At 45.4% G+C, this 72,089-nt stretch overlaps 2 non-coding genes across 2 annotated transcripts; one reads left to right on the plus strand and one right to left on the minus strand.

Moving 5' to 3' along the window:
* Positions 1-32,504: 32,504 nt before the first annotated feature.
* Positions 32,505-32,576, minus strand: trnaq-cug. The gene has a single exon. It is a non-coding gene; the product is annotated as a tRNA-Gln (tRNA).
* Positions 32,577-39,236: 6,660 nt separating this feature from the next.
* trnae-cuc lies at positions 39,237-39,308 on the plus strand. Its single transcript has one exon. It is a non-coding gene; the product is annotated as a tRNA-Glu (tRNA).
* Positions 39,309-72,089: the final 32,781 nt, after the last annotated feature.

The following is a 72,089-nucleotide window of genomic DNA, read 5'->3' on the forward strand; positions in this document are numbered from 1 at the left end:
CTTTAACGATTGGAAGCTGAGAAAACGTCTGGTGACAACGGATTTTACTTCGGAGTCACGTGAGTGACTACGTGAAGAACCCGCTCAGTGCGCAGGCGCGGCATTACGCCAGCAGTGCAACAGCGGCAGCAGCGGAAGTCAAACGCTCCGCTGCAATTTCAAAGACGGACCGTCAGGTAAGTGAACAGAAGTCGGCTTTCCTTCGGTAACTACCGAAGAAGAGCCGGCTGTCTTCTCTTGCAGAATGTCCACACTCAAGACAAGACTTTCGAAGAAATCTGCCCCCCGTCCAACTCCGCAAGAGGAGAAGGGGGGGGGGGGGCAGCAACAGGCGGTAGGAGCGCTATCCGGGCGCACCGCTAACCCCGACACCGAGCCGAGTCCAGCTCCGCTAACGCCTGAACAGCGGGCTGGAGGCAAAGCCAAACGGAAGAGCAACCGGCCGGTGGCATCCGACTCGTCGGACGGGGACGTCTCTCCACACAGGAGGGGGAGGGACAGCCGCCTGAGCCGCATGGAGCGGCTCTTGGAGCAGGTGCTCCAGCAAGGTGCACCCCGGGAGGGGAGCTCTTGCAGAGGGAGGTCAGGCACTCCCTCTCTACAGTGCCTCCTGCACTGTCCATTGCATCCTCCTTTCCAGAGGATAGCTTTGGGGACCAGGACTGGGCTAGTCCAGAACAAGGGGTTATGGCTGAAGATTTCGGGAGCATGCAGGGGGTGCAGGAGCAGGAACAGCTGCTTGGTGTAGTGGGCCGCTACGTGTCAAAACCCCGTGCAGGGGAACCGCTAGAGGCCAAACTAGCGGCAAGTATCAATCACCTTTCCAACAGAGCTCTGCAGGAGCAGGTGATTAATGAAGCTTTAGATACCTATACGGCGCCGGAGAACTGTGAATTTCTAAAAGTACCAGCGGTGAACAGCCAAATCTGGGGACACATTGGGGCAACCATCCGGCACCACGAGCTAAAGCTGCAGCGGATACTTCGACTATTGACAGCAGGCATCACTTCGTTTGCTCGTTCTATAATCAACAGGATACACTCGCGTTGTTGTGTAACACGCAGTTTGAAATTAATAATCTGCGGAAAGAAATCATCAAACCTGCCATCAATCCTCGATTTGCCGGGCTGTGAAAAACACCAGCCGATGAGCCAGACCTGCTCTTCGGGAAAGACCTCCCTAAACGCATGAAGGACATGACAGAGGCCTCAAGAACTCAAGGCCTCATGAAGGCAGGGTATAAAACGAGCAAACTGAAAACACACACCACCAAGTGGCAGCACCCCGCCGCATCCACCAGTAAACATCCGACATTCAACACTGGTGAAAGTTCGGGGTCCGCTTACTTTCACCGTAAGTCTTTTTTAGACCAGGGCCCAGAGCGGACCCCATGGAAAATGCGCCAACCCCCAACAAACACGCCACATCAGACACCTCGCAAGCCTCGTCCGACCAAAGAGAATCAGAGGAAATACCCGTAACCATGGAGGTAGGTGGGTCTGGTTCCTATCAACTTTTGGGAGGTGGAGGCTTAATACTAACAGGAGGTAGATTGCACCGGTTTGAAGCATAGTGGATATAAAATACAATTCATGTCAGAAAAAACGCCGCCAGTTCAACAATGGCCCAAAGGGTATTTCTCCCTCCGTCAAAGAGAAACGTGAGGGACAAGCTGAACTGGTGAGACTTATCACAAAGGGGGTCATCGAAAAGACCAAACATGAACCTTTGGAATTTGTATCGAATATATTCACTAAAACCAAAAAAAGATGGTGGCTGTCGCATCATCATTGACTTAACATCACTAAACAAATTTGTTAAGTATATACATTTCAAAATGGAGACATATGTTACTGCCGAACAACTGAATTCCAAAGGACACTTCATGGCAAGCATTTATCTTAAAGATGCTTACTATATAGTACCCATATACAAGGATCATCGCAGATACCTAAAATTTATCTGGATGGTACAAAGCATTGCCCAATGGGCTAACTTCAGCCCCAAGATTATTCACCAAAATATTGAACCCAGCCATGGCAATACTAAGAAAACAAAAACATATTGTCATGGCATATCTGGATGATATTCTGATAGTAGTGAAAATGATGGAATTGGCTGTGGCAGCAGTATCAGCTACAAAACAGCTCCTCGAAACTCTGCGGTTCGTCCTACATCCAGATAAATCTAAGTTGAAGCCATCCACTATCATGGACTACCTGGGTTTCACAATTAACTCAGTCCAGATGACTGTTACCTTGCCAAAGGCAAAAATGGTTGAATTAGCACAATCATGCAACAATTTAATGGTCAACGAGCGACCAACTATTCGACAAGTAGCAAGAGTAATTCGGGAAATGGTAGCAACATTTCCGGCTACACAATTCGGACCTTTGCACTATCAAAAAATTTACAGAGAGCAAAGGTACAGGCAATAAAACGACATACAGGTCACTATGATCGTGTCATGAACTTACCCACTGAAGCAATATCAGAGCTACAGTGGTGGGCAGAAAACGTTTGGCATAGTTTCAGCCCTATCTTTATCACTAACCCTACTTTAGTTACTCAAACAGATGCCAGTGCTCAAGGTTGGGGAGCGACTAACTCTATATCCAGCACAGGTGGTAGGTGGACTAACCTAGAGTCATCATTACCACTTACACTGGGCATTAACTATCTAGAGATGTTGGGCGCCTTTTATGGTTTAAAAGCATATGTATCTAATATGCAGCATTTGCATGTTCGGTTACAAATTGATAAATACTACGGTGATGGCTTATATTAACCATATGGGTGGCATAAAATCATTTTCATGCGACAAATTGGTCAACATGATTTGGCAATGGTATGTCGAAAGACATATTTGGATATCAGCTACTTACCTACCAGGTAAGCTAAACACCCATGCCATGAGAAAATTAAACGCCTGGGTTGCAAGTTTGAACAGACCTTACCTGGAACTGGGATTGTCCAAACAAACCATCACCATGTCGGCATCCCTTCGAACATCCACCAAGAGGCAGTACTTAACCAGCATCAAAAAAGGGAGAGTACTGCCAGGAAACAGGGACAACATACGCAACAGCTACAGCCACCAACATACTGGAGTTCCTGGCCTATCTACTCCACGATGTAGGGATCAGCTACAGTGCCATCAACACAGCGCAGTGTGCTATTTCTGCTTATCTCAAACCAGCGCCAGGACAACAGACGATGGGATCCCATCCACTGGTGGTAAAACTGATTAAGGGCATTTACAATATCAAGCCCTAAGCCCAGGTATACCCATATTTAGGATATCAGTGTGGTCCTGACATATCTCAGGGAATGGCCACCAGCCAGATCCCCCGGCCTCGAGCAAGCTACATTAAAGACGCTCATGTTGATGGCACTTGTATCCGCTCAGAGGGTCCAGTCACTACACCTATTGCGACTGGACAACATGATCACAGCTCCAGACCAGATCTGTCGTTATCCAGCGACTGATCAAACAGAACAGACCAGGAACACCTAATCCAGTCGTGGCTTACCCACCAGAACCACGGTTATGTGCCTTGACCCACCTACTATCCTACATAGACACAACCAAAAAATTCGAGGGAGATGAAAAGCCTTGTGGGTCAGTCACAAAAACCTTATGGTCGGGTGACGAGCCAAACCATTGCGAGATGACTCAAGCAGGTGCTAGAAACTGCTGGGATAAACACTAACATGTACAAATTTTATTCCACCAGGACAGCATCCATGTCGACGGCTAAAGAATGGACATGCCTATAGACCACATCCTGGCTACAGCAGGATTGTGGTGTGGGGGGGGGGGGGGGGGGGGGGGGGGGAAGACCGTTCAGAAATTTTATAATAAGCCGTTGGCAAAACCTGGTTTATTTGCAGTAAAGATTTACGAACTGCAAATATTTAATTTAAGCCCAGGGGAGCAACTTAATTCTTTGTTGTTATTGTTTAAAAAATACCATTGTGTTTTTCTTCAAATAGACTCATTGGTTGATTACGATAACACTTCCTCCCTCAAGAACTTCGGCAGTGAGTGAAATGAAACTGTTACACGGTTTGAAATCACAGAGCTTTGAAATCTTCACGTAGTCACTCACGTGACTCCGAAGTAAAATAGTAAGATTAAACGAGAACTTACCAGTTTGAAGTTTGATCTGTATTTTATGAGGAGTTACGATGAGGGATTACGTGCCCTCTGCTCACACCCTCATTATATGGATCAAACTAATAAATTGATGTCTCATTATCTTTACTATGTTTACTTCAAATAACTGTGTCTATCTGTGATTCCACACCGCTGCTTGGAAGTATGCCGCGCCTGCGCACTGAGCGGGTTCTTCACGTAATCCCTCATCGTAACTCCTCATAAAATACAGATCAAACTTCAAACTGGTAAGTTCTCGTTTAATCTTACTATTATTCTTGCGAGCTGCTGCTGCAATACTCCTCTGATTTGAACGGTTGGCGAGAAACACCAAGGGTAACATGAATATAGAATGATAACTCGTTTGGGAACTTCTACAGTCTGACAAGTTTCCACATGATGGTGATGGTTTGTGTTTAGGCTTAATATTGGGTGGGTGGGTGGGGGTGGGGATTGGGGTGGGTGGGGGTGGGCGGTGGGGGTGGGGGTTGGGGGTGGTAGTGGGGGTTGGGGGGGGAGGATGGGTGGGGGGGGGGGGATAGTTAATCGGAATCCGAGAAGCAATTTCCGACAGAGAGAGGGGTGTATATGAAAATAGCTGCCCGAGGACGTGTTTGAAACGGGTTCATTAACATTATTTCAAATTCGTTTAGTCCGGTACATGGATAGGAACGTTTGTAAAGGACACGTGTAAAACGCAGGCAAATGGGACGAGTGCAGATGGACATGTTGGTGGACAAGAGACTGGTCTCACCCACTATATTTCTCAAGACGCTGATTTCACAATCTCTTCGTGCAGTCTTAATTGACCGCCCTGGGGAACTGTCGCAGATTCAAATATCAGCCCTTCAATTTACCGTTGGTTCAGGCTGTACTTCAATTCGGCATCTGCAGACCAAGCCGTGTTTGGAATGATTAATACGTTCATTGACGTGATCAACGCTTTGTACTATCCATTCCTAGCGGTTATCGGAATTGCACGTGAGTAATGATCAGTGTAAATATAGTCGTCAATGTTGCAAATGTAATAGTCGGTGTCATCGTGTTGTCCATTTCTTATTTCCCTGTCATCGGGAACTTGGATGGTGAAAAGGGACCGCGTGTCTTAATCAAATCTAATATCCTTCTTACAGTTTAGGTCAGTTTAGTTTAGAGGTACAGCATGGAACCAGGTCCTTCGACCCACCGAGCCCGCGCCGAACAGCCAATTATCCCACAAATCTGCGCGTTTCTGGACTGTGGGAGGAAACCCACGTAGGTCACGGGGAAACAGTACAAACACCGTACACACAGCATCCGAATTGCACCGGGTGTCGCCCGCAATGGCCGCCTCGCCAGCAGTCTGTTTGTCCCTCACTTTTTCGTTGTTTTTTGGTATGTGCGAAATGTATGTTTTATTGCTCTTTAGCTTGTTTTATGTGGGGGGTGGGGGTTGGGGGAATCTTGTTTATAGAGAGGTTTCACGGCAGTCGGGTCACGACCCATGACCCGTATTGTTGCTACGCTACTCCAAATGGAGTACACGCGACGTACTGCAGGTAGGCACTTACCACTGTTTCCAACGTAGCGGGCCCGTTAAAACCCGCCGAAAATGTCAATTTTTGCGCTGTAAAGAATTATGGAAATCGAGATAAGCGTGTGAGACATTTAGCCTACTTCAGAATTCCAAAAGTGAGGAGAAATGACGGTAGATAGAAGTGAGAGCTGAAGGGACAACAACAGCCAGAGTGCTTAGCGAACATTGGCCGTTTGCTCACTGCATCAACTAAGGCATTATTTGTGTTTTTTCGTGATTCCTTTGGTATCTAAAAAGTTTCAGAAGTGATAAATCTGGCTGTAAATTTTTTTAATCGCCCATGGTTCCCAAGTGGCTTTTTACATAGAAAATGAAAACGCATCTGAAGAAAAATTTACAGCCAGATTGATCACTTCTGAGACTTTTTAGATAACAAAGGAATCAAGAAAAAACACAAATAATGCCTTACTGTTGATGAAATGCAGTGAGCAAACGCGATAATTCCCAATATTTTCAATTCCGATATCTGCACAGCCAATGTTCGCCAAGCACTTTAGCTGCTGTTGTCCCTTCAGCTCTCGCTTCCCTTTACCTTCATTTCGCTTCACTTTTGGAATTATGAAGTTGTGTCCACGTCTCTCACACTTACCCTGATTTCCACAATCTTTTTCAGCGTAGAAATTCAACTTTCTGGCGGTTTTTAACAGGTAGGAAAGTCGCGTTTCTTGCATTAATAACATATACCGGAAGTTACGGATGTCCTCCAGATAGATTGAGCGGCTCCGTGCGTCAAGCCCTATGACACAGTGACCTTACGTGCACACCCCATATATCTCTTACCCGCGTTGCGGCCATCGTGGACTGGCGCCCTCTGCTGGAGTCCGACTTCGGGAGCTCCGACCACGGGAGCCTGCGATCTTTAACATCGTGGAGCTCGCTGTCCCTGGTTAGAGAACGATTTCGGGAGGAGCAAGCTGCAAGAGTTCGATCACCCCGACGCGGGAGTTTCGCTCACCCCGACGTGGGAGTTTCTTTTTATTTATTTATATTTTTAATATTTTCATTAGAAGTAATGTACAGTCGTATAAACCATGGTATATAACATAATACTTTTCGTGTACAACTTCTTGTTTTAAATTTAACAATATAAAAATAATAGGCCCAAGGAAAGAAGAAAAAAGAAGAGATTAAGAAAAGTAGTGATGTGTAAGCCCCAAAAGTTAACAATTGGTAATTTGTGGATAGATAGAGAGAAAGAGCCCATAGAGATGTAGAAAAAAAGAGAAGACCGGAAAGGAAGAGCAAAAAAAAAGAAATAGAAAAAATAGGAGGAAGAGAAGGAAAAAAAAAGAAAAGAAAAAACAGAACAGAAAAGAAAAGGGATATACCTACTTCATATCTTTCCACGCCCCACACCTAGCTCTGAAAGGTTAATTACCAGAGTTACGTTGCACCATATTATACTTGTAATAGGTCGATGAAAGGATACCATATCTTTAAGAATTGCTGTGATTTTCCTGCTAGAACGAATCTCATATCTTCGAGATGTAACATTTCAGACATGTTTGTGATCCACATTTTAAGCGTTGGGATGGGTGCATTTTACCAAAATTTGAGTATATATTTTTTGCCGTTATCAAACCATAGTTAAGGAAACAATTTTGAAACGAAGTTAGCTCAGAGCAGCCTTCCATTGTTCCGGCAATAATCAATTCTGTGTTAGGGTCCAATCTTATTTTAAATAGTTTTGAGAAGATTTCAAAGATTTCTTTGAATACAAGATACGAAGGCGTGTGCTATAGTTACTTCTTGTGATAGACATTCATCACAGATGGGGGGAAACATTTGGAAAAAATTATTCAGTTTGGTTTTCGAGTAATATAGTCTATGTAAGATTTTAAATTGAGTTAGGATGTTTCTAACATTAATCGAGCATTTATGTACATATAGCAAATATTTGTACCATCTGTCTTTAGAAATGTTGATAGATAGCTCTTGTTCCCACTCTCTTCTTATAACATCTGACGAAGGTATCTCTATATTTAGAATAATATTATACAAATATGATATTAAATGATTTACTTCAGCCTTTCTGTCCATGCCTTCATCTAGTAGAACTGACGTCAGAGTTTGACATTCTTGTGTATGTTTCTTCAAGTAATCTCGAACTTGAAGGTATCTAAAATATTGATTACTTCTCAAATTGTATTTAAATTGTAATTCTTGGAATGATCCAAAGTTTCCCATTTCATACATATCTACAAACGTTTTAATTCCTATTCTTTCCCAGTGAGTCAATGTTTGTCGAAAATAGATGGTTTAAACGGCGGATTATTAGCTATAGTAGAGAGAAGCGATAGGTTTCTTAATTTGAGAGTAAATGTTATTTGTCTCCAAATTGGTATTGTGCTATGGATAATCGGATTTCTCTTGTATGTTGTATTATTCAGTTTTATTGGGGAGAGAAGGATCGCTCCTATGTTAAAAGGAGAACAATCCTCCTTCTCCATTACTATCCATTCTGCCTGTTGTGTTGAGTTGTCCAACCAGTGAATTACATTTTTGATATTCACTGCCCAATAGTGGTACAAAAATTAGGGAATGGAAGTCCACCGAATTATTTGGGGTTTGCAAAGATGTCGTCTTTGGATTCTATGGGATTTATAGTCCCATATAAAATGTGTGATGTGTGAATCAAGTTTAAAAAAAAATAGGTAGGTATATTTGTATTGATTGAAATAAGTACAACATTTGTGGGAGAAAAATCATTTTTATGGCATTTATTCTGCCTATTAAAGACATCGGAAGTGTTTTCCAAAATTGGGTCAAAGCATGTAATTTGGTAAGTAAAGGCAAATAATTTGCATTAAATAAAGAGTTGTATTTTCTGGTAATTTGAATACCCAGATATCTAAATCTTTCTGTGGCAATTCTAAAGGGGAATTTTAAAAGGTGTTTCGGCTCTTGAGGTTTCATCGTCATTGTTTCGCTTTTGTTCCAGTTAATTCTATATCCTGAGAAGGAACCGAATTCCTCTATTAAGTTCAATATGTTTGGTATGCTAATTTGCGATTTTTTAATGTATAATAATACATCATCTGCATATACTGATATGTTATTATTAGAGTGTTTAGTATTATAACCGTGGATATTCGGATGCATTCTTATATTTTCTGCTAGGGGATCTATCGCAAGAGCGAATAGCAGGGGTGATAAAGCACAACCCTGTCTATTGCCCCTGGATAGTTGAAATTTCGGAGACAGTATGTTATTAGTTAATATTCTAGCAGTAGGCTTGTCATACAACAATTTTATCCATGAGATAAAATTCTCTCCCATTTGAAATGTATGCAATACTTCTGTTCAGCTTAAATTTGAGTATTGTTATGTTATTGTGTTTATCTATAGTTGGTTCTTTCGCGTTGTCTAAAGCCAATTGTCTAATTTGTTCTTCTAATTGGAATTGTTCAGTTTTATTCTTTTCATTTTGAAAAGCTTGATATGAAATTATCGATCCTCTAATAAATGCCTTAAACGATTCCCATAGTAAAGAGGATGATATGCCTGGGGTGTCATTAGTCTCAAAGAAAAATTCCATCTGTTGTTTTAGATATGTACAACCCTGTGGGTGGTTTAATATTTGAGGGTTGAACCTCCAGAACGATTTTTTATTGGGCATTCCTTCTAGTTTTATAAAAAAAATGTTAACGGGATTATCATCCGAGATGATACTATTATGGTATTTAGGATTAGCTGTAAATGGAATTAATTTCGTGTTCACTAGGAAGCAATCAATGCGTGAGTAGGTTTTATGTACCATTGAGTAGAAGGAATATTCCCTTCCAGCTGGGTTTGCAATCCTCCATGCCTGTTATATTTGTGTTTGTTTTATGTATGTTTGAAGGGATATGGAACAAACGCAGGCAGGTGGGACCAGTGCAGCTGGGACATGTTGGTCGGTGTGGGCAAGTTGGGCCGAAGGGTCTGTTTCTACACTGCATCACTCTATGATTCTATTACACTGAAATATTAATGCTTAAGGGGTTATTTGCCCCTTATTTACCCAGCGGGAGTGAGTTTGGTGACTGGTTGTCTTGTCTCACACAGTGAACGTGGTGACGGTGTTGATTCTCCAGCGGGGGAAGTGCGGCCTCTCCAGGTGCATCACTCTCTACATGATCGCCATGGCTACGTCGGACCTGATGGTGGTGGTTATTCAGGTGATATTCAACCGCACTCTCCCCTACTACTTCCCCAACTCCTTGTTGCAGCTCACGCCGGCCTGCAGCGCCATCATTGTCCTGGTCTGCTGGGCGAGAGACTCTTCCGTCTGGCTGACCATAACTTTCACCTTTGATCGTTTCATCGCCATTTGCCGCCCATTTGCGTTCGACTGGCTTCACCGAATCCTCTCCCCGATCCTTCCCTTTTTCTTCATTTTACTCTTCAACGCTCTTACCGTGTGGCACATCGTGCAGACCAACATAGTTCGCAGGCGGTTATTCTCGAATGGGGACGACAACCCCGTCGACCCAGAAGCAGAGAGCAGGAGAAAATCGATCATGTTGCTTTTCGCCATCTCAGGCAGCTTCATCCTGTTGTGGTTGCCTTATGTAGCCTACTTTTTGTATTATCAATTCTCGGCGAATCACTACTATTCTGGGGCGAGCGATCCAGGATATATCCTACAGCAGATGGCCTACATGTTTCAGCTCACCAGCACCTGTACAAACTCCTGCATTTACCTGGTCACGCAGGGTAAGTTCAGAGAGGAACTGAAGAAAATAGTCCGCACTCCCATTCTACGCATTGCTGGCTTATTCAAATAAACATAACTCAAGTCACACGTTCTTATAGAGCTGTATATAATGATCGAGGGAATAGATGGGTAAAATGCACAGCTCATATTTCACTTTCTAACCAGAGGTATGAATGTTGTTCTATCAAACTTCATGTAACCCTTGCGTTCCCGCTCTCTCCGTCCTTGCCATTGTATTCTTGCCATAGAGGGGTACAGAGACGGTTCACCAGACTGATTCCTGTGATGGCAGGACTTTCATACGAAGAAAGACTGGATAGACTCAGCTTGTACTCGCTAGAATTTAGAAGATTGAGGGGGGGGTCTTATAGAAACTTACAAAATTCTTAAGGGGTTGGACAGGCTAGATGCAGGAAGATTGTTCCCGATGTTGGGGAAGTCCAGCACAAGGGGTCGCACCGTTTAAGGATAAGGGGGAAGTCTTTTAGGACCGAGATGAGAAAATCATTTTTTACACAGAGAGTGGTGAATCTGTGGAATTATCTGCCACAGAAGGTAGTTGAGGCCAGTTCATTGGCTATATTTTAGAGGGAGTTAGATGTGGCCCTTGTGGCTAAAGGAATCAGGGGGTATGGAGAGAAGGCAGGTATGGGATACTGAGTTGGATGATCAGCCATGGTCATATTGAATGGCGGTGCAGGCTCGAAGGGCCGAATGGCCTACTCCTGCACCTATTTTCTATGTTTCTATGTTTCTATGTTTCCCTCACCCCAGTCATCTTACGAGTCATGTTCGTTCTATACTGTTTGTATCCACTCGTTATTAACTACTCGCAGCCAACAATGGACCATTGTGGGCACTACCTTTGATAATCTGGCTAATTTCCGTTTGTTCATTTTAGACTTTTCATTTATTGTTTTGTTTAATATTTTCTTCGCGGGCGATCACGGTGACGTAACGCTAGAGTTGGTGCCTTATAGCGAATGCAGCGCCGGAGACCCGGGTTCAATCCCGACTACGGATGCTGTCTGTGCGGAATTTGTACATGCTCCCCATGATCTGCCATTTTTCATTTTCCTCCCCACACGCTCCGGATTGTGCATAAAGTGGGAATTGCCTCGCACTTTTCCTCCATCGACTCCAACTACAGTAGTCCTGATCCTGTAGCAAATGTTCTCTGACCTTCCGTTGCCGCACGGAAAATGGTAATCCTGAACCAGCTTTCATCGTCCTAATAGCGAAATCGTACTACAGGGTAGACAGTCAGATCCCTGCGTCCCAGGAGGGAAATTGCAAATACTAGAGGGAATAGCTTTAAGGTGAGAGTGGTACTGTTTAGAAGAGAGGGGCGGGACAAATATATTACGCAGTGGTTGGCGGGGGTGGAGATGGGTGTGGTATGGGATGGGGGTTGGTGGGTTGCCTGGAAAACGCTGCCAGGGGTGGAGGTGGACGCGGATAAATTAGTGGCGTTTGCATATCGTGGAGGCAGAGGCGATTAGTTCAACTTGGCATCATGTTCGCCGTATACATTTGGGGGTAGGGTGGGTGGTTGGGGGGGTCGATGTCTGTTCCTGCGCTGTACTGTTCGATGTTCGATGTTGTAAGAATGTTGTTGATAGAATCATAGAAACATTCGAGCCTGCACCGCCATTCAATATGATCATGGCTGATCATCCAACTCAGTATCCTGTACCTGCCTTCTCTCCATACCCCCTGATCCCATTAGCCAGAAGTGCCACATCCAACTCCCTCTTAAATATAGCAAGTTTTTGGCCTGCACACAACTCCCACTAGCGTTTTCTGCCCCTTAGTGTTTCGCAGCTCTACCCATATCGATTCCACATCCTCCAAGCTAATGTCCTTCCTTTCTATTGCATTAATCTCCTCTCTAACCGGGAACACTACCCCACCTCCTTTTACTTTCTGTCTATCCCTCCTGAATATTGATTAGCCCTGGATGTTCAGCTGCCAGCCTTGGTCACCCTGGAGCCACGTCTCCGTGATCCCAACTATATCATAGTCATTAATAGGTATCTGCACATTCAACTCATCCACCTTATTACGAATGCTCCTTGCATTGAGACACAAAGCCTTCAGGCTTGTTTTCACAACACTCTTACCACTTATAGAACTATGTTGAAAATTGGTAATCTTCCTGCATCTAGCCTGTCCAACCCCTTAATAATTTTGAAAGTTTCTATATGATCCCCCCTCAATCTTCTAAATTCCAGCGAGTACAAGCCGAGGCTGTCCAATCTTTCTTCATATGAAAGTCCTGCCATCCCAGGAATCAGTCCGGTGAACCTTCTCTGTACTCCCTCTATGGCAAGAATTTTGTACGTTTCTATAAGTCCCCCCCCCCCCCCTCCCGCTCGATTTAATACAGATTATGGAACTCAACAGGAAGTTAGGAAAATCAGAACGACGACTTAGTTGGGGGAGGGACGGAGAGAGGGGATACTAGGGTTACTTGACGATCGAGAAATCAATTTTCGTACCGCTGGGTTGTAAGCATTCCGAGCGAAATATGAGGTGCTGTTCTTCCAATTTAGGTTTGGCCTCACACTGAAAACGGAGGAGGCCCAGGATAGGGAGGTAAATGTTTGAATGGGAAGGGGAGTTTGAGTGTTTGGCAACGGGGAGATCACGGAGACCCAGCGGGACCGAGCGAAGGTGTTCAGCACCCACATCAAAATCATTCCGGGAGGTTTCTCCGGAACACCCGCATTACTAGTTCCGTTCAGTTACTTGTCATATGTGCCGAAGTATAGTGAAACTCTTTTGTTGTGTGCTATCCAGTCAGCGGAAGGCAATACACGTTTACAATCGAGCCATTTATCCTATATAGATACACGATAAGGGAATAACGTTTAGTGCAACGTAATGCCTGTAAAGTCCGGTCAAAGATATCCCAAGAGTCACCAATGATGTAGGTAGTATTTCAGGACCGCTCTCTGGCCGTAGTAGGATGATTCAGCGTCCTGATAACAGCTGAGAAGAAACTGTCCCTGAATCTGGAGGTGTGCGTTTTTACACTACTATACGTTGTGCTTGATCGGATGGGGAAAAGAGGGGGTGACCAGTTTACGATTCATCCTTGATTATGCTGCTGGCCTTGCCGAGGCGTCGTGAGGTGAGAATGGAGTCAATGGAAGTGAGGTTGGAGGGGAAGAGGGGGGCACCTGTGAAAAAGCAGTAAACGCTGCCCCGTCCATCATCGGGTCTGACCTTCCTTCCATCGAGGGTATTTATCGCAGTCGCTGCCTGAAAAAAGCTGGCAGTATCATCAAAGACACACACCTCCCTGGGAACACACTCATCTCCCTGCTGCCTACAGGTAGAATGTACAGGAGCCTGAAGACTGCAACAACCAGGTTCAGGAATAGCTACTTCCCCACACCCATCAGGCTATTAAACCTGGCTCGAACAAAACTCTGGTTATTAATAAGCCATTACCTGTTATTTGCACTTCATCAGTTTATTTATTCATGTGTGTAAATATTTATATAATGGTATATGGACACACTGATCTGTTTTGCAGTCAATGCCTACTATGTTCTGTGAGCTGAAGCAAAGCAAGAATTTCATTGTCCTATACAGGGACACATGACAATAAACTCACTTGAACTTGAACTTGAAATGCATGCAAGAAACGCGCTGTTTTCATACGCGATAGGAAATTAATTCGGCCATTCGGCCCATCATATCTACTCCTCCATCAATCTTAGCTTACGTATCTCACCCTCGTAACCCCATTCTCCTGCCTTCTTCACACACCCTTAACATCCTGACATGAGGTCTTACTCGCATCTCTCCCCATTGCAATGAAACACGCACCCACATTTTATTGATATGAGATTTTATTTTTGCTAATATGATTGCGTATAAAGCCGTCTTTGCAAATGACAGTGAGATTTAACAATAAGTGGGTTCATGAAGTCGCAGCTAAGTGAAGGCAGCAACGTAGTATGTAAAGCGTTCAGTCCGAGGGAACAGTTTGCCTGCAAAAAAAGATTTAACGTTTAAACATCATTTTATCGAAGTGAGACATAGATAGGGTTGACAGTCACGACTTTGATCCTCAGGGTAAAAATCTAAATAGTCTAGAATAATTTACTTTATTTTTCTTTAGATTAGTTTAGTATAGTTCAGAAATACAGCACGGAAACATGACTTTCGGCCCATCGAGTCCGGGCCGGCTAGCGATATCCGCACATTAACGCTATCCAACACAAACTCGGGACAATTTAAATTTTTACCAAGCCAATCCACAGCTTCCACCCCACCAGCCGTGGCATAGAAGAAATGATGGACCCTGGTCGATTCGTTCCTTCCCACCCAAACGAGCCCCTCCACGGGTACTTTCCCTTGCAACAGCAGGAAAAGTTTCCTATTTCCTTCGCTCCATAGATGCTGTCTTTCCCGCTGAGTTTTTCCAGCATTTATGTCTACAAAATGCTACACCTGTCGACTTATCTTCCCCCTCGACTCCATCCAAGGACCCAGGTGAGGCAGAGGTTCACCTTTACCTCCTCCAACCAAATCTATTGCGTCCGCTGTTCCAGGTGTCAACTTCTCTAAATCGGCCGGACCAAACGCAGTTTTGGTGATCGCTTCGCCCAACACATCCGCTCAGATCGTATTAACCAACCTGATCTCCCAGTGGCTAAGCACTTCAACTCCCCCTCCCATTCCGAATTTGACCTTTCTCTCCTGGGCCTCCTCCATTGCCAGAGTGAGACCCAGCGCAAACTGGATGATCAGCATCTCATACTTCGCTTAGGTAGCTTTCAACTCAGCGGTATGATCATCGATCTCTCCAATTTCAGATACTCCTTGCTTTCCCCCTCCTTCTCCTCCCCATTCCCAGCTCCCTCACAAGCCTACTGTCTCCGCCTCTTCCTTTCTCTCCCCCCCCGACTACAGGCTGAAGAAGGGTCTCGAACCGAAATGTCGCCTATTTCTTCTCTCCATAGAAGCTGCCTCACACGCTGAGTTCCTCCAGCATTTAGAAACATAGAAAGATAGAAACATAGAAAAATAGATGCAGGAGTAGGCCATCCGGCCCTTCGAGCCTGCACCGCCATTCAATATGATCATGGCTGATCACCCAACTCAGTATCCTGTACCTGCCTTCTGTCCATACCCCCTGATCCCTTTAGCCACAAGGGCCAAATTTCGGTCCACCTTTGTGCCAATTTGCCCAATCTGAATGCTTTTAGATTGTGGGAGGAAACTAGAGGTTCCTTAAAAAAATCCCACGCAGGGCACAGGTTGAAGGTGAGAGCGGGCAAGTTTACAATAGTTGTGTCGTGAAAGTTCGTTGCCAAGAGGGTCGTGTGTGGCTGGAACCTGCTGCCCGGAGTGGTGGTGGAGGCAGGTGCGACAGTGGTGTTTAAGCGTCTTTGAGATAGGCGCATGGAAATCTATGGACTGCAGGAATATGGATCATGAGCAAACATAGGTGATTAGTTTTGCTTGGCATCACGTTCGGCACAGTCAGTTGTACAAGGAAGAACATATAACAGTGCATCACAACTACAGGCGCTCAGCTGTTCCACGTTGGAAGAATATTTTGTCGCGCTTTGTTTTAAACGGTTTCCAAAATAGACAAAATATTCCATTCAAAGAGAACAGTACAACTATAACAACACATATACGCATTGTTAACTGGCATCTGTATATTGCCACTAGTGTACAGAGAATGCATGGGTAACATCGAACTACTGTGAACGGGTGATCGATGTTCAGCATGGAGTCGGTGGGAGGATCGGTCTTTTGACAAGCTGCATATTTCACTTAATTTAATACAATTCGGTAAAGATAGAAACGAAGGCAAGCGCAATGCCAGCATTTATTTTGAGAGGACTTGTATACAAAATAGGGAATGTAATACCGAGGTTCTGTAAAGCACTGGTTAGACTGCATTTGGATTGTTGTGAGCAATTATGGGCCACATATCTGAGGAAGGATGTGCTGGCGCTAGAGAGTGTCCGGAGGAGGTTTGCGAGAATGATTCCGGGGATGATCGGGTTAACATATGATGAGCGTTGGGAGTCTGTACTCGCTGGAGGTTGAAGAAGGAGAGGGGGCCTGGAGTAGCGCAGGTGACAGGGGTTGTGTGGAGAATGCGTGAAAATGGGGTTGAGAGGGAAATATTGATCAGCGATGATGAATGATGGAATAGACTTGGAAGGCCGAATGGCCTAATTCTACTAGAACAGGCCCTTCAGCCCACCGAGTCCGAGCCAACTATCGATCACCGGGCACACAAGCACCATCCTACACACGGTGGGGACAATTTACAATTATACAAAGACAATTATCCTTCAAAACCTTAGGTGTTTGGGATGCGGGAGAAATCCGGAGCACCCGGAGGAAACCCATCTGGCTCATGGGGATAACGTACATACTTCGTACAGACGGCACCCGTGGTCAGGATCGAACCCGGGTCTCTGGCGTTGTCAGGCAGAAACTCTACTGCTGCGGCACCGTGATATGAACAGACTATTGATTAGGACAGGAGAAGATGTCAGATCTTTTGTGCTTCAGCTCTTGTGTTTCGCCTGCATGTGTTGCCCCTTCCTGGAAAGCCAGTGTTGACTGCAGCAAAGATTGCATGCTACAATATGCCGTATTTCGGCACAGCAGCGGGAGAGTTGCTGCCTTACAGCGCCAGAGACCCAGTTCGAATCTGACTAAAGGGGTACTTTCTGCAGATTGTCCCCGGAGAATGCGTGGACTTTCTCCGGGTGCTCCGGTTTGCCCCACAATCCAGTGACGTGCAGAAATTAAACTGACCTATCCTATCCTAAACTAAACTGAACTAATCTGAACTAAACTGAACTAAACTAGGCTGAATTGTAGTAAACTAATCTAAATTGAAGTGCACCGAACTGAAACATAGAAACATAGACAATAGGTGCAGGAGTAGGCCATTCGGCCCTTCGAGCCTGCACCGCCATTCAATATGATCATGGCTGATCATCCAACTCAGTATCCTGTACCTGCCTTCTCTCCATACCCCCTGATACCTTTAGCCACAAGGGCCACATCTAACTCCCTCTTAAATAAAGCCAATGAACTGGCCTCAAATACCTTCTGTGGCAGAGTATTCCACAGATTCACCACTCTCTGTGTGAAAAATGTTTTTCTCACCTCGGTCCTGAAAGATTTCCCCCTTATCCTTAAATGTGACCGCTTGTTCTGGACTTCCCCAATATCGGGAACAATCTTCCTGCATCTAGCCTGTCCAACCCCTTACGAATTTTGTAGGTTCATGCCGAGTCTACCCAGTCTTTCTTCATATGAAAGCCCTGACGTCCCAGGATGCTTTAACCGGAAAATTGAACTACATTAAAACCAAACTCAGGTGAACTGCAGAAAATCAATGCAAACTGAAATGCACTAAACTCAATGCAACGCACCCCAACCAAACTCGATTCAATATCCACAGTGTTGAACCCGAGGATCCCTGCTTCATTCACTAACCCCTTCCCTCCTTGTACAGCCAACCGCGAGGGAATTCTGCTCCTCTCACTAACGGAGTTTCTCCTGGCAGGTCGTCTACATGAAACATAAACCCTGACCCTCTGGCCATCTGCGTTATTCCAGTATTCTGTCACCCGTCCTTCAGAGTTTTGGGATATCATTAAAGAATATATGGAACCATAAAAAATTACCATAGCCACCGCCGTTATCATATTCAGACGACGATTAATATTCTGTGGGAGAAACAGACTGGCATGAATATTTTGTTGCGGGATTTAATTCAGAAATGCACATTTTAACTCAGTCTGATACAGTTTATTTATTAGCTGTGGAATATTGGAGAATGACGCCTCATATGTTCTTCAATTAGTTCCAGAAATGATCCAGCCATTTGCTAATATTTTAGCTGGTTTTGTAAAATAGGACATAATTTTGCACAATTATAATGGTAGGATCATGGTGGATTTTGAATAAATAAACAGAGCAGGACAAACGCTGAGCAAGTGAAGTAGCATTCGTGGAGAAGTGAAGTCCATGATAGCATGATATCAGGTCTAGTTGTCTAACCCTAAACTAAACTGCACTGTATGAAACGTGACGAAACTGTATTATACTGCAGCAAACTGAATTAAACTAACCTACCTTAAACTAAACTAAATTAAATTGAACAAAACTAAATCACACCACAGTAAACCAAACCACACTAAACTCAACACAAGTCAACCTAACTGCACTCCACTTAACCCCACATCCGCAATTCTTAATCATTTCCATTCATAAAAATAAATTTAGCATAGAACATATAACATATAACAATTACAGCACTGAAACAGGCCATCTCGGCCCTTCTAGACTGTGCCGAACACATACTCTCACCTAGTCCCATCTACCTGCACTCAGACCATAACCCTCCATTCCTTTCCCGTCCATATACCTATCCAATATATTTTTAAATGATAAAATCGAACCTGCCTCCACCACTTCCACTGGAAGCTCATTCCACACAGCTACCACTCTCGTAGTAAAGAAGTTCCCCCTGGTGTTAGCCCTAAACTTTTGACCCTTAATTTACATTTGTAAATATATGTAGAATACAAAACGTTACCAACAAACCAAACACCATCAAACAAGTAAAACAAAAATTCTTAAATAAATATGACCCCATCATTGTTAAGGATATATTCCACCCCCCACGGCGCCCAGCGGTCTTGGAAATCCCAGTGGACAGCTCGTAGTCCCTCATTAGTACCACCCGGGCGCGGGCGAGGCCCCGGAAAGGGGCAGGCTGGAGGCTCGGGCCGAGCTCTCTTCCTTCCAGCGGCATGGTTCGCCGATGTCCAGCTTGTCCAGGCCCAGGAGCAACCGAACCAGGCCATCTTCAGCTCTACCAGGTCCAGTACGCTCAGGGTATCCAAAGATGAGGAGTGTGTGTGTGTGTGTGAAATGCAGCCAGTAGGCAAGGAGCAGCCCCATTAGATATTGGAACAGATGGTGCATCCACACACACACCGTATATACGAGGAACACAGGACTCACCCAGCACGCAAATGTAGCAGGCGGATGGCGAGTCAGTGAACGGGGATAGAAACAGGTTGCAAGGGACTCCTCGGTGTAGTACCCACCACCCCAGTTCCCCGATGGGAAGGGGGACAATACTTGCGTAGAGGGACATCCACTGGGTGGCACACAGGCACAAAACACTACCCTCAACCCTCGGATTCCTGCTTCATTCACCACACCATCATAAATAAACAGAGCAGGTAAAACGCTGAGCTGGTCAACTTGCATCTGCGGAGAAACAAATTCTAAGATGACTTGTTTTTGGATCGAGCTCAAACCTTCCGAACCTAAAAATACCCCCCGTAGCCAGGGAATTCATTTTGTAGCCACACTGCAATTTGGTTAGGGTGTAATATGCACAGTTCTGGTCACGTGGAATGTGGACGTTTTAGAAAGGATGTATACGAGGTTTTAGAAACATAGAAACATAGATAATAGGTGCAGGAGTATGCCATTCGGCCCTTCGAGCCTGCACCGCCATTCAATATGATCATGGTTGATCATCCAACTCAGTTTCCTGTACCTGCCTTCTCTCCATACCCCCTGATCCATTTAGCCACAAGGGCCACATCTAACTCCCTCTTAAATATAGCCAATGAACTGGCCTCAACTACCTTATGTGGCAGAGAATTCCACAGATTCACCACTCTCTGTGTGAAAAATGGTGTTCTCATCTCGGTCCTAAAAGACTTCCCCCTTAACCTTAAACTGTGACCCCTTGTTCTGGACTTACCCAACATCAGGAATAATCTTCCTGCATCTAGCCTGTCCAACCCCTTAAGAATTTTGTAAGTTTCTATAAGATCCCCAGAATTAGTCCTCGATTAGTGTGTACTCGCTAAAGGTTAGTAATTTAATTTAATTTAAACTGAAATGAACTTAACTAAACAAAACTAAACTAACTGCACAAAACGAATCTAAATTAAACTGCACTAAACTAATCTAAACTAAACTAAACCAAAGCATGCTAAACTAACCTCAGCTCACGCCAACCCGACCTAAGCCAACCAAGCCCACACAACTTAACTCAACCTAATTCAAGTCATCATCCGCTGTGTTTAACCCTAGGATTCCTGGTTCATTCACTGCCCCATCCATCCATGAACATCCAACTGTGAGGGAGTTCTGCTCCTCTCACTGACGGGGATTCTACTGGCAGGTCGCCTACATGAGACATTAAACCAGGTCCTTTGGATTCCTGCGTTATTCCAACATTGACAGACACCTGTTCTTCAGCGTTTTGCTAATAATAGGAAGAATGTGTTGAACCACAATAGATTTACCGGAGCCACCGTAGTTATCGGATCCATATGAATTTCCTGTGGGGGAAACAGATTGATGTGAATAATGTTTGAAGGCATTAATTCAGAAATGAACATTTTAACCCAGTCGATTTCTTAGTTCTTAGAATATTGGAGTATGAGCCCTCGTCATTCCCTCGGCGAGTCCCAAACCGGATCCAGCCATCTGCTTATTTATTTAACCGACTTTGAGCAATATGATGCCATTGTGCACTATTGTAAAGGAAGAATCTTGGTGGGTTATCGAATAAATAAACAGACCACGTCAAATGCTGAGCAGGTCAACTCGCATCTGTGGAGAAATAAAGTCTGTATGCCTCAACTGAAGCCTATCCGACCCCACCCAACCCAACACAAACTAACAACCTAATTCAACCCATCATCTTCAGTGTTTAACCCTAGGATTCCTGCTTCATTCTCTGCCCCTTCCCTACAGGAACAGCCAACTGTGAGGGAGTTCTGCTCCTCTCAGTGACGGGGCAGGTCGGCGACATGAGTCATTAACCCTGGTCATCTGGCCGCCTTCGTTATTCCAACATTGACTGGCACCTGTTCTTCAGTGTTTTGATAATAAAATGAAGAATGTGTTGAACCACAATAAACTTACCGGAGCCACCGTAGTTATCGGATCCATATGACCCTCCTGTGGGGAAATAAACAGACTGGTGTGAATAATGTTTGAAGGAATGAATTCAGAAATGAACACTTTAACTCAGTCAGATGCTGTTTATTTCTTAGTTATGGAATCTTGGATTATGAGCCCTCGTCAGTCCACCAGCGAGTTACTGACCGGATCCAGCCATCTATAGTACTAAAAGTCTGATCTTGACCACTTCCCGTTGTACTCTATATTGATTTTAGAAAAAACGCTGCCACTTCCGGCTGAGATTTTTGGCCATCTTACTCAAAGGTTACTAAACCAAAGTAAACAAAACTGAACCAAAACTACGTAGAACTGCACTGAAATTACCTGAACAGTAATGCACTTAACGAAACTAAGCTAGATGAAACCAAACTTAACTGCACCAAATTAAACGGGACGGAACTTTATTGTACTGCACTAACTAACTTAACCTAAGCTATACTTAAATCAACTAAACTAAATCAAAACACAGTAAACCAAACCAACGCAACTCAACTGCAATCAAATTCACTCAAACCCACATTTGCATTGCTGAACCTTTTTCATTCATAAAAATAAATATAAGCAAATATTTATAGTTGTAAATGTATGTAGAATAAAAATGATACAAACAAACCCACCACCACCGTAAAAATAATGTAAATATTCTTAAACAACTGTTACCCCATCATTGTTCTGATGCTATCCATCCCGCGCGGCGCCCAGCGACACACGGACATCCCCGAGGGTGCTCGTAGTCCCTATTTAGTACCACCAGGTGGCGGACGTGACCACGGATAAGGGGCAGGCAACAGGTTCAGGCGGAGACCTCTTCAACCTAGAGCAATGACTCGCGTATGGCCAGCTTGGCCAGGCCCAGAAGCAACCCAACCAGGACATCTTCAGCCCTACCGAGTCCTATACGCTCAGGATATCCAAAGATGAGGATGGTGGGTGTGAAGTGAAGTCAGATGGCAAGGAACAACCCGTTTGGCTATTGGAACAAAGGCTGCAACCTCACACACTTCATATATATGTGGAACACAGACTCATCCAGCCCGCAAATGTAGCAGGTATATCAACGGGTCGATGGTTGAAAGGGTCAAGAGCTTCAAATTCCTGGGCGTGCACATCTCTGAAGATCTTTCCTGGTCCGAGAACACTAATGCAATTATCAAGAAAGCTCATCAGCGCCTCTACTTCCTGAGAAGATAACGGAGAGTCGGGTAGTCAAGGAGGACCCTCTCTAACTTCTACAGGTGCACAGTAGAGAGCATGCTGACCGGTTGCATCGTGGCTTGGTTCGGCAACTTGAGCGCCCTGGAGAGGAAAAGACTACAAAAAGTAGTAAACACTGCCCAGTCCATCATCGGCTCTGACCTTCCTTCCGTCGAGGGGATCAATCGCAGTCGCTGCCTCAAAAAGGCTGGCAGTATCATCAAAGACCCACAACATCATGGCCACACACTCATCTCCCTGCTACCTTCAGGTAGAAGGTACAGGAGGCTGAAGACTGCAACAACCAGGTTCGGGAATAGCTACTTCCCCACAGCCATTAGGCTATTAAACCTGGCTCGGACAAAACTCTGATTATTAATAACCCATTATCTGTTATTTGCACTTTATCAGTTTATTTATTCGTGTGTGTATATATTTATATTATGGTATATGGACACACTGATCTGTTTTGTAGTAAATTACTACTATGTTCTGTGTGCTGAAGCAAAGCAAGAATTCCATTGTCCTATCTGGGACACGTGACAATAAACCCACTTGGACTTGATCTGTGATCCGGGATAGAAACGTTTGCATGGGACTCGCCGGTGTAGTACTCTCCTCTCCATTTCCCCGATATAAAGGGAGACAATCCCTACGAAGAGGGACCTCCACTGCGGGGCCCTCTCCGAGCCAAATGGCACAATCCTTAACTAGTAATTCTGCTCCATTCACTACTCTTTGCCTCCTTGAACAGCCAACCATGAGCGAACCCTGCTCCTCTCACTGACGGGTTTTCTATTGGCAGGTCGCCGAAATGAAACATTAACCCAGGTCCTCTGGCCTCCTGCGTTATTCCAATATTTACTGTCACCCGTCCTTCAGAGGAGTTGGAATAAAACGCAGAATACATCGAACCACAATAAGTTTACCGGGGCCACCGTAGTTATCGTCTCCATATGACTTTCATGTGGGAGATACAGACTGGTGAATAATGTTTGCAGGAATTATTTGAGAAATGAACATTTTAACAGTCGGATGCAGTTTATTTCTTAGTTATTGTATCTTGGGGTAAGATGGATCGTCAGTCTATCAGGTGGTCACTGATCTGTCCCAGCCATTTGCTAATGTTTTAGCAGGTCTTTATATATCAATTAGACGAGGCGGAGATAGAGCAGACAGTCAGAGGCTTTTGTTTCGCGGTGATGGACATATTAAAGATGTGAGGTCATAACTCTAGGCTGAGATAGGGAGCGTTTAAAGGAGATGTACGGCATCAGTTGTGCAGCGGTAGAGTTGCTGCCTCCCAACGCCAGAGATTCAGGTTCGATCCTGACTACGGGTAGTGTCTGTACGGAGTTTGTCCGTTATCCACGTGCCCTGTATTTGTTTGCGGGTGCTGCCGTTTGCTCCCACACTACAAAGATGTACAGATTTGTCGGTTAATTGCCTTTTGTGAAAGACTGTAAATTGTCCCCAGAGTGCAGGATAGCCGTGCTAATGCATTGAGATAGATTGTCGACGCTTACTCGGTGGTCCGAAAGGCCTGTTTCCAGGCTGTATCTCAAAACTAAAATACATTTACGGGATAGTTATTTTAGAAGATTGAGGGGGGATCTTATAGAAACTTACAACATTCTTAAGTGGTTGGACAGGCTAGATGCAGGAAGATTGTTCCCGATGTAGGGGAAGTCCAGAACAAGGGGACACGCAGTTTAAGGATAAGGGGAATATCTTTTAGGACCGAGATGAGAAAAACATTTTTCACACAGAGTGGCGAATCTCTGGAATTCTCTGCCACAGAAGGTGGTTGAGGCCAGTTAATTGGCTATATTTAAGAGGGAGTTAGATGTGGCCCTTGTGGCTAAAGGGATCAGGCGGTATGGAGAGAAGGCAGGTACAGGATACTGAGTTGGATGATCAGCCATGATCATATTGAATGGCGGTGCAGGCTACAAGGGCCGAATGGCCTACTTCTGCACCTATTTTCTATGTTTACACTAGATTTGTGAGTACCTGGAATTTTTGGGGGGATTTGGGCTGGGGGGAGATACGACAGTGCTTCATCCACCTTGCTGGTGTCTATTTCTAACGGCAGGTCGTCAACATAAAATATTAATTCTGTTTCCCAATGTTTGCCATCATTCCAGCATTTGCTTATTTTTATTAAGTGCTCGACTTGCTCAGCAGACTGTGGAATCTTTGTCATCGCTGCTACGAGATGGCCAAGCTGCACTTGGAATATTGTGCTTAGTTTTGGCCACACTGCCTCTGGAAGGATGGAGCTAAGCAAGAATGGGTGTAGAGATGATGGGCAAGGATGTTGAGAGGACTTGAGGACCTGATATAAAGGACATGGTTGAGCAGGATACGACTTTATTTCTTGGAGCTCAAAAAGGTAAAGGTTGATCTGATATAGGCGTATACAATTGGGAAGGGAATAGATCGGTTAATATTAACAATTTTACACCAAATATGGCAATCAACAACCAGAGGACATAGGTTTAGGTAGACACAGAGGGCTGGAGGAACTCAGCGGGTCAGGCAGCATCTCTAGAGAAAAGGAATGGGTGATACATGCTATATTTAAGAGGGAGTTAAATGTGGCCCTTGTGGCTAAAGGTATCAGGGGGTATGGAGAGAAAGCAGGTACAGGACACTGAGTTGGATGATCAGCCATGATCGTATTGAATGGCGGTGCAGGCTCGAAGGGCCGAATGGCCTACTCCTGCACCTATTTTCTATGTTTCTATGTTTCTATGTGACGTTTAGGAAGAAGCATGGAAACAGGCCTTTCGGCCTTTCGAGTCCGTGCCGACCAATGATCTCCCCGTACACTGACACTGTCCTACACACAATTGAAAATTTAGTTTCACCGAAGACAATTCACCCACAAACCTACACGTGTTTGGGACGTGGAGAAAAACCAGGGCACCAGAGGAATCCGTCGTAGTCACAGGGGCAACATACAAACTCTGTATTGACAGCACCCGATGTTAGGATCAAACCTCTGTTTCTTGCGCTAGGGGGCAGCATCTCTACCGCGACGTCACTGTGCTGCCACATGAAGAGAGAAGTAGAATATTTACCATAGCCACTGTTTCCGTATCCACTGTATCCACCGTGTCCATGTCCGCCACCGTAGCCGCCACCGTAGCCGCTATCGTACCCGCCACCGTAGCCGCTACCGTACCCGCCACCGTACCCGCTGTACCCGCCATACGAGGGCGAGCTTCCTGTGGGAGCAACAGACAGGCATAAACATTGTAGGCTGAAACAATTCGGAAATAAACGCCACTCCGTCGGTGTGTTTTTCCTTTTAACTGGTGAATCATGTATTATGTTAATTATCTGAATGGTGGCCGATTAGGAAAAGGGGAGATGCAACGATACCTGGGTGTCATGGTACACCAGTCATTGAAAGTAGGCATGCAGGCAGTGAAGAAAGCGAATGGTATGTTAGCATTCATAGCAAAAGGATTTGAGTATAAGAGCACAGAGGTTCTACTGCAGTTGTACAGGGTCTTGGTGAGACGACACCTGGAGTATTGCGTACGGTTTAGGTCTCCTAATCTGAGGAAAGATATTCTAGCCATAGAGGGAGTACAGAGAAGATTCACCAGACTGATGCCTGGGATGGCAGGACTTTCATATGAAGAAAGACTGGATAGACTCGGCTTGTACTCGCTAGAATTTAGAAGATTGAGGGGGGATCTTATAGAAACTTACAAAATTCTTAAGGGGTTGGACAGGCTGGATATAGGAAGATTGTTCCCGATGTTGGGGAAGTCAAGAACAAGGGGTCACAGTTTAAGGATAAGGGGGAAGTCTTTTAGAACCGAGATGAGAAAACCATTTTTTACACAGAGAGTGGTGAATCTGTGGAATTCTCTGCCACAGAAGGTAGTTGAGGCCAGTTCATTGGCTATATTTAAGAGTGAGTTAGATGTGGCCCTTGTGGCTAAAGGGAGCAGGGGGTATGGAGAGGCTGGTACAGGATACTGAGTTGGATGATCAGCCATGATCATATTGAATGGCGGTGCAGGCTCGAAGGGCCGAATGGCCAACTCCTGCACCTATTTTCTATGTTTCTATGTGTGACGGTGGATTTTCAGTCATAGATTCACGGAGCCAATAAATCACGGAAACAGGCTCTCTGGCCCGATCTGCCGATCACGTTGCCACATCCACACTAGACCCACCCGTTCGCAAGTTGTCCAATAATGGTGTCTCAGCCAGTTCCTAATCTGTTCCAGACAGCAGCTAATATTTCGCCAGATTTTGAGCTACATGGTAGCAGAGTGGTGGAGCTGGTAGAGTCGCTGGTGGAGCCATGAATATTGAATACAGTAAGTCCGACGTGAACATTTAAACTCAGTCAGATGCTGTTTTTTTATTAAACCTAGGGGTAAGTCTCTCAGCAAGTCCCAGATATGACATTGGTGTTTTTTTTAACACTTTAGGACACACGGTGCTTGAGTAAATCAGCGGGTAAGGCAGCATCTCTGGAAAACATGGCTCGGTAACGTTTTGGGTCGGGACCCTTCTTCAATATGACCTAAATCGTCAACTTTCCATGTTCTCCGGAGATGCTGCCCGACCAACTGAGTTACTCCAGCACTTTGTGTCCTTTTGTGTAATGCAGCATCTGCACTTCATAAGTTCACAATTTATATGTGCCGAATTAGACCATTCGGCTCATCAAGTCTACTCCGCCATTCATTCATGGCTTATCTATTGTTCCCTCTCAACCCCATTATCTTGCCATCTCCCCATAATCCCTGACACCTGTATTAATCAAGGATCTATCAATCTCGACATTAAAAATATCCAATGACTTGGCATCTACAGCCATCTGTGGCAATGAATTCCACCGATTCAACGCCCTCTGGGTAAATAAATGTATCATCGTCTCCTGACTAACGGCACTTCCTTTTATTCTGAGACTGTGTCCTCTGGTCCTATACTGTACCATCAATGGAAATATCCTGTCCATATCCAGTCTATCTACTTCTTTCACCATTCGAGGTGCTACATCTTGGCAGGATAAATCAAAATAGGACGTACATGGTAAATGGTAGCGAATTGAGGAATGCAGTTGAACAGAGGGATCTAGGAATAACTGTGCATAGTTCCCTGAAGGTGCAATCTCATGTAGATAGGGTGGTAAAGAAAGCTTTTGGTATGCTGGCCTTTATAAATCAGAGCATTGGGTGTAGAAGTTGGGATGTAATGTTAAAATTGTACAAGGCATTGGTGAGGCCAATTCTGGAGTATGGTGTACAATTTTGGTCGCCTAATTATTGGAAGGATGTCAACAAAATAGAGAGCGAGTACAGAGGATATTTACTGGAATGTTGCCTGGGTTTCAGCTTCAGCTGTGTGCTTAAGCAAAGCAAGAATTTCATTGTACTATACAGGGACACATGACAATAAACTCACTTGAACTTGAACTTGAACAAATAAGTTACAGAGAGAGAGGTTGAAGAAGTTAGGTTTTTATACTTTAGAGCGCAGAAGGTTAAGGGGGGACTTGATAGAGGTCTTTAAAATGGTGAGAGGGATAGACAGAGTTGACGTGGATAAGCTTTTCCCATTGAGAGTAAGGAAGGTTCAAACAAGAGGACATGACTAGAGAATTAAGGGACAGAAGTTTAGGGGTAACATGAGGGGGAACTTATTTACTCAGAGAGTGGCAGCTATGTGGAATGAGCTTCCAGTGGAAGTGGTGGAGGCAGGTTCGATTTTATCATTTAAAAATAAATTGGATAGGTATATGGACGGGAAAGGAATGGAGGGTTATGGTCTGAGTGCAGGTAGATGGGACTAGGGGAACATAAATGGTCGGCATGGACTTGAAGGGCTGAGATGGCCTGTTTCCGTGTTGTAATTGTTATATGGTTATATGATAAATTGATGATGAGGTCTCCCTCATCTTAAGTTCCACCGACTACATGCCCAGTGCCGTATAACGCTGAAATTATTTAACCTCATCTTTCATGAGATCGGGTGGACCCTTCTTCAATAAGTCCTGAAACGTCACCTCCAAGTTCTCCAGTGATGTGTCCTTTAGTGTCGTTTGTCCACAATGTTCTAACACTTTGCCTGGCTTAAACTATGAGATGGGATGAGGAGATATTTTGATAACTGACAATATTGTTTCACTCGGCACGTCAAATTGCCCCAGATGCCTGCATTTGGCCCATTGCTCTCTAGTCCCTTCTGTATCAAAATATCTTTGCAAAAATCATAGCTGTTGCGCGAAGCACGAGCTAGATAGAAACATAGAAAATCGGTGCAGGAGTAGGCCATTCGGCCCTTCGAGCCTGCACCGCCATTCAATATGATCATGGCTGAACATCCAACTCAGTATCCTGCACCTGCCTTTCCTCCATACCCCTTGATCCCTTTAGCCACAAGGGCCACATCTAACTCCCTCTTAAATATAGCCAATGAACTGGCCTCAACTACCTTCTGTGGCAGAGAGTTTCAGAGATTCACAACTCTATGTGTGAAAAATGTTTTTCTCATCTCGATCCCAAAGGATGTCCCCTTCATCCTTAAACTGCGACCCCTTGTTCTGGACTTCCCCAACATCGGGAACAATCTTCCTGCATCTAGCCTGTCCAACCTCTTAAGAATGTTGTAAGTTTCTATAAGATCCCCCCTCAATCTTCTAAATTCCAGCGTGTACAAGCCGAGTCTATCCAGTCTTTCTTCACATGAAAGTCCTGACATCCCAGGAATCAGTCTGGTGAACCTTCTCTGTACTCCCTCTATGGCAAACTTAGGATTAGTGATGCAGAATGGAAACAGATCCTCGGGCCACCAAGTCCACGCCGCCCATCGATCACCCGCTCACACTACTTCTATGTTATAATTGACAAGGGACAATTTACAGATAATCTATTAACCTACAACCCCGAACGTTGGGATAAATGGAGAATAAATTCAGAAAGAAGGGAATGACCATAGCCACCATATCCGTACGATTTCCGAATAAGCATGGAAACAGGCCTTTCGGCCCTTCGAGTCCGAGCCGACCAATGATCTCCCCGTACACTGACACTGTCCTACACACTATTGACAATTTATAATTTTACCGAAGCCAATTCACCCACAAACCTACACGTGTTTGGGACGTGGAGGAAAAGCAGGGCACCAGGAGAGACCCCACGTAGTCACAGGGACAAAATACAAACTCTGTATTGGCAGCACCCGAGGTTAGGATCAAACCTCTGTTTCTTGGGCTGTGGGGCAGAATCTCTACCGCGACGTCATTGCGCTGCCACAAGAGACAAGTAGAACATTTACCATAGCTACCGTGTCCGTATCCACCGTGTCCACCGTGTCCGTGTCCACCGTGTCCGTATCCACCGTATCCACCGTATCCACCGTGTCCGTATCCACCGTATCCACCGTGTCCGTATCCACCGTATCCGCCTTTTCCACCGTACCCGCCTTTTCCACCGTACCCGCCTTTTCCACCGTACCCGCCGTCCCCACCGTACCCGCTATGCCCGCCAAACCTGGGCGAGCTTCCTGCAGGAGCAACAGACAGGCATAAACATTGTTGGCTGAAACAATTCGGAAAGAAACGTCGCTCATTCGGTGTGTTTCCCTTTTCCTTTTTCCTTTTAACTTGTGAATCATGTGTTACGGTGGATTTTCAGTCATAGATTCACAGAGCCAAAAGCACGGAAACATGCCCTCTGGCCCTACTTGCCCTTGCCGATCAAGATTTTGAGCTAAGGTAGACAAAAGTGCTGGAGAAACTGAGCTGGTGCAGCAGCATCTATGGAGCGAAGGAAATAGGCAACGTTTCAGGACTTTCATATGAAGAAAGACTGGATAGACTCGGCTTGTACTCGCTAGAATTTGGAAGATTGAGGGGGGATCTTATAGAAACTTACACATTCTTTAGGGGTTGGACAGGCTAGATGCAGGACGATTGTTCCCGATGTTGGGGAAGTCCAGAACAAGGGGTCACAGTTTCAGGATAAGGGGGAAGTTTTTTAGGACTGAGGTGAGAAAAACATTTTTTACACAGAGAGTGGTGAATCTCTGGAATTCTCTGCCATATAATGTAGTTAAGGCCAGTTCATTGGCTATATTTAAGAGGGAGTTAGATGTGGCCCTTGTGGCTAAAGGGAGCAGGGGGTATGGAGAGAAGGCAGGTACAGGATCCTGAGTTGGATGATCAGCCATGATCATATTGAATGGCGGTGCAGGCTCGAAGGGCCGAAAGGTCTACTCCTGCACCTAATTTCTATGTTTCTATGTTTCGGGCCGAAACCCTTCTTCAGACTGATGGAGGGATTTTGAGCTACACGGTAGCAGAGTGGAGGAGCTGGTAGAGTCGCTGGTCGAGCCATGAATATCGAATACAGTAAGTCCGACCTGAACGTTTAAACGCAGTCAGATGCTGTTTTCATTAATCCCAGGGGTAAGTCGGACCCTCAGTCCCTCAGCGAGTTCCTGATATGACCTTGGTGTTTTCTAACAATCTAGGACACACGGTGCTGGAGTAAATCAGCGGGTAAGGCAGCATCTCTGGAGAGAATGACCCAATAACGTTTTGGGTCGGGACCCTTCTTCATTATGACCCGAATTGTCACCTTTCCAATTTCTCCGGAGATGCTGCCCGACCAGCTGAGTTACTCCAGCACTTTGTGTCCTTTTGTGTAATGCAGCATCTGCACTTCATGAGTTCATAATTTATATGTGCTGAATTAGACCATTCGGCCCATCAAGTCTACTCCGCCATTCATTCATGGCTGGTCTATTGTTCCCTCTCAACCCCGATTATTATCTGAATGGTGGCCGATTAGGAAATGGGACATGCAACGAGACCTAGGTGTCATGGTACACCAGTCATTGAAAGTAGGTATGCAGGTGCAGCAGGCAGTGAAGAAAGCGGATGGTATGTTTGCATTCATAGCAAAAGGATTAGAGTATAGGAGCAGGGAGGTTCTACTGCAGTTGTACAGGGTCTTGGTGAGACCACACCTGGAGTATTGCGCACAGTTATGGTCTCCTAATCTGAGGAAAGACATTCTTGCCATACAGGGAGTACAGAGAAGGTTCGCCAGATTGATTTCTGGGATGTCAGGACTTTCAAATGAAGAAAAGACTGGATAGACTCGGCTTGTACTCGCTAGAATTTAGAAGATTGAGGGGGGATCGTATAGAAACTTACAAATTGCTTAAGGGGTTGGACAGGCTAGATGCAGGAAGATTGTTCCCGATGTTGGGGAAGTCCAGAACAGGACTTCTAAAGAGAAGATGTGGAAAGCATTTCATCAGAATGCATCACAGCTTGGTTTGCGAACAGCTCCATCCAAGACCGGAAGGAATTGCAGAGAATTGCAGACGCAGTCCAGACAATCACACAAATCACCCACCCCGAGTATTGACTCCGTTTATACCGCACGCTGCCTCAGCCAGGCCAGCAGCATAAGCAAGGACGAGTCGCAAACCGGCCACACTCTCCTCTCCCCTCTCCCTTCGGGAAAGAGGTGGAGAAATGTGAAAAGGAATACCTTCAGATTCGGGGATAGTTTCTTCTCAAAGGTCGCAGGCGGTTGCCGGAGGTTGCAGGTAGTGGAAGCAGGTAGTGGAAGCAGGTAGTGAGACTGACAAAAACCTCCGGGAACCGCACGGAGACCTTGGGTGGGGCGCAAAGTCTCCAGAGGTTTCCGTTCATGTTTCCTAAGTGGGACAGGGGCATTATAACAGTCCTACCAACGACCAGACGTCTGTCATGAAATACAACTACCTCATTGGCGACCGACTGACTATCTGTGATCAGAATTTGCTGGCTTCATCTTGCACTGAATGGTGTTCCCTTTATCATGGATCAGCAACCGACAGCAAACAGGTTCCGCCGAGATTTGAACTCGGATCGCTGGATTCAGAGTCCAGAGTGCTCACCATTACACCACGGAACCCACAGCAGATGCTGACCGCTTTTCCTGCTAATGTATCTAAACCCAGACTGAACAGTGTAAGCACTTCAACCTAAGCACATAGAACATCGTCCAGTACAGCACTGGAACAGGCCCTTCGGCCCACAATGTCCGTGCCGAACATGATGCAAAGATGACAGGGCCGGATTTGCCCGGCTGACACCAGAGAAAATAAATTAAGTGAGAGCCCTGCAAGGTGTATAATATTTTTGACAGTGTCGTAGGCCTTTCTTACACAATAAATAAATAAAGCGCAGCTTTCCAGCCCCATATCACATTGGCCATGCTCGGCTGCAAATCGGTGTCAATCTTTCTCTAGTCGTGCGGGTGGGGGATTGGGGGGTGGGGGGGGCTCACAAGTGGAACAGTTTAGGGCCTCTCTTCATCTTAATCCGGCCCTGCAAGATGAACTCATCTCCTCAGGCTGGACGTGATCCACATCCCTCCATTCCCTGCATATCCATGTGCCTGTGTAAAAGCCTCTTTAACCCAACTATCGTATCTGCCTCCACAACCACCCCTGGCTGCGCGTTCCAGGCACCCACCACCCTCTGTGTAAAATATAACTTTCCCCGCACATCCCCTTTAAACTGTGCCCCCTCTCACCTGAATGCTAGCCTTCAATTCCTTGATATTTCTACCTGGACTGTCTACCCCATCTATGTCTCTTAAATTTTATATATTCTACCAGGTCTCCCCTCAGCTTCCGTTTTCCAGAGAAAACAACCTAAGTCTGTCCAACCTCTCCCTGTAGCGTGCTCTCTAATCCAGGCATCATTCTGGTAAACCTCCTCTGCACCCTCTCCAAAGCCTCCACATCCTTCCTGTAATGGGGTGACCAGAACTGCACGCAATACTCCGCATGCAGCATGGCCAAAGTATTATAAAGTTTATGCCTCTGTTGGCCTGTTGTACCGACAGCATTGTGTCAGTGCGTGAGAGCTAAGATAATTGACCAAAGACAAGGGAGATGTTTTTTAAGTTACTTCGTTTAGCTTAGTTTAGTTTCGTTTCCTTTAGAGACAGGGACGTGCGGTCAGGGGAGGCAGTGCCTCACCTGTCAGACTCCCAATGAAAATAGCTGTTAAGAAAAGTAAAGAAAAATAATATTAATATTAAAATAAAATAAATATGAAGATTTTTCCACTGGTCTGTGTTATAAATGTCATTTCTATAAGAATCGAATCAGTTTTTATAGTAAAAAATCGCAAAATTTGCGCAGCTCTGCTGCAAATACATGAAGAGATGAGGCAGCGGCGAGCTGAGCCTCCCCTCTGATTGCGCAACCCGTCAGAAACTGCATGGAGTGCGGGCAATAAGCGTGTGCCTGTTACTATCTCTATGCATGTCACCAATGTAAAGTGTGTAAACCCCTTCATTACATGTCCTTACCTTCCATAGTCCAGGTAACGTATTTCACATATAAAGATATTGCATTTGTGCTCGCTGGTCTCACATACAACTGCATTGATAAAGCTTCAGGGGAGGCAGCGATCGCATCTGCCTCACAAGTGGGCGTGTCTTGAGCGGAAGAGCAGCGTCGTCGGCTCAGCCCAAGTAATTGACTCTACCTCACTCTCCCTCCCCCTCCACGTTAGCGAGCTTCAGCAGCGGCGGCGCTGACCAAAGATCAAGTAGAGGAGCAAGATACGCCACTTGGCGAAAAAAACGGGAAGGTAGACTTTCTCGGTACATTAGAAAGTTATTAAAAAAACAAAACAATATAACTATACTTATCACAATAATAAAGTCATAAATGTTTATACTTCTGTACATTTTTGTTTAGTTCATGTCAGGCAGGAGTCTCCAAAATGTAGCCCGCGGGACACATCAGGCTCACCGCCGGATTTTTCAAGCTCAGATTAGAGTCGGGGAACGCGGCAGCCCGGGGCTGCTCTTAGTGGCCTTCACTGTACCCACTGCTGATTCAGCAAATATTGGGGCTCCACCGAGATTTGAACTCGGATCGCTGGACTCAAAGTCCAGAGTTCTCACCATTACACCACGGAACCTGCACACTCTCCCCTCAGGCAAGTCTCTTCCTCAGGCAAGTCTCTTCATATTTAAGAGCCTTCAGAGATACATCACGGAAAAAGGCCCTTTAGCCCACCGAGTTCCCGCCGACCAGCGTGCACTATCACTATCCTACACACACTAGAGACAATTTACAATTTTTACCGAAGCCAATTAACCTACAAACCAGTACGTCTCCAGAGTGCGAGAAGACACCATAGGTCTCGGGGGAAACCAACGCAGGTCACAGGAAGAACGTGCAAACTCCGTACAGATAGCACCCGTAGTCAGGATCAAACCCAAGGTACCGGCGCTGTGAGGAAATCACTCTATCGCTGCTCCACCGTGCCGCCCGCCATTTCATGATGGTGGGTGTCGAAGCCGCTGGGAATTCGCCATTAAGGGACGCTACCTTGCTGTTCTTTGGCATTGTGGTGATGGTGGTCTTCTTAAAGCAGGTGGAGACGCCAGAACGAAGCAGTTATATAAATAAAGCATGGTGCACGGACTCCACCATCATCGAGTCACTGCTCAGCTAACCTTGAGTTCCTCTTGGTTAGATGCAGACCGTTCTATCTGCCCAGAGAGTTTCCCTCCACTGTTGTGACTGCAGCCTATATCCCTCCTGATGCTAATGCCAAGCTTGCAATGAAAGAGCTGCATACTGCCATTAGCAGACAACAGACTCACAACCCCGAGGCAGCCTTCATTGTTGCGGGTGACTTCAATCACTCCAATCTGAAGACTGTACACCCCAAATTTCACCAACATGTCTCCTTCGCCACGAGAGTAGACACGACACTGGACAAAGTCTACACTAACATGGCTGAAGCTTACAAAGCCGTCCCCCTCCCCCACCTTGGTCAGTCGGATCACCTCTCATTGTTCCTGCTCCCTAAGTACCCCCCACTCATCAGACGGGTTAAACTCACTGTGAGGACAGTTAAAGTATGGTCAGAGGAAGCAGACTCCACACTTCAGCAGTGTTTTGGAAAAACTGACCGGAAGGCGTTTGCAGCCCAGGCCACCCTTGACTCCCACACGGACATTGATTCCTACACATCCTCTGTTCTGGACTTTATAAACTCCACCATCAATAGTGTCACCTCCCTCAAACGGGTGACCATATTCCCGAATCAGAAGCCATGGATGAACAGCGAGGTCAGGCTTCTGCTGAAAGCACGGGACACCGCTTTCAGGTCAGGCGATGCTTGAGCCTACAGTTCATCCAGGGCTAACCTGAAGAGGGGCATCAAGAAGGCCAAGCACTGCCATAAGCTCAGGATTGAGGAGCACTTCAACAACAACTACGACCCCCGACGCATGTGGCTAAACACCCACGGCCCTCGAACACCACCCCCACATCCAGCGATGCCTCCTTCCTTGAGGAGCTTAACTATTTCTATGGCCGCTTCGACAGGGACAATCTAGAGACAGCCATCAAGGCTGTGCTCCCTGCTGATCACCAACCCCTCACACTCACCCCATACGACCTGTACGTGGCACTGAGTAGGAGTAATGCACGTAAGGCTGCTGGCCCTGACGACATCCCCCGGGCGTGTCCTCAGGGCCTGTGCTGCGTAGCTGACAGACGTCTGGACTGACAAATTCAACCTGTCACTTGCCCAAGCAGTTATCCCCACGTGCCTTAAAACCACCTCCATCGTGCCAGTGCCAAAACACTCCACTGCGGCGAGCATCAACGACTTCCGCCCAGTTGCACTTACCCCCATCATCACCAAGTGCTTCGAGAGGCTGGTCCTGGCACACCTCAAAGGCTGCCTACCCCCCACACTGGATCCCTATCAGTTTGCCTACCGCAAGAACAGGAGTACGGAGGTTGCCATCTCAACGGCACTTCACTCCGCCCTCTCCCACCTCGACAACAGAGACACTAATGTAAGAATGCTGTTCATCGATTACAGCTCAGCATTCAACACCATTATACCCTCTAAACTGATCATCAATCTCGGTAACCTGGGCATCGACCCCCCCCCCCCCCCCTCTGCAACTGGATACTAGACAAGCACACCTCTTCAAACCTCACCCTGAACTCCGGCGTTCCACAGGGCTGTGTGCTGAGCCCCCTCCTCTACTCCCTCTTCACCTACGACTGCACACCTGTTCATGGTACTGACACCATCATCAAGTATGCAGATGATACAACGGTGATTGGCCTCATCAGCAACAACGACGAGTCGGCCTATAGGGAGGAGGTCCAGCTCCTTGCAGCATGGTGCGCTGACAACAACCTGGCCCTTAACTCCAAGAAGACCAAGGAGCTCATTGTAGACTTCAGGAAGTCTAGGGGCGGCACGCACACCCCCATCCACATCAACGGGACGGAGGTGGAACGTGTTTCCAGCTTCAGGTTCCTGAGGGTCAACATCTCCGATGACCTCTCTTGGACCCACAATACCTCAACTCTGGTCAACACCAGCGTCTCTTCTTCCTGAGGAGACTAAAGAAGGTCCATCTGTCTCCTCAGATTCTGGTGAACTTCTACCGCTGCCACATCGAGAGCATCGTTACCAACTGTATCACAGTATGGTATGGCAACTGCTCTGTCTCCGACCGGAAAGCACTGCAGAGGGTGGTAAAAATTGCCCAACGCATCACCGGATCCTCGCTCCCCTCCATTGAGTCTGTCCAAAGCAACCGTTGTCTGCGGAGGGCGCTCAGCATCGCCAAGGACTGCCCTCATCCCAACCATGGACTGTTTACCCTCCTACCATCCGGGAGGCGCTACAGATCTCTCCGTTTCCGGACCAGCAGGTCCAGGAACAGCTTCTTCCCTGCGGCTGTCACACTACTCAACAATGTACCTCGGTGACTGCCAATCACCCCACCCCCCGGACACTCCTCCCACAGGAAAAACAGAAAAACACTATGATTGTATGCATGTAGATAGATGTATTTATTGAAATCATATTCTATGTCGCTCTTCCAGGGAGATGCTAACTGCATTTCGTTGTCTCTGTATTGTACACTGACAATGACAATTAAAGTTGAATCTGAATCTGAATCTGAAGTGTGAGGTTTGTGGACGCAGACCAGACCAGACCATCACAGAAACCAACCTCCCTGCCAGTAAATGTATCTACACCTCACGCTGCCTAGGCAAGGCCAACAGCATAATCAAGGACGAGTCATAACCCGGCCGCTCCCTCTTCTCCCCTCTCCCATCTGGCAAGAGGTACAGAAGTGTGAAAACGCACACCTCCAGATTCAGAGACAGTTTCTTCCCGGCTGTTATCAAGCAACAGAATCATCCTACCACAACCAGAGAGTTGAGATGAACTGCTTTCTACCTCATTGGAGACCCTCGGACTATGCCATTCAATGTGATCATGGCTGATCATCCACAATCAGTACCCCGTTCCTGCCTTCTCCCCATATCCCCTGACTCCGCTATCTTTAAGAGCCCTATCTAGCTCTCTCTTGAAAGCATCCAGAGAACGTGCCACCGCCGCCCTCTGAGGCAGAGAATTCCACAGACTCACCACTCTCTGTGAGAAAAAGTGTTTCCTCGTCTCCGTTCTAAATGGCTTACTCCTTATTCTGAAACTGTGGCCCCTGTTTCTGGACTCCCCCAACATCGGGAACATGTTTCCTGCCTCTAGCGTGTCCAAGCCCTTAACAATCTTATATGTTTCAATGAGATTCACCCTCATCCTTCTAAACTACAGAGTGTACAAGCCCAGCTGCTCCATTCTCTCAGCATATGACAGTCCCGCCATCCCGGGAATTAACCTTGTTACGCTGCACTCCCTCAATAGCAAGAATGTCCTTCCTCAAATTAGGGGACCAAAACTGCGCACAATACTCCAGGTATCCTCTCCACATCCTCTCCACATCCTCTCCAAACATCCTCTCTATCAAGGCCTTTCACTATATGGTAAGTTTCATTCTTACCAGTTGAGGCCAGTTCATTGGCTATATTTAAGAGGGAGTTAGATGTGGCCCTTGTGGCTAAAGGGATCAGGGGGTATGGAGAGAAGGCAGGTACAGGATACTGAATTGGATGATCAGCCATGATCACATTGAATGGTGGTGCAGGCTCGAAGGGCCGAATGGCCTACTCCTGCATCTATTTTCTATGTTTCTATGTTTCTAAACTCCAGCGAGTACAGGCCCCAGTGCCATCAAAAACTCGTTCGTGGGATCGATCTCGTAAACCTTCTCTGGACCCTGTCTGAACACTGGAGTGGGGCTGGAAAAGCAGTCAGCATCCGCTGTGGGTTCCGTGGTGTAACAGTGAGCACTCTGGACTGTGAATCCAGCGATCCGTGTTGGAATCTGGGCGGAACCTGTCTGCTGTCAGGTGCTGTGCTGCCCTTGTGGACGCGTGTAGAGATTGTGCCTCCACCCTTTTGACGGACGCAAGCAGCCATCCAAGCGTTCCCCGCCCTTCGTTCAACGTTCCCGCTCCAATCCACCGGTCTCGGGACCATTTCCTTCTTGGCCTAGCTCGTTCGTTAGTCCTTGGCTCGAGATGACTTTTCTCCCGGTGGCATTTACTCCAGAGAGTTTGGAGATTTCAACCACCTCTATTCTGTGCCTACATTAGTAAAGCAGCATCTGCAGTTCCTTCTTACACATAGTACAATGTCTGCCTCATTGGCAGCTTCCCTGGTGGTCTAGTGGTTAGGATTCGGCGCTCTCACCGCCGCGGCCCGGGTTCGATTCCCGGTCAGGGAATGGCAGCTTTTGGTCCCACTGCTTTGCTGCGCTTCTGAGTGGGACCGTTTTTACTCTCCAAGCCTTGCCTATACAAGCCTTGCCTTGCCTAAATTTAAAAATAAATTGGATAGTTATATGGATGGGAAAGGAATGGAGGGTTATGGTCTGAGCGCAGGTATATGGGACTAGGGGAGATTATGTGTTCGGCACGGACTAGAGGGGTCGAGATGGCCTGTTTCCGTGCTGTAATTGTTATATGGTTATATGGTTATATGAACGTGCCATGATCATATTGAATGGCGGTGCAGGCTCGAAGGGCCGAATGGCCTACTCCTGCGCCTAATTTCTATGTTTCTATGTTTCTATGCCTCAGTTCCTAGTGGAAACTATGATAAATGTTCAAAAGGACTTCAATGTAAAGGCTGTTTTCAGCTTGGAAGCGTTCTCAACTGTGTTAGATCCTTGCATTCAGATGGACGGGAGACACAATTGCTGGAGTAACTCAGCAGAACAGGCAGCATCTGGGGAGAGAAGGATTGGGCGACGTTTCAGGTCGAGACCCTTCTTCAGACTGAGTCAGGGGGAAGGAAAACGAGAGATATAGACGGTGAGATATAGAACAAATACATTACAGATATGCAACACAGTAACGATGATATAGGAAACATGCTGTGTCCATTGTTGACAGTTTGCTAGGAGAGAACGAGAAGCTGGTGCGACATGGGTGGGGAGGGATTGAGAGAGTGGGAATGCCGGGGCTACCTGAAATGGCCAGTTTCCTTTATCATCGTTACATTTTGCATATCTTTCATCCACTGTTCTTCATCTCTCTACACCATCGTCAATATCACTAATTTCTCTAATCCCGAACCAGTTTGAAGAAAGGTCTCGAGGCGAAACGTCACCCATTCCTTCTTTCCAGCGATGCTGCCTGTCCCGCTGAGTTACTCCAGCTTTTTGTGTCTACCGCCTGTATCTTCCCAGTGCCGATCCCTGTACACTGTGGGGAATCAAAACAGACACTTTGTGCTCAGTGGTCCTGAGCTTCCGGCTGCCATTTTATCTCCCCTTCCTCCTCCCTCCTTCCTCACGGACCTGTCTGTGGCCTCCTCCATTGTTAAGAGGACCATCGCAAAGCACGAAGTGGGGCGGCAAGGTGGCGCCGCGGTAGAGCTGCTGCCTCACGGCGCCAGAATCCCGGGTTCGATCCTGACCATGGGCGCTATCTGTGCCGAGTTTGTGCGCCCTCCCCATGACCTGATTGGATTTTCTCTGGTACTCCGGTTTCGTCCTACACTCCAAAGATTTATAGGTTGATTGACTTGGGTGAAAATTGTAAGTTGTCCCTAGTGTGCGGGATGATGTTTACTTTTAATTTGCTTTTCGAGATACAGCATGGATACAGCATCAAAAACTGCAGCTATCAACGAGTTGCCGGTTCCCATTGACGTTGCGAGTCTACAAAGGTTCCTTGGAATGGTCAACTACCTGGGTACATTTATTCCCAACCTTAGCGATTTCTCTGCCCCCCCCCCCCACCCCCACCCCCACCCCAGACCTGACACACAAAGACTCATAGAAACATAGACACATAGAAAATATGTGCAGGAGTAGGCCATTCGGCCCTTCGAGCCTGCACCGCCATTCAATGTGATCATTGCTGATCATCCAACTCAGTATCCTTTACCTGCCTTCTCTCCATACCCCCTGATCCCTTTAGCCACAAGGGCCACATCCAACTCCCTGTTAAATATAGCAAATGAACTGGCCTCAACTACCTTCTGTGGCAGAGAATTTCACAGATTCACCACTCTTTGTGTAAAAAATGTTTTTCTCATCTCGGTCCTAAAATGCTTCCCCCTTATCATTAAACTGTGACCGCTTGTTCTGGACTTCCCCAACATCGGGAACAATCTTCCTGCATCTAGCCTGTCCAACGCCTTAAGAAGTTTGTAAGTTTCTATAATATCCCCCCTCAATCTTCTAAATTCTAGCGAGTACAAGCCGAGTCTATGTGTTTGACAATGTGTTCATCGCATATTAGGCGAAGCGACTACTGACAAACACTACAATTGGCGGGGGGGGGGGGGGGGGGGGGGGGGGGGGCGGGGGGGGGGGGGGGGAGAGGGGGGGGGGGGATCTCATCGACATATACCAAATAGTAAAAGGCTTGGATAGAGGGGATATGGAGAGGATGATTCCACTCGTGGGAGAATCATAATAAAAGGACGTGCGTTTAGAAAGGGGATGAGGAGGAAATTATTTCATAAGAGGGTGGTGAATGTATGGAATTCATTGCCTCGGAAGTCTGTGGAAGCCACGTGAATTGATATTTTCAGGCGGAATTTGATAGATTCTTGATTAGTACGGGTGTCATGTGACGAAGGCATTAGAACTGGGTTGCGAGGGGAAGATAGATCAGCCGTGATTGAATAGCGGAGTAGACTTGATAGGCCGAATGGCGTATTTATCTCGGCTAGAACATATGGACCGATGAACTATTAACATGCCTTTAACGATTGGAAGCTGAGAAAACGTCTGGTGACAACGGATTTTACTTCGGAGTCACGCGAGTGACTACGTGAAGAACCCGCTCAGTGCGCAGGCGCGGCATTACGCCAGCAGTGCAACAGCGGCAGCAGCGGAAGTCAAACGCTCCGCTGCAATTTCAAAGACGGACCGTCAGGTAAGTGAACAGAAGTCGGCTTTCCTTCGGTAACTACCGAAGAAGAGCCGGCTGTCTTCTCTTGCAGAATGTCCACACTCAAGACAAGACTTTCGAAGAAATCTTCCCCCCGTCCAACTCCGCAAGAGGAGAAGGGGGGGGGGGGGGGGCAGCAACAGGCAGTAGGAGCGCTATCCGGGCGCGCCGCTAGCCCCGACACCGAGCCGAGTCCAGCTCCGCTAACGCCTGAACAGCGGGCTGGAGGCAAAGCCAAACGGAAGAGCAACCGGCCGGTGGCATCCGACTCGTCGGACGGGGACGTCTCTCCACACAGGAGGGGGAGGGACAGCCGCCTGAGCCGCATGGAGCGGCTCTTTGAGCAGGTGCTCCAGCAAGGTGCACCCCGGGAGGGTAGCTCTTGCAGAGGGAGGTCAGGCACTCTCTCTCTACAGTGCCTCCTGCACTGTCCATTGCACCCTCCTTTCCAGAGGATAGCTTTGGGGACAAGGACTGGGCTGGTCCAGAACAAGGGGTTATGCCTGAAGATTTCGGGAGCATGCAGGGGGTGCAGGAGCAGGAACAGCTGCTTGGTGTTGTGGGCCGCTACGTGTCAAAACCCCGTGCAGGGGAACCGCTAGAGGCCAAACTAGCGGCAAGTATCAATCACCTTTCCAACAGAGCTCTACAAGAGCAGGTGATTAATGAAGCTTTAGATACCTATACGGCGCCGGAGAACTGTGAATTTCTAAAAGTACCAGCGGTGAACAGCCAAATCTGGGGACACATTGGGGCAACCATCCGGCACCACGAGCTAAAGCTGCAGCGGATACTCCGACTATTGACAGCAGGCATCACTTCGTTTGCTCGTTCTATAATCAACAGGATACACTCGCGTTGTTGTGTAACACGCAGTTTGAAATGAATAATCTGCGGAAAGAAATCATCAAACCTGCCATCAATCCTCGATTTGCCGGGCTGTGTAAAACACCAGCCGATGAGCCAGACCTGCTCTTCGGGAAAGACCTGCCTAAACGCATGAAGGACATGACCGAGGCCTCAAGAACTCAAGGCCTCATGAAGGCAGGGTATAAAACGAGCAAACTGAAAACACACACCACCAAGTGGCAGCACCCCGCCGCATCCACCAGTAAACATCCGACATTCAACACTGGTGAAAGTTCGGGGACCGCTTACTTTCACCGTAAGTCTTTTTTAGACCAGGGCCCAGAGCGGACCCCATGGAAAATGCGCCAACCCCCAACAAACACGCCACATCAGACACCTCGCAAGCCTCGTCCGACCAAAGAGAATCAGAGGAAATACCCGTAACCATGGAGGTAGGTGGGTCTGGTTCCTATCAACTTTTGGGAGGTGGAGGCTTAATACTAACAGGAGGTAGATTGCACCGGTTTGAAGCATAGTGTATATAAAATACAATTCATGTCAGAAAAAACGCCGCCAGTTCAACAATGGCCCAAAGGGTATTTCTCCCTCCGTCAAAGAGAAACGTGAGGGACAAGCTGAACTGGTGAGACTTATCACAAAGGGGGTCATCGAAAAGACCAAACATGAACCTTTGGAATTTGTATCGAATATATTCACTAAAACGAAAAAAAGATGGTGGCTGTCGCATCATCATTGACTTAACATCACTAAACAAATTTGTTAAGTATATACATTTCAAAATGGAGACATATGTTACTGCCAAACAACTGAATTCCAAAGGACACTTCATGGCAAGCATTTATCTTAAAGATGCTTACTATCTAGTACCCATATACAAGGATCATAGCAGATACCTAAAATTTATCTGGATGGTACAAAGCATTGCCCTATGGGCTAACTTCAGCCCTAAGATTATTCACCAAAATATTGAACCCAGCCATGGCAATACTAAGAAAACAAAAACATATTGTCATGGCATATCTGGATGATATTCTGATAGTAGTGAAAATTATGGAATTGGCTGTGGCAGCAGTATCAGCTACAAAACAGCTCCTCGAAACTCTGCGGTTCGTCCTACATCCAGATAAATCTAAGTTGAAGCCATCCACTATCATGGACTACCTGGGTTTCACAATTAACTCAGTCCAGATGACTGTTACCTTGCCAAAGGCAAAAATGGTTGAATTAGCACAATCATGCAACAATTTAATGGTCAACGAGCGACCAACTATTCGACAAGTAGCAAGAGTAATTCGGGAAATGGTAGCAACATTTCCGGCTACACAATTCGGACCTTTGCACTATCAGAAAATTTACAGAGAGCAAAGGTACAGGCAATAAAACGACATACAGGTCACTATGATCGTGTCATGAACTTACCCACTGAAGCAATATCAGAGCTACAGTGTTGGGCAGAAAACGTTTGGCATAGTTTCAGCCCTATCTTTATCACTAACCCTACTTTAGTTACTCAAACAGATGCCAGTGCTCAAGGCTGGGGAGCGACTAACTCCATATCCAGCACAGGTGGTAGATGGACTAACCTAGAGTCATCATTACTACTTACACTGGGCATTAACTATCTAGAGATGTTGGGCGCCTTTTATGGTTTAAAAGCATATGTATCTAATATGCAGCACTTGCATGTTCGGTTACAAATTGATAAATACCACGGTGATGGCTTATATTAACCATATGGGTGGCATAAAATCATTTTCATGCGACAAATTGGTCAACATGATTTGGCAATGGTGTGCCGAAAGACATATTTGGCTATCAGCTACTTACCTACCAGGTAAGCTAAACACCCATGCCATGAGAAAATTAAACGCTTGGGTTGCAAGTTTGAACAGACCTTACCTGGAACTTGGATTGTCCAAACAAACCATCACCATGTCGGCATCCATTCGAACATCCACCAAGAGGCAGTACTTAACCAGCATCAAAAAAGGGAGAAGTACTGCCAGGAAACAGGGACAACATACGCAACAGCTACAGCCACCAACATACTGGAGTTCCTGGCCTATCTACACCACGATGTAGGGATCAGCTACAGTGCCATCAACACAGCGCAGAGTGCTCTTTCTGCTTATCCCAAACCAGCGCCAGGACAACAGACGATGGGATCCCATCCACTGGTGGTAAAACTGATGAAGGGCATTTACAATATCAAGCCCTAAGCCCAGGTATACCCATATTTAGGATATCAGTGTGGTCCTGACATATCTCAGGGAATGGCCACCAGCCAGATCCCCCGGCCTCGAGCAAGCTACACTAAAGACGCTCATGTTGATGGCACTTTTATCCGCTCAGAGGGTCCAGTCACTACACCTATTGCGACTGGACAACATGATCACAGCTCCAGACCAGATCTGTCGTTATCCAGCGACTGATCAAACAGAACAGACCAGGAACACCTAATCCAGTCCTGGTTTACCCACCAGAACCACGGTTATGCGCCATGACCCACCTACTATCCTACATAGACACAACGAAAAAATTCGAGGGAGATGAAAAGCCTTGTGGGTCAGTCACAAAAACCTTATGGTCGGGTGACGAGCCAAACGATTGCGAGATGGCTCAAGCAGGTGCTAGAAACTGCTGGGATAAACACTAACATGTACAAATTTTATTCCACCAGGACAGCATCCATGTCGACGGCTAAAGAATGGACATGCCTATAGATCACATCCTGGCTACAGCAGGATGGTGGGGGGGGGGGGGGGGGGGGGGGAGACCGTTCAGAAATTTTATAATAAGCCGTTGGCAAAACCTGGTTTATTTGCAGTAAAGATTTACGAACTGCAAATATTTAATTTAAGCCCAGGGGACCATCTTAATTCTTTGTTGTTATTGTTTAAAAAATACCATTGTGTTTTTCTACAAATAGACTCATTGGTTGATTACGATAACACTTCCTCCCTCAAGAACTTCGGCAGTGAGTGAAATGAAACTGTTACACGGTTTGAAATCACAGAGCTTTGAAATCTTCACGTAGTCACTCACGTGACTCCGAAGTAAAATAGTAAGATTAAACGAGAACTTACCAGTTTGAAGTTTGATCTGTATTTTATGAGGAGTTACGATGAGGGATTACGTGCGCTCCGCTCCCACCATCATTATATGGATCAAACTAATAAATTGATGTCTCATTATCTTTACTATGTTTACTTGAAATAACTGTGTCTATCTGTGATTCCACACCGCTGCTTGGAAGTATGCAGCGCCTGCGCACTGAGCGAGTTCTTCACGTAATCCCTCATCGTAACTCCTCATAAAATACAGATCAAACTTCAAACTGGTAAATTCTCGTTTAATCTTACTATTATTCTTGCGAGCTGCTGCTGCTGCACTACTCCTCTGCTTTGAACGGTTGGCGAGAAACACCAAGGGTAACATGAATATAGAATGATAACTCGTTTGGGAACTTCTACAGTCTGACAAGTTTCCACATGATGGTGATGGTTTGTGTTTAGCCTTAATATTGGGTGGGTGGGTGGGGGTGGGGATTGGGGTGGGTGGGGGTGGGGGGTGGGGTTGGGGATTGGGGGTGGTGGTGGGGGTTGGGGGGGAGGATGGGTGGGGGGGGGGGGGATAGTTAATCGGAATCCGAGAAGCAATTTCCGACAGAGAGAGGGGTGTATATGAAAATAGCTGCCCGAGGACGTGTTTGAAACGGGTTCATTAACATTATTTCAAATTCGTTTAGTCCGGTACATGGATAGGAACGTTTGTAAAGGACACGTGTAAAACGCAGGCAAATGGGACGAGTGCAGATGGACATGTTGGTGGACAAGAGAAAAGTCTCTCCCACCATATTTCTCAAGATGCTGATTTCACAATCTCTTCGTGCAGTCTTAATTGACCGCCCTGGGGAACTGTCGCAGATTTAAATATCAGCCCTTCAATTTACCGTTGGTTCAGGCTGTACTTCAATTCGGCATCTGCAGACCAAGCCGTGTTTGCAATGATTAATACGTTCATTGACGTGATCAACACTTTGTACTATCCATTCCTAGCGGTTATCGGAATTGCACGTGAGTAATGATCAGTGTAAATATAGTCGTCAATGTTGCAAATGTAATAGTCGGTGTAAAAGTCATCGTGTTGTCCATTTCTTATTTCCCTGTCATCGGGAACTTGGATGGTGAAAAGGGACCGCGTGTCTTAATCAAATCTAATATCCTTCTTACAGTTTAGTTCAGTTTAGTTTAGAGGTACAGCATGGAACCAGGTCCTTCGACCCACCGAGCCCGCGCCGAACAGCCAATTATCCCACAAATCTGCGCGTTTCTGGACTGTGGGAGGAAACCCACGTAGGTCACGGGGAAACAGTACAAACACCGTACACACAGCATCCGAATTGCACCGGGTGTCGCCCGCAATGGCCGCCTCGCCAGCAGTCTGTTTTGTCCCTCACTTTTTCGTTGTTTTTTGGTATGTGCGAAATGTATGTTTTATTGCTCTCTAGCTTGTTTTATGTGGGGGTTGGGGGTTGGGGGAATCTTGTTTATAGAGAGGTTTCACGGCAGTCGGGTCACGACCCATGGCCCGTACTGTTGCTACGCTACTCCAAATGGAGTACACGCGACATACTGCAGGTAGGCACTTACCACTGTTTCCAACGTAGCGGGCCCGTTAAAACCCGCCGAAAATGTCAAATTTTGCGCTGTAAATAATTATGGAAATCGAGATAAGCGTGTGAGACATTTATCCTACTTCAGAATTCAAAAAGTGAGGAGAAATTACGGTAGATAGATGTGAGAGCTGAAGGGACAACAACAGCCATAGTGCTTAGCGAACATTGGCCGTTTGCTCACTGCATCAACTAAGGCATTATTTTTTCGTGATTCCTTTGGCATCTAAAAAGTTTCAGAAGTGATAAAGCTGGCTGTAAATTTTTTTAATCGCCCATGGTTCCCAAGTGGCTTTTTACTTAGAAAATGAAAACGCATCTGAAGAAAAATTTACAGCCAGATTGATCACTTCTGAGATTTTTAGATAACAAAGGAATCAAGAAAAAACACAAATAATGCCTTACTGTTGATGAAATGCAGTGAGCAAACGCGATAATTCCCAATATTTTCAAATCCGATATCTGCACAGCCAATGTTCGCCAAGCACTTTAGCTGCTGTTGTCCCTTCAGCTCTCGCTTCCCTTTACCTTCATTTCGCTTCACTTTTGGAATTCTGAAGTTGGGTACACGTCTCTCACACTTACCCCGATTTCCACAATCTTTTTCAGCGTAGAAATTCAACTTTCTGGCGGTTTTTAACAGGTAGGAAAGTACGCGTTTCTTGCATTAATAACATATACCGGAAGTTACGGATGTCCTCCAGATAGATTGAGCGGCTCCGTGCGTCAAGCCCTATGACACAGTGACCTTACGTGCACACCCCATATATCTCTTACCCGCGTTGCGGCCATCGTGGACTGGCGCCCTCTGCTGGAGTCCGACTTCGGGAGCTCCGACCACGGGAGCCTGCGATCTTTAACATCGTGGAGCTCGCTGTCCCTGGTTAGAGAACGATTTCGGGAGGAGCAAGCTGCAAGAGTTCGATCACCCCGACGCGGGAGTTTCGCTCACCCCGACGTGGGAGTTTCTTTTTATTTATTTATATTTTTAATATTTTCATTAGAAGTAATGTACAGTCGTATAAATCATGGTATATAACATAATACTTTTCGTGTACAACTTCTTGTTTTAAATTTAACAATATAAAAATAATAGGCCCAAGGAAAGAAGAAAAAAGAAGAGATTAAGAAAAGTAGTGATGTGTAAGCCCCAAAAGTTAACAATTGGTAATTTGTGGACAGATAGCGAGAAAGAGCCCATAGAGATGTAGAAAAAAAGAGAAGACCGGAAAGGAAGAGCAAAAAAAAAGATATAGAAAAAATAGGAGGAAGAGAAGGGAAAAAAAAGAAAAGAAAAAACAGAACAAAAAAGAAAAGGGATATACCTACTTCATATCTTTCCACGCCCCACACCTAGCTCTGAAAGGTTAATTACCAGAGTTACGTTGCACCATATTATACTTGTAATAGGTCGATGAAAGGATACCATATCTTTAAGAATTGCTGTGATTTTCCTGCTAGAACGAATCTCATATCTTCGAGATGTAACATTTCAGACATGTTTGTGATCCACATTTTAAGCGTTGGGGTGGGTGCATTTTACCAAAATTTGAGTATATATTTTTTGCCGTTATCAAACCATAGTTAAGGAAACAATTTTGAAACGAAGTTAGCTCAGAGCAGCCTTCCATTGTTCCGGCAATAATCAATTCTGTGTTAGTGTCCAATCTTATTTTAAATAGTTTTGAGAAGATTTCAAAGATTTCTTTGAATACAAGATACGAAGGCGTGTGCTATAGTTGCATCTTGTGATAGACATTCATCACAGATGGGGGGAAACATTTGGAAAAAATTATTCAGTTTGTTTTTCGAGTAATATAGTCTATGTAAGATTTTAAATTGAGTTAGGATGTGTCTAACATTAATCGAGCATTTATGTACATATGGCAAATATTTGTACCATCTGTCTTTAGAAATGTTGATAGATAGTTCTTGTTCCCACTCTCTTCTTATAACATCTGACGAAGGTATCTTTATATTTAGAATAATATTATACAAATATGATATTAAATGATTTACTTCCGCCTTTCTGTGCATGCCTTCATCTAGTAGAACTGACGTCAGAGTTTGATATTCTTGTGTATGTTTCTTCAAGTAATCTCGAACTTGAAGGTATCTAAAATATTGATTGCTTCTCAAATTGTATTTAAATTGTAATTCTTGGAATGATAAAAGGTTTCCCATTTCATACATATCTCCAAACGTTTTAGTTCCTATTCTTTCCCAGTGAGTCAATGTTTGTCGAAAATAGATGGTTTAAACGTCGGATTATTAGCTATAGTAGAGAGAAGCGATAGGTTTCTTAATTTGAGAGTAAATGTTATTTGTCTCCAAATTGGTATTGTGCTATGGATAATCGGATTTCTCTTGTATGTTGTATTATTCAGTTTTATTGGGGAGAGAAGGATCGCTCCTATGTTAAAAGGAGAACAATCCCCCCTCTCCATTACTATCCATTCTGCCTGTTGTGTTGAGTTGTCCAACCAGTGAATTACATTTTTGATATATTCACTGCCCAATAGTGGTACAAAAATTAGGGAATGTACGTCCACCGAATTATTTGGGTTTTGCAAAGATGTCGTCTATGGATTCTATGAGATTTATAGTCCCATATAAAATTTGTGATGTGTGAACCAAGTTGTAAAAAAAATAGGTAGGTATATTTGTATTGATTGAAATAAGTACAACATTTGTGGGAGAAAAATCATTTTTATGGCATTTATTCTGACTATTAAAGACATCGGAAGTGTTTTCCAAAATTGGGTCAAAGCATGTAATTTGGTAAGTAAAGGCAAATAATTTGCATTAAATAAAGAGTTGTATTTTCTGGTAATTTGAATACCCAGATATCTAAATCTTTCTGTGACAATTCTAAAGGGGAATTTTAAAAGGTGTTTCGGCTCTTGAGGTTTCATCGTCATTGTTTCGCTTTTGTTCCTGTTAATTCTATATCCTGAGAAGGAACCGAATTCCTCTATTAAGTTCAATATGTTTGGTATGCTAATTTGCGATTTTTTAATGTATAATAATACATCATCTGCATATACTGATATTTTATTATTAGAGTGTTTAGTATTATAACCGTGGATATTCGGATGTATTCTTATATTTTCTGCTAGGGGATCTATCGCAAGAGCGAATAGCAGGGGGTGATAAAGCACAACCATGTCTATTGCCCCTGGATAGTTGAAATGTCGGAGACAGTATGTTATTAGTTAATATTCTAGCAGTAGGCTTGTCATACAACAATTTTATCCATGAGATAAAATTCTCTCCCATTTGAAATGTATGCAATACTTCTGTTCAGCTTACATTTGAGTATTGTTATGTTATTGTGTTTATCTATAGTTGGTTCTTTTGCGTTGTCTAAATCCAATTGTCTAATTTGTTCTTCTAATTGGAATAGTTCAGTTTTATTCTTTTCATTTTGAAAAGCTTGATATGAAATTATCGATCCTCTAATAAATGCCTTAAACGATTCCCATAGTAAAGAGGGTGATATGCCTGGGGTGTCATTAGTCTCAAAGAAAAATTCCATCTGTTGTTTTAGATATGTACAAGCCTGCGGGTTGTTTAATATTTGAGGGTTGAACCTCCAGAACGATTTTTTATTGGGCATTCCATCTAGTTTTATAAAAAAAAGTTAACGGGATTATCATCCGAGATGATACTATTATGGTATTTAGGATTAGCTGTAAATGGAATTAATTTCGTGTTCACTAGGAAGTAATCAATGCGTGAGTATGTTTATGTACCATTGAGTAGAAGGAATATTCCCTTCCAGCTGGGTTTGCAATCCTCCATACCTGTTATATTTGTGTTTGTTTTATGTATGTTTGAAGGGATATGGAACAAACGCAGGCAGGTGGGACCAGTGCAGCTGGGACATGTTGGCCGGTGTGGGCAAGTTGGGCCGAACGGTCTGTTTCTACACTGTATCACTCTATGATTCTATTACACTGAAATATTAATGCATAAGGGGTTATTTGCCCCTTATTTGCCCAGAGGGAGTGAGTTTGGTGACTGGTTGTCTTGTCTCACACAGTGAACGTGGTGACGGTGTTGATTCTCCAGCGGTGGAAGTGCGGCCTCTCCAGGTGCATCACTCTCTACATGATCGTCATGGGAACGTCGGACCTGATGGTGGTGGTTATTCAGGTGATATTCAACCGCACTCTCTCCTACTACTTCCCCAACTCCTTGTTGCAGCTCACGCCGGCCTGCAGCGCCATCATTGTCCTGGTCTGCTGGGCGAGAGACTCTTCCGTCTGGCTGACCATAGCTTTCACCTTTGATCGTTTCATCTCCATTTGCCGCCCGAAACTGAAAGTGTATTGTGTATTGTGTATTGTGTTCCCAGAACAGCGGCTGCGGTGATCGCCACGGTGTGCGTGCTGTTCGTTGGAAAGAACATCCCCTGGTACTTTAGCTTTATCCCTGTCTATGTCGCCGACAATCTCCCGTGGCTCCCGTCATCTTACGAGTCATGTTCGTTCTATACTGTTGTATCCACTTGTTATTAACTACCCGCAGCCAACAATGGAGCATTGTGGGCTCTACCTTTGATAATCTGGCTAATTTCCGTTTGTTCATTTTAGACTTTTCATTTATTGTTTTGTTTAATATTTTATTCTCGGGCGATCACGGTGACGTAGCGCTAGAGTTGGTGCCTTATCGCGAATGCAGCGCCGGAGACCCGGGTTCGATCCCGACTACGGATGCTGTCTGTGTGGAGTTTGTACATTCTTCCCATGATCTGCCATTTTTAATTTTCCTCCCCACACGCTCCGGTTTGTGCATTGAGCATAACGTGGGAATAGCCCCTCACTTTTCCTCCATCGACTACAACTACAGTAGTCCTGATCCTGTAGCAAATGTTCTCTGACCTTCCGTTGCCGCACGGAAAATGGCACAGGTAATCCTGAACCAGCCTTCATCGTCCTAATAGCGAAATCGTACTACAGGGTAGACAGTCAGATCCCTGCGTCCCAGGAGGGAAATTTCAAATACTAGAGGGAATAGCTTTAAGGTGAGAGTGGTACTGTTTAGAAGAGAGGTGCGGGACAAATATATTACGCAAGTGGTTGGCGGGGGTGGAGATGGGTGTGGTATGGGATGGGGGTTGGTAGGTTGCCTGGAAAACGCTGCCAGGGGTGGAGGCGGAGGCGGATAAATTTGTGGCGTTTGCATAACGTGGAGGCAGAGGCGATTAGTTCAACTTGGCATCATGTTCGCCGTATACATTTGGGGGTAGGGTGGGTGGTTGGGGGGGGGGGGGGTCGATGTCTGTTCCTGCGCTGTACTGTTCGATGTTCGATGTTGTAAGAATGTTGTTGATAGAATCATAGAAACATTCGAGACTGCACCGCCATTCAATATGATCATGGCTGATCATCCAACTCCGTATCCTGTACCTGCCTTCTCTACATACCCTCTGATCCCTTTAGCCACAAGGGCCACATCCAACTCCCTCTTAAATATAACCAATGAACTGGCCTCAACTACCTCTGTGGCAGAGAATTCCAGATATTCACCACTCTCTTTGTGAAATTTTTTTTTTCTCGTCTCGGTCCTAAAAGACTTCCCCCTTATCCTTAAACTGTGACCCCTTGTTCTGGACTTCCCCAACATCGGGAATAATCTTCCTGCATCTAGCTTGTCCAACCCCTTAAGAATGTTCTACGTTTCTATAAGATCCCCCCTCAATCTTCTAAATTCTAGTGAGTACAAGCCGCGTCTATTCAGTCTTTCTTCGTATGAAAGTCCTGACATCCCAGGAATCAGTCTGGTGAACCTTCTCTCTACTCCCTCTATGGCAAGAATGTCTTTCCTCAAATTAGGAGACCAAAACTGTACGCAATACTGCATGTTCACTTATCTCTTGTGCTAAAAACGCAGCAGTGTCCATCACAGCAGTACTGACATGGTTAATCTCAAGAACATCGCCGGCATACAACTGGGGATGTGCAGCCGCTAATGGATTAGACACCTGGTTTATACAAGCACATAATTATTCCATGGTCACAGCGGTTATCACATCATGACCTTCGGGCCCCGACTGACAATCTATAGATCTGGCTCCAGATTCCACCACGGCATCTCTGGAATTAAAATTCACTTTACGAGTCTTCGTTCAGTTTACGAATTTTAATGTGTCATTCATGATAAGGACTATGGAACGACTGAGGGATTAAAACTGACCGGTTCATTCTAGCGAGTACAAGCCGAGTATATCCACTCATTCTGCATATGAAAGCCCTGACATCACAGGAATCAGTCTGGTGAACCTTCTCTGCACTCCCTCTATGGCAAGAACGTATTTTCTCAGATTAGGAGACCAAAATTGTACGCAATACTCCACGTGTGGTCTCACCAAGACCATGTACAACTGCAGTAGAACCTCCTTGCTCCTATACTCAAATTCTTTTGCTATGAATGCTAACATACCATTCGCTTTCTTCACTGCCTGCTGCACCTGCATGCCTACTTTCAATGACAGGTGTACCATGACACCCAGGTCCAGTTGCATCTCCCCTTTTCTTAAGCGGCTGCCATTCAGATAAAGTCTACTTTCCTGTTTATGCCACCAAAGTGGATAACCTCACATTTTCCACACTATACTGCATCTGCCATGCATTTTCCCACTCACCCAGCCTATCCAAGTCTCCTTGCAGCCTCCTAGCATCCTCCTCACAGCTAACGCTGCCCCCAAGCTTCGTGTCATCCGCAAACTTGGAGATGTTGCATTCAATTCCCTCGTCCAAATCATTAATATATATTGTAAATAGCTGGGTTCACAGCACTGAGCCTTGCGGAACCCCACTAGTCACTGCCTGCCATTATGAAAAGGACCCGTTTACTCCTACTCTTTGCTTTATGTCTGCCAGCCAGTTCTCTATCCACATCAATACAGAACCCCCAATACCGTGTGCTTTAAGTTTGTATACTAATCTCTTATGTGGGACCTTGTCGAAAGCCTTCTGAAAGTCCAGATATAACACGCCCACTGGTTCTCCCTCATCCACTCTACTAGTTACATCTTCGAAAAATTCTATAAGATTCGTCAGACATGATTTACCTTTCATAAATCCATACTGACTTTGCCCAATGATTTCACCACTTTCCAAATGTGTTGCTATCCCATCTTTAATAACTGACTCTAGCAGTTTCCCCACTACCGATGTTAGACTAACTGGTCTGTAATTCCCCGTTTTCTCTCTCCCTCCCTTTTTAAAAAGTGGGGTTACATTAGCTACCCGCCATTCCTCAGGAACTACTCCGGAATCTAAAGAGGTTTGAAAAATTATCACTAATGCATCCACTATTTCTGCGGCTACTTCCTTAAGTACTCTGGGATGCAGCCTACCTGGCCCTGGGGATTTATCGGCCTTTAATCCATTCAATTTACCTAACACCACTTCCCGACTAACCTGGATTTCACCCAGTTCCTCCATCTCATTTGACCCCCGGTCCCCTGCTATTTCCGGCAGATAATTTATGTATTCTTTTGTGAAGACAGAACCAAAGTAGTTATTCAATTGGTCTGCCATGTCCTTGTTCCCCATGATCAATTCACCTGTTTCTGATTGTTTTAACTAATCTTTTTCTCTTCACATATCAATAAAAATGTTTGCAGTCAGTTTTTATGTTCCCTGTCAGTTTTCTTGCTAAGATCTATTTTCCCTTTCCTAATTAAGCCCTTTGTCCTCCTCTGCTGGACTCTGAATTTCTCCCTGTCCTCTGGTAGGCTGCTTTTTCTGGCTAGTTTGTATACTTCATCTTTTGTTTTTATACTATCCCTGATTTCCCTTGTTATCCACGGATGCACTACCTTCCCTGCTTTATTATTTTACCAAACTGGGATGAACACTTGTTGTAGTTCATCCATGCAGTCTTTAAATGCCTTCCATTGCATATCCACCGTCAACCCTTTAAGAATCAATTGTCAGTCTATCTTGGCCAATTCACGTCTCATACCCTCAAAGTTACCTTTCTTTAAGTTCAGGACCCTTGTTTCTGAATTAACAATGTCACTCGCCATCCTAATGAAGAACTCAACCATATTATGGTCACTCTTGCCCAAGGGGCCACGCACAACAAGACTGCTAACTAACCCTTGCTCATTACTCAATACACACTCTAGAACAGTCTGCTCTCTCGTTGGTTCCTCTACATGTTGGTTTAGAAAACTATCCCGTATACATTCCAATAAATCTTCTTCCTCAGCACCCTTGCCAATTTGATTCACCCAACCTATATGCAGGTTGAAGTCACCCATTATAACTGTTTTACCTTTGTTGCACGCATTTCTAATTTCTTGTTTGATGCCATCCCCAACTTCACCACTACTGTTAGATGGCCTACACACAACTCCCACTAGCGTTTTCTGCCCCTTAGTGTTTCGCAGCTCTACCCATATCGATTCCACATCCTCCAAGCTAATGCCCTTCCTTTCTATTGCATGAATCTCCTCTCTAACCGGGAACACTACCCAACCTCCTTTTACTTTCTGTCTATCCCTCCTGACTATTGAATATCCCTGGATGTTCACTGCCAGCCTTAGTCACCCTGGAGCCATGCCTCCGTGATTCCAACTATATCATAGTCATTAATAGCTATCTGCACATTCAACTCATCGACCTTATTACGAATGCTCCTTGCATTGAGACACAAAGCCTTCAGGCTTGTTTTCACAAGACCCTTACCCCTTATAGAATTACTGTATATTGAAAAGTGGTAATATTCCTGCATCTAGCCTGTCCAACCCCTTAAGAATTTTGCAAGTTTCTATAAGATCCCCCCTCAATCTTCTAAATTCCAGCGAGTACAAGCCGAGTCTATCCAATCTTTCTTCATATGAAAGTCCTGCCATCCCAGGAATCAGTCTGGTGAACCTTCTCTGTACTCCCTCTATGGCAAGAATTTTGTAAGTTTCTATAAGATCCCCCCCCCGCGATTTAATACAGACTATGGAACTCAACAGGACGTTAGGAAAATCAGAACGACAACTCAGCTGGAGGAGGGACGGAGAGTGAGGGGATGCAAGATCGAGAACTTGACGATCGAGAAATCAATTTTCGTACCGCTGGGTTGTAAGCATTCCAGGCGAAATATGAGATGCTGTTCCTTCAATTTACGTTTGGTCTGACACTGACAATGGAGGAGGCCCAGGACAGAGAGGTCAGTGTTTGAATGGGAAGGAGAGTTTGAGTGCTTGGCAACGGGGAGACCCAGCGGGACCGAACGAAGGTGTTCAGCACCTATGTCAAAATCATTCCGGGAGATTTCTCCGGAAAACCCGCATTACTAGTTCCGTTCAGTTGCTTGTCATATGTACCGATGTACAGTGAAACTCTTTTGTTGTGTGCTATCCAGTCAGCGGAAGGCAATACCCGTTTACAATCGAGCCATTTATCGTATATAGATACATGATAAGGGAACAACGTTTAGTGCAACGTAATGCCTGTAAAGTCCGGTCAAAGTTATTCCGAGAGTCACCAATGATGTAGGTAGTATTTCAGGACCGCTCTCTGGTCGTGGTAGGATGATTCAGTGTCCTGATAACAGCTGGGAAGAAACTGTCCCTGAATCTGGAGGTGTGCGTTTTTACACTGCTAGACGCTGTGCTTGATCGGATGGGGAAAAGAGGGGGTGACCAGTTTACGATTCTTCCTTGATTATGCTGCTGGCCTTGCCGAGGCGTCGTGAGGTGAGAATGGAGTCAATGGAAGTGAGGTTGGAGGGGAAGAGGGGGGCACCTGTGAAAAAGTAGTAAACACTGCCCCGTCCATCGTCGGCTCTGACCTTCCTTCCATCGAAGGTATTTATCGCAGTCGCTGCCTCAAAAAGGCTTGCAGTAACATCAAAGACCCACACCATCCTGGCCACACACTCATCTCCCTGCTGCCTTCAGCTAGTGGGCGTTGTGTACTCTGAAGACTGCAACAACCAGGTTCAGGAATAGCTACTTCCCCACAGCCATCAGGCTATTAAACCTGGCTCGGACAAAGCTCTGATTATTAATAAGCCATTATCTGTTATTTGCACTTCATCAATATATTTATTCTTGTGTGTATATATTTATATAATTGTATATGGACACACTGATCTGTTTTGTAGTCAATGCCTACTATGTTCTGTGTGCTGAAGCAAAGCAAGGATTTCATTGTCCGATACAGGGACACATGACAATAAACTCACTTGAACTTGAACTTGAAATGCATGCAAGAAACGCGCTGTTTTCATACAGGATAGGAAATTAATTCGGCCATTCGGCCCATCATATCTACTGCTCCATGAATCTACTGCTCCATCAATCTTAGCTTACGTATCTCACCCTCGTAACCCCATTATCCTGCCTTATTCCCACACCCTTAACACCCTGACATGAGGTCTTACTCGCATCTCTTCCCATTGCAATGAAACACGCACCCGCATTTTATTAATATGAGATTTTATTTGTGCTAATATGATTGCGTATAAAGCAGTCTTTGCAAATGACAGTGAGATTTTACAATAAGTGGGTTCATGAAGTCGCAGCTAAGTGAAGGCAGCAACGTAGTTTGTAAAGCGTTCAATCCGAGGGGACAGTTTGCCTGCAAAAAAAAGATTTAACGTTTAAACATAATTTTATCGAAGTGAAAGCTATAGATAGGGTTGACAGTCACGACTTTTATCGTCAGGGTAGAAATCTAAATAGTCTAGAATAATATACTTTATTTTTCTTTAGATTAGTTTAGTATAGTTCAGAAATACAGCACGGAAACATGACCTTCGGCCCATCGAGTCCGGGCCGGCAAGCGATATCCGCACATTAACACTGTCCAACACAAATTCGGGACAATTTAAAATTTTACCAAGCCAATCCACAGCTTCCACCCCACCAGCCGTGGCATACAACAAATGATGGACCCTGGTCCATTCGTTCCTTCCCACCCAAACTAGCCCCTCCACGGGTACTTTCCCATGCAACCGCAGGAAATGTTGCCTATTTCCTTCGCTCCATAGATGTCGGCTCACCCGCTGAGTTTCCCCATCATTTTTGTCTACGAAATGCTACACCTGTCGACTTATCTTCCCCCTCGACTCCATCCAAGGACCCAGGTGAGGCAGAGGTTCACCTTTACCTCCTCCAACCAAATCTATTGCATTCGCTGTTCCAGGTGTCAACTTCTCTAAATCGGCGAGACCAAACGCGATCGGTTCGCCCAACACATCCGCTCAGTTCGTAATAACCAACCTGATCTTTCGGTGGCTCAGCACTTCAACTCCCCCTCCCATTCCGAATTTGACATTTCTCTCCTGGGCCTCCTCCATCGCCAGAGTCAGGCCCAGCGCAAACTGGAGGATCAGCATCTCATACTTCGCTTAGGTAGCTTTCAACTCAGCTGTATGATCATCGATCTCTCTAATTTCAGATACTCCTTGCTTTCTCCCTCCTTTTCCTCCCCATTCCCAGCTCTCCCACAAGTCTACTGTCTCCGCCTCCTCCTTTCTCCCCCCCCCCCCCGACCACAGGCTGAAGAAGGGTCTCGATCCGAAATGTCGCCTATTTCTTCTCTCAATAGAAGCTGCCTCACCCGCTGAGTTCCTCCAGCATTTAGAAACATAGAAAGATAGAAACATAGAAAAATAGGCGCAGGAGTAGGCCATTCGGCCCTTCGAGCCTGCACCGCCATTTAATATGATCATGGCTGATCACCCAACTCAGTATCCTGTACCTGCCTTCTGTCCATACCCCCTGAACTCTTTAGCCACAAGGGCCAAATTTCGGTCCACCTTTGTGCCAATTTGCCCAATCTGAATGCTTTTAGAGTGTGGGAGGAAACTAGAGGTTCCTTTAAAAAATCCCACGCAGGGCACAGGTTGAAGGTGAGAGCGGGCAAGTTTACAATAGTTGTGTCGTGAAAGTTCGTTGCCAGGAGGGTCGTGTGTGGCTGGAACCTGCTGCCCGGAGTGGTGGTGGAGGCAGGTGCAACAGTGGTGTTTAAGCGTCTTTGAGATAGGCGCATGGAAATCTATGGACTGCAGGAATATGGATCATGAGCAAACATAGGTGATTAGTTTTGCTTGGCATCAAGTTCGGCACAGTCAGTTGTACAACGAAGAACATATAACAGTGCATCACAAATACAGGCGCTCAGCTGTTCCACGTTGGAAGAATATTTTGTCGCGCTTTGTTTTAAACGGTTTCCAAAATAGACAAAATATTCCATTCAAAGAGAACAGTACAACTATAACAACACATATACGCATTGTTAACTGGCATCTGTATATTGCCACTAGTGTACAGAGAATACATGGGTAACATCGAACTAGTGTGAACGGGTGATCGATGTTCAGCGTGGAGTCGGTGGGAGGATCGGTCTTTTGACAAGCTGCATATTTCAATTTGTTTCAAATCATTTCAATTAATTTCAATTCAATTCAAAGCAAATAATTTAATACAATTCGGTAAAGATTCGATAAAGATAGAAACGAAGGCAAGCGCAATGCTAGCATTTATTTTGAGAGGACTCGTATACAAAATAGGAAATGTAATACTGAGGTTCTGTAAAGGACTGGTTAGACTGCATTTAGATTGTTGTGAGCAATTATGGGCCACATATCTGAGGAAGGATGTGCTGGCGCTAGAGAGTGTCCGGAGGAGGTTTGCGAGAATGATTCCGGGGATGATCGGGTTAACATATGATGAGCGTTGGAAGTCTGTACTCGCTGGAGGATGAAGAAGGAGAGGGGGCCTGGAGTAGCGCATGTGACAGGGGTTGTGTGGAGAATGCATGAAAATGGGGTTGAGAGGGAAATATTGATCAGCGATGATGAATGACGGAATAGACTTGGAAGGCCGAATGCCCTAATTCTACTAGAACAGGCCCTTCAGCCCAACGAGTCCGAGCCAACTATCGATCACCGGGCACACAAGCACCATCCTACACACGGTGGGGACAATTTACAATTATACAAAGACAATTATCCTTCAAAACCTTAGGTGTTTGGGATGCGGCAGAAATCCGGAGCACCCGGAGGAAACCCATCTGGTTCATGGGGATAACGTACATACTTCGTACAGACAGCACCCGTGGTCAGGATCGAACCCGGGTCACTGGCGTTGTGAGGCAGAAACTCTACTGCTGCGGCACCGTGATATGAACTGACTATTGATTAGGACAGGAGAAGATGTCAGATCTTTTGTGCTTCAGCTCTTGTGTTTCGCCTGCATGTGTCGCCCCTTCCTGGAAAGCCAGTGTTGACTGCAGCAAAGATTGCATGCTCAAAAATGACGTATTTCGGCACAGCAGCGGGAGAGTTGCTGCTTACAGCGCCAGAGACCCAGTTCGAATCTGACTAAAGGGGTACTTTCTGCAGGTTTTCCCCTGAGAATGCGTGGACTTTCTCCGGGTGCTCCGGTTTGCCCCACACTCCAATGACGTGCAGAAATTAAACTAACCTATCCTATCCTAAACTAAACTAATCTAAACAGAACTGCACCGAACTGAAACATAGAAACATGGAAAATAGATGCAGGAGTAGGCCATTCGGCGCTTCGAACCTGCACCGGCATGCAATATGATCATGGCTGATCATCCAACTCAGTATCCTGTACCTGCCTTCTCTCCATACCCCCTGATACCTTTAGCCACAAGGGCCACATCTAACTCCCTCTTAAATATAGCCAATGAACTGGCCTCAACTACCTTCTGTGGCAGAGAATTCCACAGATTCACCACTCTCTGTGTGAAAAATGTTTTTCTCATCTCGGTCCTAAAAGATTTCCCCCTTATCCTTAAACTATGACCCCTTGTTCTGGACTTCCCCAACATCGGGAACAATCTTCCTGCATCTAGCCTGTCCAACCCCTTACGAATTTTGTAAGTTTCTATAAGATCCCCCCTCAATCTTCTAAATTCTTGTAAGTACATGCCGAGTCTACACAGTCTTTCTTCATATGAAAGCCCTGACATCCCAGGATGCTATAACCGGAAAATTGAACTACACTAAACCAAACTCAGGTGAACTGCAGAAAATCAATGCAAACTGAAATGCACTAAACTCAATGCAACGCACCCCAACCAAACTCGATTCAATATCCACAGTGTTGAACCCGAGGATCCCTGCTTCATTCACTACCCCTTCCCTCCTTGAACAGCCAACCGTGAGGGAATTCTGCTCCTCTCACTAACGGAGTTTCTACTGGCAGGTCGTCTACATGAAACATAAACCCTGATCCTATGGCCATCTGCGTTATTCCAGTATTCTGTCTCCCGTCCTTCAAAGTTTTGGGATATCATTAAAGAATATATGGAACCATAAAAAATTACCATAGCCACCGCCGTTATCATATTCAGACGCCGATTAATATTCTGTGGGAGAAACAGACTGGCATGAATATTTTGTTGCGGCATTTAATTCAGAAATGAACATTTTAACTCGGTCTGATACAGTTTATTTATAAGCTGTGGAATATTGGAGAATGACGCTTCATATGTTCTTCAATTAGTTCCAGAAATGATCCAGCCATTTGCTAATATTTTAGCTGGTTTTGTAAAATAGGACATAATTTTGCACAATTATAATGGTAGGATCATGGTGGATTTTGAATAAATAAACAGAGCAGGACAAACGCTGAGCAAGTGACGTAGCATTCGTGGAGAAGTGAAGTCCATGATAGCATGATCTCAGGTCTAGTTGTCTAACCCTAAACTAAACTGCACTGAATGAAACGTGACGAAACTGTATTATACTGCAGCAAACTAAATTAAACTAACCTATCTTAAACTAAACTATATTAAATTGAACAAAACTAAATCACACCACAGTAAACCAAACCACACTAAACTCAACACAAGTCAACCTAACTGCACTCCACTTAACCCCACATCCGCAATTCTTAATCATTTCCATTCATAAAAATATATTTAGCATAGAACATATAACATATAACAATTACAGCACGGAAACAGGCTATCTCGGCCCTTCTAGACCGTACCGAACACATACTCTCACCTAGTCCCATCTACCTGCACTCAGACCATAACCCTCCATTCCTTTCCCGTCCATATACCTATCCAATATATTTTTAAATGATAAAATCGAACCTGCCTCCACCACTTCCACTGGAAGCTCATTCCACACAGCTACCACTCTCTGAGTAAAGAAGTTCCCCCTGGTGATACCCCTAAACTTTTGACCCTTAATTTACATTTGTAAATATATGTAGAATACAAAACGTTACCAACAAACCTAACACCATCAAACAAGTAAAACAAAAATTCTTAAATAAATATGACCCCATCATTGTTAAGGATATATTCCACCCCCCACGGCGCCCAGCGGTCTTGGAAATCCCGGTGGACAGCTCGTAGTCCCTCATTAGTACCACCCGGGCGCGGGCGAGGCCCCGGAAAGGGGCAGGCTGGAGGCTCGGGCGGAGCACTCTTCCTTCCAGCGACATGGTTCGCCGATATCCAGCTTGGCCAGGCCCAGGAGCAACCGAACCAGGCCATCTTCAGCCCTACCAAGTCCAGTACGCTCAGGGTATCCAAAGATGAGGAGTGTGTGTGTGTGTGTGAAATGCAGCCAGTAGGCAAGGAGCAGCCCCATTAGATATTGGAACAGATGCTGCATCCACACACACACCGTATATACGAGGAACACAGGACTCACCCAGCACGCAAATGTAGCAGGCGGATGGCGAGTCAGTGAACAGGGATAGAAACAGGTTGCAAGGGACTCCTCGGTGTAGTACCCACCACCCCAGGTCCCCGATGTAAAGGGGGACAATACTTGCGTAGAGGGACATCCACTGGGTGGCACACAGGCACAAAACACTACCCTCAACCCTCGGATTCCTGCTTAATTCACCACACCATCATAAATAAACAGAGCAGGTAAAACGCTGAGCTGGTCAACTTGCATCTGCGGAGAAACAAATTCTAAGATGACTTGTTTTTGGATCGAGCTCAAACCTTCCGTACCTAAAAATACCCCCCGTAGCCAGGGAATTCATTTTGTAGCCACACTGCAATTTGGTTACGGTGTAATATGCACAGTTCTGGTCACGTGGAATGTGGACGTTTTAGAAAGGATGCATACGAGGTTTTAGAAACATAGAAACATAGATAATAGGTGCAGGAGTAGGCCATTCGGCCCTTCGAGCCTGCACCGCCATTCAATATGATCATGGTTGATCATCCAACTCAGTTTCCTGTACCTGCCTTCTCTCCATACCCCCTGATCCATTTAGCCACAAGGGCCACATCTAACTCCCTCTTAAATATAGCCAATGAACTGGCCTCAACTACCTTAGAATTCCACAGATTCACCACTCTCTGTGTGAAAAATGGTGTTCTCATCTCGGTCCTAAAAGACTTCCCCCTTAACCTTAAACTGTGACCCCCTGTTCTGGACTTACCCAACATCAGGAATAATCTTCCTGCATCTAGCCTGTCCAACCCCTTAAGAATTTTGTAAGTTTCTATAAGATTCCCAGAATTAGTCCTCGATTAGTGTGTACTCGTTAAAGTTTAGTAATTTAATTTAATTTAAACTGAAATGAACTTAACTAAACAAAACTAAACTAACTGCACAAAACGAATCTAAATTAAACTGCACTAAACTAATCTAAACTAAACTAAACCAAAGCATGCTAAACTAACCTCAGCTCACGCCAACCCGACCTAAGCCAACCAAGCCCACACAACTTAACTCAACCTAATTCAAGTCATCATCCGCTGTGTTTAACCCTAGGATTCCTGGTTCATTCACTGCCCCATCCATCCATGAACACCCAACTGTGAGGGAGTTCTGCTCCTCTCACTGACGGGGATTCTACTGGCAGGTCGCCTACATGAGACATTAAACCAGGTCCTTTGGATTCCTGCGTTATTCCAACATTGACAGACACCTGTTCTTCAGCGTTTTGATAATAAAAGGAAGAATGTGTTGAACCACAATAGATTTACCGGAGCCACTGTAGTTATCGGATCCATATGAATTTCCTGTGGGGGAAACAGATTGATGTGAATAATGTTTGAAGGCATTAATTCAGAAATGAACATTTTAACCCAGTCGATTTCTTAGTTCTTAGAATATTGGAGTATGAGCCCTCGTCATTCCCTCGGCGAGTCCCAAACCGGATCCAGCCATCTGCATATTTATTTAACCGGCTTTGAACAATATGATGCCATTGTGCACTATTACAAAGGAAGAATCTTGGTGGGTTATCGAATAAATAAACAGACCACGTCAAATGCTGAGCAGGTCAACTCGCATCTGTGGAGAAATAAAGTCTGTATGCCTCAACTGAAGCCTATCCGACCCCACCCAACCCAACACAAACTAACAACCTAATTCAACCCATCATCTCCAGTGTTTAACCCTCGGATTCCTGCTTCATTCTCTGCCCCTTCCCTACAGGAACAGCCAACCGTGAGGGAGTTCTGCTCCTCTCAGTGACGGGGCAGGTCGTCGACATGAGTCATTAACCCTGGTCATCTGGCCGCCTTCGTTATTCCAACATTGACTGGCACCTGTTCTTCAGTGTTTTGATAATAAAATGAAGAATGTGTTGAACCACAATAAACCTACCGGAGCCACCGTAGTTATCGGATCCATATGACCCTCCTGTGGGGAAATAAACAGACTGGTGTGAATAATGTTTGAAGGAATGAATTCAGAAATGAACACTTTAACTCAGTCAGATGCTGTTTATTTCTTAGTTATGGAATCTTGGATTATGAGCCCTCGTCAGTCCACCAGCTAGTTCCTGACCGGATCCAGCCATCTTTAGTACTAAAAGTCTGATCTTGACCACTTCCCGTTGTTCTCTATATTGATTTAGAAAAAACGCTGCCACTTCCGGCTGAGATTTTTGGCCATCTTACTCAAAGGTTACTAAACCAAAGTAAACAAAACTGAACCAAAACTACGTTGAACTGCACTGAAATAACCTGAACAGTAATGCACTTAACGAAACTAAGCTAGATGAAACCAAACTTAACTGCACCAAATTAAACGGGACGGAATTCTATTGTACTGCACTAACTAACTTAACCTAAGCTATACTTAAATCAACTAAACTAAATCAAACCACAGTAAACCAAACCAACGCAACTCAACTGCAATCAAATTCACTCAAACCCACATATGCATTGCTGAACCTGTTTCATTCATAAAAATAAATATAAGCAAATATTTATAGTTGTAAATGTATGTAGAATAAAAATGATACAAACAAACTCACCACCGTCGTAAAAATAATGTAAATATTCTTAAACAACTGTTACCCCATCATTATTCTGATGCTATCCATCCCTCGCGGCGCCCAGCGACCCACGGACATCCCTGAGGGTGCTCGTGGTCCCTATTTAGTACCACCAGGTGGCGGACGTGACCACGGATAAGGGGCAGGCAACAGGTTCAGGCGGAGACCTCTTCAACCTAGAGCAATGACTCGCGTATGGCCAGCTTGGCCAGGCCCAGAAGCAACCCAACCAGGACATCTTCAGCCCTACCGAGTCCTATACGCTCAGGATATCCAAAAATGAGGATGGTGGGTGTGAAGTGAAGTCAGATGGCAAGGAACAACCCGTTTGGTTATTGGAACAAAGGCTGCAACCTCACACACTTCATATATATGTGGAACACAGACTCATCCAGCCCGCAAATGTAGCAGGTATATCAACGGGTCGATGGTTGAAAGGGTCAAGAGCTTCAAATTCCTGGGCGTGCACATCTCTGAAGATCTTTCCTGGTCCGAGAACACTAATGCAATTATCAAGAAATCTCATCAGCGCCTCTACTTCCTGAGAAGATAACGGAGAGTCGGTTTGTCAAGGAGGACCCTCTCTAACTTCTACAGGTGCACAGTAGAGAGCATGCTGACCGGTTGCATCGTGGCTTGGTTCGGCAACTTGAGCGCCCTGGAGAGGAAAAGACTACAAAAAGTAGTAAACACTGCCCAGTCCATCATCGGCTCTGACCTTCCTTCCATCGAGGGGATCAATCGCAGTCGCTGCCTCAAAAAGGCTGGCAGTATCATGAAAGACCCACAACATCATGGCCACACACTCATCTCCCTGCTACCTTCAGGTAGAACGTACAGGAGCCTGAAGACTGCAACAACCAGGTTCGGGAATAGCTACTTCCCCACAGCCATTAGGGTATTAAACCTGGCTCGGACAAAACTCTGATTATTAATAACCCATTATCTGTTATTTGCACGTTATCAGTTTATTTATTCGTGTGTGTATATATTTATATTATGGTATATGGACACACTGATCTGTTTTGTAGTAAATGACTACTATGTTCTGTGTGCTGAAGCAAAGCAAGAATTCCATTGTCCTATCAGGGACACGTGACAATAAACCCACTTGGACTTGATCTGTGATCCTGGATAAAAACGTTTGCATGGGACTCCCCGGTGTAGTACTCTCCTGGCCATTTCCCCGATATAAAGGGAGACAATCCCTACGAAGAGAGACCTCCACTGCGGGGCCCTCTCCGAGCCAAATGGCACAATACTTAACATAGAGACATAGAAACATAGAAATTAGGTGGAGGAGTAGGCCATTCGGCCCTTCGAGCCTGCACCGCCATTCAATATGGTCATGACTGATCATCCAACTCAGTATCCCGTACCTGCCTTCTCTCCATACCCTCTGATCCCCTTAGCCACAAGGGCCACATCTAACTCCCTCTTAAATATAGCCAATGAACTGGCCTCGACTACCCTCTGTGGCAGGGAGTTCCAGAGATTCACCACTCTCTGTGTGAAAAAAGTTCTTCTCATCTCGGTTTTAAATGATTTCCCCCTTATCCTTAAGCTGTGACCCCTTGTCCTGGACTTCCCCAACATCGGGAGCAATCTTCCTGCATCTAGCCTGTCCAACCCCTTAAGAATTTTGTAAGTTTCTATAAGATCTCCTCTCAATCTCCTAAATTCTAGAGAGTATAAACCAAGTCTATCCAGTCTTTCTTCATAAGACAGTCCTGACATCCCAGGAATCAGTCTGGTGAACCTTCTCTGCACGCCCTCAATGGCAATAATGTCCTTCCTCAGATTTGGAGACCAAAACTGTACGCAATACTCCAGGTGTGGTCTCACCAAGACCCTGTACAACTGCAGTAGAACCTCCCTGCTCCTATACTCAAATCCTTTTGCTATGAAAGCTAACATACCATTCGCTTTCTTCACTGCCTGCTGCACCTGCATGCCCACTTTCAATGACTGGTGTACCATGACACCCAGGTCTCGCTGCATCTCCCCTTTTCCTAGTCGGCCACCATTTAGATAATAGTCTGCTTTCCCGTTTTTGCCACCAAAATGGATAACCGCACATTTATCCACATTATACTGCATCTGCCAAACATTTGCCCACTCACCCAGCCTATCCAAGTCACCTTGCAGTCTCCTAGCATCCTCCTCACAGCTAACACTGCCCCCCAGCTTAGTGTCATACGCAAACTTGGAGATATTGCCTTCAATTCCCTCATCCAGATCATTAATATATATTGTAAATAGCTGGGGTCCCAGCACTGAGCCTTGCGGTACCCCACTAGTCACTGCCTGCCATTGTGAAAAGGACCCGTTTACTCCTACTCTTTGCTTCCTGTTTGCCAGCCAGTTCTCTATCCACATCAATACTGAACCCCCAATGCCGTGTGCTTTAAGTTTGTAAACTAATCTCTTATGTGGGACCTTGTCGAAAGCCTTCTGGAAGTCCAGATACACCACATCCACTGGTTCTCCCCTATCCACGCTACTAGTAACTAGTAATTCTGCTCCATTCACTACTCTTTGCCTCCTTGAACAGCCAACCATGAGCGAACCCTGCTCCTCTCACTGACGGGTTTTCTAATGGCAGGTCGCCGAAATGAAACATTAACCCTGGTCCTCTGGCCTCCTGCGTTATTCCAATATTTACTGTCACCTGTCCTTCAGAGTAGTTGGAATAAAACGCAGAATTCATCGAACCACAATAGGTTTACCGGGGCCACCGTAGTTATCGTCTCCATATGATTGTCATGTGGGAGATACAGACTGGTGAATAATGTTTGCAGGAATTATTTGAGAACTGAACATTTTAAGTCGGATGCAGTTTATTTCTTAGTTATTGTATCTTGGGGTAAGATGGATCGTCAGTCTATCAGTCAGCGATCTGTCCCAGCCATTTGCTAATGTTTTAGCAGGTTATATCAATTAGACGAGGCGGAGATAGGGCAGACAGAGGCTTTTTTTTCGCGGTGATGGACATATTAAAGATTTGAGGTCATAACTCTAGGCTGAGATAGGGAGCGTTTAGGAGATGTACGGCATCAGTTGTGCAGCGGTAGAGTTGTTGCCTCCCAACGCCAGAGACTCAGGTTCGATCCTGACTACGGGTAGTGTCTGTACGGAGTTTGTCCGTTATCCACGTGCCCTGGATTTGTTTGCGGGTGCTGCCGTTTGCTCCCACACTCCAAAGATGTACAGATTTGTCGGTTAATTGCCTTTTGTAAAACACTGTAAATTGTCCCCAGAGTGCAGGATAGCCGTGCTAATGTATTGAGATAGATTGTCGACGCTTACTCGGTGGTCCGAAAGGCCTGTTTCCAGGCTGTATCTCAAAACTAAAATACATTTACGGGATAGTTATTTTAGAAGATTGAGGGGGGATCTTATAGAAACTTACAAACTTCTTAAGTGGTTGGACAGGCTAGATGCAGGAAGATTGTTCCCGATGTTGGGGAAGTCCAGAACAAGGGGACACACAGTTGAAGGATAAAGGGAATATCTTTTAGGACCGAGATGAGAAAAACATTTTTCACACAGAGAGTGGCGAATCTCTGGAATTCTCTGCCACAGAAGGTGGTTGAGGTCAGTACTCGCTAGAATTTAGAAGATTGAGGTGGGATCTTATAGAAACTTACAACATTCTTAAGGGGTTGGACAGGCTAGATATAGGAAGATTGTTCCCGATGTTGGGGAAGTCAAGATCAAGGGGTCACAGTTTAGGATAAGGGGCGAGTCTTTTAGGACCGAGATGAGAAAACCATTTTTTACACAGAGAGTGGTGAATCTGTGGAATTCTCTGCCACAGAAGGTAGTTGAGGCCAGTTCATTGGCTATATTTAAGAGTAAGTTAGATGTGGCCCTTGTGGCTAAAGGTATCAGGGGGTATGGAGAGAAGGCTGGTACAGGAAACTGAGTTGGATGATCAGCCATGATCATATTGAATAGCGGTGCAGGCTCGAAGGGCCGAAAGGCCTACTTCTGCACCTATTTTCTATGTTTACACTAGATTTGTGAGTACCTGGCATTTTTGGGGGGAGTTGGGCTGGGGGGAGATACGACAGTGCTTCATCCACCTTGCTGGTGTCTATTCCTAACGGCAGCTCGTCAACATAAAATATTAATTCCGTTTCCCCATGTTTGCCATCATTCCAGCTTTTGCTTATTTTTATTAAATGCTCGACTTGCTCAGCAGACTGTGGAATCTTTGTCATCACTGCTACGAGATGGCCAAGCTACACTTGGAATTTTGTGCTTAGTTTTGGTCACACTGCTTCTGGAAGGATGGAGCTAAGCAAGAATGGGTGCAGAGATGATGGGCAAGGATGTTGAGAGGACTTGAGGCCCTGATATAAAGGACATGGATGGGCAGGATACGACTTTATTTCTTGGAGCTCAAAAAGGTAAAGGTTGATCTGATATAGGCGTATACAATTGGGAAGGGAATAGATAGGTTAATATTAACAATTTTACCCCAAATATGGCAATCAACAACCTGAGGACATAGGTTTAGGTAGAGTGCTGGAGGAACTCAGCGGGTCAGGCAGCATCTCTAGAGAAAAGGAATGGGTGATACATGCTATATTTAAGAGGGAGTTAAATGTGGCCCTTGTGGCTAAAGGTATCAGGGGGTATGGAGAGAAAGCAGGTACAGGACACTGAGTTGGATGATCAGCCATGATCGTATTGAATGGCGGTGCATGCTCGAAGGGCCGAATGGCCTACTCGTGCACCTATTTTCTATGTTTCTATGTTTCTATGTGACGTTTAGGAAGAAGCATGGAAACAGGCCTTTCGGCCTTTCGAGTCCGTGCCGACCAATGATCTCCCCGTACACTGACACTGTCCTACACACTATTGAAAATTTAGTTTCACCGAAGACAATTCACCCACAAACCTACACGTGTTTGGGACGTGGAGAAAAACCAGGGCACCAGAGGAATCCGTCGTAGTCACAGGGGCAACATACAAACTCTGTATTGACAGCACCCGATGTTAGGATCAAACCTCTGTTTCTTGCGCTAGGGGGCAGCATCTCTACCGCGACGTCACTGTGCTGCCACATGAAGAGAGAAGTAGAATATTTACCATAGCCACTGTTTCCGTATCCACTGTATCCACCGTGTCCATTTCCGCCACCGTAGCCGCCACCGTAGCCGCTACCGTACCCGCCACCGTAGCCGCTACCGTACCCGCCACCGTACCCGCTGTTCCCGCCATACGAGGGCGAGCTTCCTGTGGGAGCAACAGACAGGCATAAACATTGTAGGCTGAAACAATTCGGAAATAAACGCCACTCCGTCGGTGTGTTTTTCCTTTTAACTGGTGAATCATGTATTATGTTAATTATCTGAATGGTGGCCGATTAGGAAAAGGGGAGCGGCAACGAGACCTGGGTGTCATGGTACACCAGTCATTGAAAGTAGGCATGCAGGCAGTGAAGAAAGCGAATGGTATGTTAGCATTCATAGCAAAAGTATTTGACTATAAGAGCACAGAGGTTCTACTGCAGTTGTACAGGGTCTTGGTGAGACGACACCTGGAGTATTGCGTACAGTTTAGGTCTCCTAATCTGAGGAAAGATATTCTTGCCATAGAGGGAGTACAGAGAAGATTCACCAGACTGATTCCTGGGATGGCAGGACTTTCATATGAAGAAAGACTGGATAGACTTGGCTTGTACTCGCTAGAATTTAGAAGATTGAGGGGGGATCTTATAGAAACTTACAAAATTCTTAAGGGGTTGGACAGGCTAGATATAGGAAGATTGTTCCCGATGTTGGGGAAGTCAAGATCAAGGGGTCACAGTTTAGGATAAGGGGGGAGTCTTTTAGGACCGAGATGAGAAAACCATTTTTTACACAGAGAGTGGTGAATCTGTGGAATTCTCTGCCACAGAAGATAGTTGAGGCCAGTTCATTGGCTATATTTAAGAGTAAGTTAGATGTGGCCTTGTGGCTAAAGGGATCAGGGGTATGGAGAGAAGGCTGGTACAGGAAACTGAGTTGGATGATCAGCCATGATCGTATTGAATGGCGGTGCAGGCTCGAAGGGCCGAATGGCCTACTTCTGCACCTATTTTCTATGTTTACACTAGATTTGTGAGTACCTGGAATATTTTGGGGGAGTTGGGCTGGGGGGAGATACGACAGTGCTTCATCCACCTTGCTGGTGTCTATTCCTAACGGCAGGTCGTCAACGTAAAACATTAATTCCGTTTCCCCATGTTTGCCATCATTCCAGCTTTTGCTTATTTTTATTAAATGCTCGACTTGCTCC

This window comes from Amblyraja radiata, chromosome 43 (assembly GCF_010909765.2).
Source record: "Amblyraja radiata isolate CabotCenter1 chromosome 43, sAmbRad1.1.pri, whole genome shotgun sequence".
NCBI classification, from domain to species: Eukaryota; Metazoa; Chordata; class Chondrichthyes; order Rajiformes; family Rajidae; genus Amblyraja; species Amblyraja radiata.